Source organism: Meleagris gallopavo, chromosome 12 (assembly GCF_000146605.3).
Source record: "Meleagris gallopavo isolate NT-WF06-2002-E0010 breed Aviagen turkey brand Nicholas breeding stock chromosome 12, Turkey_5.1, whole genome shotgun sequence".
NCBI lineage: Eukaryota > Metazoa > Chordata > Aves > Galliformes > Phasianidae > Meleagris > Meleagris gallopavo.
Window position 1 is genome coordinate 4,967,242 of NC_015022.2, and position 54,798 is coordinate 5,022,039.

At 38.3% G+C, this 54,798-nt stretch overlaps 1 protein-coding gene across 1 annotated transcript; it reads left to right on the forward strand.

Moving 5' to 3' along the window:
- The first annotated feature begins 17,310 nt into the window (after positions 1-17,310).
- On the forward strand, positions 17,311-47,179 carry LOC104912816 (thrombospondin type-1 domain-containing protein 4-like). The gene is made up of 3 exons (XM_019619408.2): positions 17,311-17,441; positions 28,513-28,942; positions 46,959-47,179. Exons 1-3 carry the CDS (start codon positions 17,371-17,373, stop codon positions 47,136-47,138), a joined length of 681 nt encoding a protein of 226 aa, XP_019474953.1. The 5' UTR covers positions 17,311-17,370; the 3' UTR covers positions 47,139-47,179.
- Positions 47,180-54,798: the final 7,619 nt, after the last annotated feature.

The window sequence follows — 54,798 nt, forward strand, 5'->3', positions numbered from 1 at the left end:
AGCTCTCAGTATTTGTTTCTGCTTAGAGCGTCTGTTGGTATGTGCCATTGTTTTAGGATACTTTACTGGAAAGTTCCTTCTTTTTTTTTTTGGTTGATGATGCTGTGTCATTACAGTCACTGGTTTTAAATAATAGATTTGCATGTTTTAGTACCTATCCTGCCATTCAGTCTGAGATTCATATTAATCATTCCAGAAACAGCTTGCCAGTGGGTAATGTGGGAAATACCTTTCGAGCAGTTTTCCTGACAAGGAGAACACTCAGCTTTTATTAAGCTGATCTGTTCAGTTCCTTCCATAGTTGGGCGAGCAGATTCAGAGAAAGCAGGCAGCTGTGAGGCTACAGGAACAACAATTCCTGCTCAGAATGACAGCTGCATGCCAGTGAACCATATACTCTTTTGTTTGTACAGAGATACTGTCATTTACACCTCCGATCCAAAGTTCCTTCTTGTGAATTTCAGACACCAGTCTTTGAATTCTGGTAGCCTCCTAATATTCCAGGAAAGATTCCACATCAGAATGAGTCTGTGACATATTATTGATGCTATTTGTGTTATCTTTCCTGCTGAGACTTCTTGCATTTCTCCCCTGAAGCAGTTCCAGACATAGACTGTCCTGCAGACTTTCACCTGGGGAGGAAGTCAGAAACGTGAGACAAGGGCTGTATCACACTAGCAAACTCTAGGCACTAGGGTAAAATACTTCCACTCCTGACTGAACAGTCCACAGTTGGCCACGGTAGCCCTTGAGGTACAACTTGTATGGGACAGGAACTGTACAAGAAATCTACTTTGGTATCTTCTAGCTTCATACAGTAAGAGCTGTTTACTTCACTGAGAGAGGAAGAACAGTGAGAGGTGTTCCTAGTATAAATAGCAAAACTTTTTTGCTACTTCTAAATTAACGCTAGTATAACTTTTTTCTTCCCCTTCCAGCTAAAAAGAAATTGGTATTGCCAGTAAAAGAAAGTGAGCAAGTTTGCTCTTAGAGATAATGCTGTACAACTTGTGTAGATCCTTGATTGTGTCTTGAACTAGCTGCTTGTCTCCAAATAGCATCATAACTGTGAGAGCATGGGCTCTATAAGCAAGGTTCTTACTCAGAAACCCGAGTTAAGCAGCCATCAGTCAGCTGGGCCTGTCAGCTGTTGAGCTCTGCCTGCTCAGTACTTTGACGTGAGTACTTGTCAGTTTTGAGAACAGTTAGGAGATGGAGCATTTGGAAAATAAACGTGCACATCAACTAAAGACAGACTTGGTGTTGTCATTTTGTAGTTTGGAGGTCTGAATTCTGTTCTATTTCTACCTTTGATTTCAGGTGTCTTTAACAAATCAGCTTCTTCATTTGTATGCCCTCCTTCTGTCCACTACTGCCTTGTTCAGCCTTGCTCCAAACCACATGTCTGGGCTCTTTACTGTAGTTCCTTTACAGTGTCTTGCACTTTCAACTACCTCTTTTATATTTGGCTTTATCACAAATGATAGCTATATAAAATGAAATATTGCATTTTAATGGGCCTTTAAGTTGTTTTCCTTTTTTTTTTTCTTCTAAATTTATGTGGCAGTAAGGAATGATTTTTTTTTTCTTCTTTAGATGTTATTTTTTTTCTTTGAGAGCAGCATAGACTATGGTGATGAAGTGATGAAAGACCATGTGCAATCAATACTTACCTAACAGTTCCTTTTGCAGTTTGTTACCAAGAACACTAGCAAACAGAGAACTCAAGAAAAACATTCTCCCAGGTAGAAGAATGTATGTATTTCTGATATGAAATGCTTAGTACAAAAAGCTGGTTTTGTGTAGTAGGTCTGTCTTTGAAAATACCTGAAACAATGTGAAATATTTAAAGGATTACTGCATAGCGAGCAAAGGAAGGGGCTATGAGTAGGAAGCACAGCTGGATTTTGTCTGGTCCATTAGTCTGCAGATGGATTTTGTGTCCAAATCCATCAGTTTTATTTCTGCATTGAAATTCAGCAGCTTTTTCCTTCATGGAGGGTCCAAAGGATTCTCTTTGTAAACTGAGAACTCAAACTCCTGGTAGAGGTGAAGATAACTTAATTCTCGCTCTCTCTTACCTTTCTGTATTTCCAATGAAGGACTTGCTGGAAGGAGGGAAACCAGTCCTCAGTTCAAACTTAGCAAACAAAAGACTGAGCTAACTGAACCCAACTTGCAGTGGGCTCTGCGGAGTCGTTATGGTGGTGAGGCTTGACAGAGCAAAGTTTGTTTGGGCTTGGTTCCCATTATGACTCCTTTCAGATTGAAGATGTGGGGACTGGGGTGATGTTTGGCTGCTTATCCTGAGTCTCCAGTGAGCTGTGTCCGCTACTTTCCATCTTTTTTGCCCATTAGCTTATTCAATTTTAACAAGTGTTAGGCAGCTGGGAACGAACCTATGTTCTACAAAATCATGGAGGTTCTTTACATGTTTCCTGTGCTGGAGGTGGTGTTCATCTGCAAAACGAGGAGCTGCAGTTAGAAACAGACTCAGTCCACAGATGGCTGAACTCTTATTTAAACTCATGGAGCATATCTCAATCTTGACACCAAGTGCTGAGGTGCAAAAGTATTACCTAAAAAAAAAAATAATTTAAACATGACATTATGTGAAATACTATTAATGGATTCTTCTTGGTGAACTTTTGCTATATAGGTAGACAAACATGTGTATGTACATACTGCTGCCTTCTGTCTAGTGAAGAGAATGTTATATTTCACACAGTTTATTGAGTCTGTTTTGCTTAGTAATGATATTCAAATGTGTATCTAAGTTCTTGCAGTGTCAAGTCCTCTATTAGGCTATAGGTAATATGGATTAGTGGTAATGATGTATTCTGTTTCCCTATTTGCTTTTTCAGACTTCTCAGTTCACTAGCAGTGCTGGGGTTTCAGTTTGTCATCCCACAGCCTTCAATTGAACACAGAAAGGTAAGCATTAGTAATATTCATATTTTGTATACCTAAAGGTAAACAGAGTAAGAAGCATAAAGCAATGTAATTTGGATGAAGTTCTTAGAATATTATGGCTTTTGTGTGTGTGTTTTTATATTAATATATACTTTTTTAAAGGAGCCCATCACAGTTAATCAGGTGAGCGCTATAAACAGACAGGAATGTATAGAGTGTTGTAGGTCATATGCATAGCACTGACAGCTTATTCAAGTTTTGGAACATTTCCATTGTGTAAGATGAAGGCGAGAAGAATTCACATCACAGAGAGCAGTGCTCAGATATGGAGTGGTTAGCAGAAGCGTCTAGTTGCTCCTAGGTAGCACTTTCTCTTACCAGGATGTAGATGTCTGAAACAGATATTGGACACCAACTATGTTCAGATGTTAGACTGAAATTACTGAAGACAAGCTGGAAGCTGCTTAACTTTTTGCTTGTCCACTTGTGAAAAATTCACATGGTTGCCTCAGACGTACAGCCAACACAGAGAGGACCCTTCCATCCTTCTCAGCACTAGTGGGGCCTCGGCTGGGAAACTTAATTTAGATTTTTTGCATTGCTTTTTAGAAAAAAAAGTGAATGATTTGGAGAGAAACAGAGGGCAGCAGTGATTATCCTTGGGAAGTTTTAAAATGTTAAAACCTCTGAGGGAAGTTTGAATGAATTTGGGTTGTTTAGTCTGAAGAGAAGACTGCAGGAGGGAGGCAGACGTAATCTCCAGATACTTATGAGTGCTAAAGAGAGAACTGTTCTTTATTTCTGCAGTGAAGTAGATTAGAAGAAAGGGATTTAAATTGAAAAGGGAAATGTGATTTTGGCTATTAGAAAAAAATTTCTTATGGCAAGGATATAAAGAAGAGTAGATCACACTTATTGGGAAACTTCTAGCATTTCTGTGATGGAGGTCTTTGTGAATGTGCTGGACAAATGTTTGTAAGGAGTGAAGTGTGGGTATTGCTTGTTCTGCCAGGTACTCCAGGAGCAAACCCTTTGAGTACTCTTCTTACTCTGTGTAGTCTGATCTATATCACCTCTTAATTAATACTCAAGCCCAATAAAAAAAAGATATCAAGTAATTTATTTGTTAAAATTACTTGCTTTTTAAATAATTTTTAAATAATGCACAATATGTATATTTTTAAACTGTACTTAAAAAAGATAAAATGCAAGTTTTCCTTTATGTTTTTATGTGCATATGCCGGTATATTTAGTGCAAAAAATTGTTTTGACAATAGCTTAATAGATACCAAGTAAAAACCTGAAAGTATCTGATGATCATAGTCTAAGAACACAACTGCCAATTGTAATACAAGTCAAATGAGGTCCAGACTGCAGCTACCCAGGTGCAACTTTCTAAACCTGAATACAGTGTGGTGCTTTTCCCTATTTCTGATCTCTCTGATTTTGCTGTATAGTTGAGATGGTCATTTTTTGCTGCTGCTCTTTTGTAACACTGACAGTGGAGTGCTGGTGCAATCCAGCTTCCACATGGCCGTAGGGGGAAAAATTAATGACTAAAATAGAGCAAGTCAGAGAAACAATGGCTTCATTCTGTGAAGCTCTGGAATTACTTTTGATCAAACCAGATTCTTTGTTTTCAGTTGAGTTAGAAATGCCTCGGGTTTTAACTAGCACAGGCCTCTGTACTAGTTAAAGGAACCAAAGGCATGGCATTAAGGGGCATGGCAAACACCTTGGTCATGCTCTTTGTACTGAAAGCAAGAGAGGCAGAAGTTACCTAGTGATGATCACGCGTACAGGTTCTGAGGCTGTCTGCTTTTCTCAACAGCTACTTCAGTAGCTCTGAAGGCCAGACATGTTTCTGGTGTGAATTCTCAGCTTTATAGCTCTGCAAGTCATTCCTTTTCCTTTTGTGTAGTAACTTGGATGAATGTGTACTGGCATCCCCAGCCATCATCTCCTGCGTATTGCTGCACAGATCTCTGCTCTTTGGCACAACTCCTTCTACATGAGTGGAGATTGGCCTCACGGGCAGAAAGGGAGAGAAAGAGGAGGGAAGGATTTAGGGAACAGTAAGTCATTCTAACACTGTAGTAAGCAGCACGGTGTTATTTGATGGCTTTAGTATATACACTTAGAGGATACAGTGTATATAAACTGAGAAACCGGATCTGGCTTGTAAGAAAACAGTAGCTCATACCCCCATCCTTATTTTGTATTTATTTTTCATCTTCAAGATAAGCATGCATTTAGGATTGATGCTTGAACATGTAGTGTTGGAGAGTGGATTCTGTGTTGTGCACCCTTCATACAGTTATTTTTTGCTATGAAGACCATGGTCAAAGAAATAAGAGAACTGGATTTGGGTATTTGGCTGAATAGCTCATTAAATATTTCCAAGTAGGCCACATTTTTATTTCTTACACTAAAACTTTTGGGAAAATGAAATAAAAATCAGGACAATTCCCAAAGCAACACATTGAAATCCATTATAACTGTCTCTGGACACCCACAATTGAGCTGAGGTTTTGCTTTTTTATGATTTGAAAATACTTAAAAACACTGTTTTGTGTTTATTTCAAAATCTTGCTGTATTTTGATCTTTTGTTTCTTATTTTCTTTGGAATCCATTAGTGTTTAAAGTCATACTAGTTTGGGAGCAGCTGACATAATGTAGATATTGAGCAAAAATCTGTTTGCAGTTTATTAACTAGTGTGAGAGTTTTAATTTAACTTTAGTGTATTACAACCAGTTAAAGTACCTTTTAGCTTCTCTTGAGTTAGTCGCCTAAGTTTAGGACTTCAGAAGGACTTGAAGAACAGAGCTAATCTTATCAAACAGGATTTAAAAACAACGAATTAAAAATATATTATTATTATATATTTTTTTTTAAGGAAACTTCATACAAGTTCTGGAAGGGCTGAGCTCAGCAGGTTGCTTTCCACAGACACACGCACAAGTCCATTTCTGGCATGAAAGCCTGGGGACTGTTAGATAGAAGAGCCAAATTATTTGCGTAGTAGGGAGGTGCAGATAGTGGAATTAAGACCTGGGGGAATGACAACAGCAACTGGAAAAGTTCTTATTTTTCTCATTTGCAGTTGATTCTGTAACTCTTCAGGATACTCCCCTCTGACTAAATTCAATACTTTTCCATCTCGTAGAGTCATAGAATGGCTTGGGTTGGAAGGGATGTTGTCGGCCATCCAGTCCCAACTCTCTGCTTTGGGATGATTCCACCCACCAGATCAGCTGCTGGGGCCCTATCCAATCTGGCCTTGGATACTGCTATGGATTGAGCATCCACAGCTCCTCTGGGCAGCCTGTGCCACTGCCTCACTGCCCTGTGATAGTGAAGAATTTATTGCTTATATTTTGTCTATATCTAAATCTACAGTTTAGAACTGTTCATCCTTGTCCTATCAAATTTGGTTCCTCTTCTTTTATAACTCTTTGGAAACTTAAGCTTGGCTATTAGGTTGAAGCTAGTAAGAAGATACTTTTGGGGGATAATATTTGGGCTATGTTTCTTTTTCTTTTTTAGTTTTTATATAATTTTGGAATATAGCTGTGGAAGCTTGCTTGCCACAAAGATGGAATTGACCAATATAGAATTTCTAGTTTCAGAAATACCTAATAACCTGATTTTTGTATAGAAATAATGGTTTTTTCGTCTGTATTTACTTCAAACAATGCTGTTTTTCATTTGTGCGGCGCATAACTATCTGAAAACACAGAGCATCTCTACTTATTTCCTGCAGCTGAGCTTATTGTATGGGTCTAGTTGTTAATCTTATCTCTAAATAACACAGGTTTAGACAGTAATACAGATATTTTAAACATGATATGTTCAACAGATAGATAGAAACAGACATGATGTGCAGAAGATGTTTGTGGTTTTCTAAATACAAGGGTTATAGTTTGGTCAGTAGTTTCTGGCAGGTTAGGTTTTTTCAGTATCTAACTTCTTCATTCATAGAATGTGATCTGTAAGTACCAACTTTATGAGGACAGAGAATTCATTGGTTTGGCAAAAAAGGAGGGAATACTGCATGAAAATAATCACCATTCATATTTAAAGTTGGACTAGCTGCTTCTAACTGCTTAAATTGAAATCTTTTTAATATTTGGACAATCAGCTTCCCTAACCCATCGGTACTGGACATATGAACTGCCCTCCTGTGCAGTCTCTATTCTCCTCCGTGCTGAATTTATTCAATAAATACTATTTAACCTTTACTACAAGTGACATGCTGTGATGAACAAAAGGTTAAAGTGTGAAGCATAACAGTCCTCTTCCCAGACAAACAGTGAAGACTGTATTCAGTTTTTTCAGAAAATCATCCCTGGGTTGATTGTTAATTAATCTTATATTGCTGTATTGACAGTAAGTCGTAATAAAATTGGTAACGTACACAGTAGTAAAGTTTGTCCAAATACAATTTCTAATGTAAATGTTGCTTTGTTTTTAACATCTTGCTCTGCTAAAACATTAAGTACTAGCATTGAAGCAATGGAGTTGCTTTGAATTTTTATGCATGTCTTCTTGTCACCCACTTGTATAGTACTACAGACTTTAATGAAGGTCCATCATCCATCTATGGAAAAGGTGTCAAGGTTTTCTTTTACAAGCCTTTCACTGGGGCACTGAAATATTTTTGAAGTACTTTGAGTCTGTTTTTTTTAAAGTCTGTGATTTCTTTATCTCTTTGACAGACATAAGAAATAAACTGAGTATTATCTCTTTCTGTTAAACACACAATAGTTACTATGAAAGTCAGCAAGCGGATGTGACTCCCTCCAAAATATACTCCCTACAAAAAGTATCTTAAGATGAATATGCTTTCAGAAGAATTTCATTAAGGCTATAATTTTAGAATAATGTTTAAGAACAAGCTTAGTGAAATACAGAAATAAGAAATTACAGAAATGAGTTCCTATTCCATGCTGCAGACTTGCAGACTGCAGGGAAATTTCTTTCGTGCACTGCACAGAGGCCTCTGTGTCAGGCTGTGGTAGGTTGGGCAAGCTGTGATGCTCCACCAGTTTGCTGGAGCTGAAGGCAGAGGAATGCAGTAAGACAGTGCCTTGCCTGGTGGGTTATTCCTGCAGCTTGTCTTGTGCTGTCTCAGGATTTTGCTGGCATCCTCTGCAGATTGATTTATCTCGCCAACCTCTCTCTGTGAGAGAGTAGATGACAGTATGGGTGCTTTTTCTTTTTTTCTTTCCTTTTTTGCAGTTGCAATTAAATATTCTTGTTGAAGGGTCATCAGTGCTAATTTGGGAGAAATAAGGAATAGGTGCAGGAGAGGATGCTGGGAGAAAAGAGAAGAACAGAGGGAGGGGAAAGATGAGCAAGACCCCTTTGCTTGGTCATGGTGAGCAGTTAGATGAATTCAGTTACCTGTGGAAATGTAGCCTGAGCAGCACTGCAGTGTAATGGCTAAATCCCATCAGTACTCAAATAGAAGTTAGGTTCATAAGAGGGAGTTTCTATAGTTAGCATCTGCTTCAAAGTAGTTTTCCTTTCTGTACTTTCTCAGTTTTTGGAGTGCTTCAGTTTTTCCATTTTGTTTGGAGGCTTAGGGGTTGATATGTTTTGTTTATTCTCAGTAAGCATAGAAGTGTTACTTGCCCCAGAAGGAGTCATCTCTCAGTCAGTTTTCTTTTTTCTTAAATCCATCACATATTAGTACTATGTTAGTTGAATTGGCAGAACACAAGAATCAGGAACTTATCAGCACTTCTTAAATCACTGTTCCCTTAACTGACAGTGGATATCTGCTTTCCCTTTGCTTCAGGACAAGATAATGAAAAATAATGCATCTCTTCTGCTTGCCTTCTCCTGTGCCCCTTTCCAGAGTTCTAAAATTGCTTAACACCTACATTTGTATGGCTGCATAGACCTTTTTCTGGGCAGTCATGTACCTCTCTGAAGTTTTTCCTATGAACGTTTTTATCTGTGACAAGTAAAATGAGACACTTAAAAGAACTCCAGCGGGTTCTTGGATTGATTGGCCAACGTACTTTGAGGGGCAAAAGTGAGGAGGCTAATTTTGGTCTTACTTCCTCTGTCTGAAGAATCCAAGAAATAGATTGTTTATTTCTTCTCATCCTTCTTTCTTTCATCTTTGTTTTCCATGGCAGTCTTACTTGCTGCTTCCATTACACCGCACTGCTGCAAAGGCTTAAGGTATTAGGGTTGTTCCTTCTGCTGAGAAAATGAAGATCAAGTGTGAACGTAGACGGAAAGTATATAGGGTGGATGATAACACTGTATACTATTTCAGATAGGAAGTTGTTTATTAATTCTGATAATTATATCAATTTTAAGATTCATATAGGAAATTCTGTGTATGTGATCCTACACCTGCTTTTATGTTGTTATAATGACAGTGAATGGCAGTGTTTCTTAATGTCTTTTGTTTCTTTTCGTCTCCTACATCCTAAAAAAGTCACCATTCTGCTAACTGAAAAGGATACAGCTGCCTAATATTTCTGAACCCTATAATAAAGTAAAACATGAAGCATGAAGTTAATCTGCTGTATCTTTGAAACACTAGGGGAAATTGGAGTTAGACAAAGTGGTTAATATTTAAGCTTGGATTTTGGCCAAGACATCAGAACTAATGCCTCTTGGTTCTAAGGACTGCCAGGGGATCTCCACCACAGCTGCTCACCACCTTGCTTTTACCTGTCCTGAGAAGTGGGAGCATGCTAACAGAACGCTGTGTGTAATTTTTCCTTGAAACTCAGGTAGAGTGAGGTTCACAGAGTGAAATCTATAGCCTTGCAAGCTGCCAGCCAGCGCATGCTAAGACCCTGCTCCAGCATTGCTGTGGTTCTGTCCTGCTGGGCTGCATGCACTGCATGGGGTTTTGCTAGGGCAGCTATGCATGCTGGCGGGTATGGCTGCTGTGTGCATGCTGCTTAACAAGTGTTTGCTTGTGCCTCTCATTTCTTTGTAATTCGATTTGTTTGTAAGAGAACTGTTGGGCATTGTTACTGGTACATTTTGTTCACACCAGTTCCATAATTCTGAGATGTAGTTTGTATTTCTCTTGTATTTATTTATAGGACAACATATCCATATGCCTTCAGCACATATATATAATGCTTAACATTAGCTGTATAGATATACATGCTCTCAGGCTCATTGAACCCTGAGTAAAATAAAACCTTTCTAGTTAATGGTATTCATGCTCTAACTAGTGATTATTAGGGAACAGGAGGTGATTTAGACTGTACAAAAGTTTCCTTTAAATTTAGCCTTGTAATGCAACAGAGTGTCTTTGAACAACAGCTGAAAGAAGTTTCCTGCTATCTCCTGAGTCATTACTAATTCCCTGCCCTTTCGTTGTGAGTTAAAATGCTTAGGTAATGGCATTCTTCCTGCTGGAGAGGGAGGCAGAACAAGGATACATTATTTTGTGCAAGTATACTCTTAGAAAAATCAAGGGCAATGGTTTCATTATTTTTAACCTGCTTCATAATTGAACTCTGAAAAATAGCTTTTTTGTGAAAAGCACAGGTTCCTTAAAGCTGGAGCATTGGGGTCTTAAAGCTTGTTCTGTTTCTTTGGGAAAAATGAAAGGGACTTTTCTTCAGTTGGATTCCAGAGCAGGTAAACGTGCAAGGTGATAGATCAGTGCCTCATATTTTTAAATTTTTTCAGGGTCGATATTTAATTCTGGTGTTTGGAGAGCAATGATGAAGATAAGAAGTTTTATAGATTCTCAGATTAACTCTTCTGCTCGGGAATATTGCTTTCTATTTAATGGCAGCCTGTCCACTTCTACAGCATTGGGCAGATGACTCACTGAGAGACCTTGGGAGGTGTTACGTCATTCACTGGATACATGTCTACACCACACTGGATCCCAAAGAATTTTATAAGATGTAGAAATACAGGAGAGTGGTGATAGCTTTGTCACAGCTAAAGAAGATTGACCTGAGGTTGTAGTGCAAGCTGAATGACTTAGATCGCATGTGATAATCAGTGATGAGGAAACAGTTTATTAAAATAAAGAAGCCAAATCTCTGTTATATTGAGGTCCTGATGCTTATCATCTTTGTTACTGTAAACCAGAAGCAATCCCAGTGCAGATAAGGGGTCATTATATGCAGCTACTGGAAGGGAGGAGTGATTCATCTGTTAGCCTGCAGGTACTTACTGGTCTCACAGCAAGAAAGAACCCTCTGCCCCAGAACAGTAAGCTCATGGAATGCAGTGGGGGTGGTCTTGGTGTGAAAAAAATTATCTAAACTTGGAGGAAGCTTCAAACTCTGGCGCACAAACTGTTCTGAGTTTGTTCAGAGCTGTTTACTTTCTAGATTATTTAAATAATGTTAAAGTCTCTTCAGATGTGGTCTAAGTTGGTTGAGGGGCCAGCTAAGCTTTGCAGACATTGTAACTCTCCTCAGTGATTTGTGAATACAAAGGTCTTCTATTTCCAGGTTTTTTAGCCCTTTAATCTTCACAGGCACAGATGTTCAGACAGAGTTTTTATACAAAGAACGGAAACCCAAATCATTTAAGCTGGTACTATTTACACTTACTGCAAAATTCAAACGGTTTACTACATCTTTGATTAAAGGCTTCCAAAATGCAGTGAAGGATTAAAATAGCAGAGCACGCTAACTAGGAGGACATATACTCATTGTGTCATGTTTTGTTTGGCCTCTGCTCCTTTTTTCTGCCAGCCTGGAGAGATCTGAGAAGTTGTTAACTGCAAGTTTTGGGGTTTTTTGGTAGATAATTTTTTATCAAACCACCAGTGTTGCACACGCTTCTTGTAAAAAGCATTTAAAATATTGCTGTTCCAAATGAATGACTGTAAAGTGGACCGTAAAGACTTTCTACTGGGAAATTGTCATGGCTATATAGGAATGGTCTGTATTGGAAAGCAGCTGAACTAATGTTGAAGAAATATCCCTTTAAGATGCTTAGACTGGTGAAAGAATTAAACCAGTTCCATAGATGTGTTTACAATGCTGGCAGGGAAATACTATAATGTTACACTTGAATAGGCTCTAAATCTAAACTATAATTTCCTCAGTCCATTCAAAATTTGGCATGCTTTGCTCTGAACTGTGTTTCAGTTCTAGTTTCTATAAGTCAGCCTGCTTTTGTTTTTACACTCCTGAGATTTTTAAAAGGACAGAGACTTTATTTTCTTTTGTGAAAGACCATCAGTGATAGAATGAGCTGTAAATATTTGTGAAGATTAGTGTATTTATCTCATGTTGAATATGATATGCAGATTTTTTAGTAACAACTATTGAAAAATAATGTACTGTTATACCAGCATATAATAATGATGGCAATGGTTTGGTGTCACAGCATGGGTTAACAGGTATATGAAGAGGGTCTCTGGAAGGGACAACTCCAAAATGCTTCAACTCAGAGGAATATTTACAGAATTAAGGCTCTTTGCTCTGGGAAGCAAAGGTCAGGACAAATAAGATAGATAATTCACATGTATTTATAAAAAGGCATACTGGCTTCTATTAATTCTGCCTTGCATCCAGCACATGGGCGTGAATTTGCTGAGTGAATACCGTTGGTGTTCTGAGCAGCTGACAAAATGTTCCTCTAGATACAATTGCTTTGACTTTGGGTCAAGTAATGAACTTCAGACTGAGTTCAGACTATCCCTTCCTTCTATTGTTGTGACATCACTGTAAGATGATGAATTAAAATCAACTCTGAGAAAAATGCACAGGGTCAAATTTTACTCTGATACTGATTCATATCGGAGGATATACTATTTTTTTTTCTATAAAGATTCTGTAGTCTTGAAGGACAGTGCAGCAGTGCAGGATTATCGTTTTCATAAAGAGGAGTGTTATCAAAGCTGAGACTGTATTATTCAAAGGATGTATTTGTCGCTATTACAGTTCATGTTTCTCACCAAGGAAAACGAAAGGTGAATTCTGGTCCTCTGGATTTACAGCTTAAGAGACTGACCATTATGAGAAAGGCAGCCATTGACAATTCCTACTTTTCTTCAATCATTAGAGGTTCTCTATTGGAAACATAACAAAAAGGCTAAATAGATCTTTAAAGGCAATTTGAATGAAAATAGAATAGAGGCCTGAACATCGCAAGTAAATGAGGGATTTTATGGGTTATGCAGAAAATGAGGCTTAAAAGCAAGGAGGGCAAAGCTGACTAACTAGAGAAGAGCTGCACCCTTTCTGGATGGAGAAGATGGAAAAAAGCTGCTCTAGAGAATATTGAGTGGCAAAGAATAGCTTAATATAAAACCTGAGATCTCTTTTTGACCACGAGACTTGTGTTGCATATCAAGTTTTACAAAACCTCAGTGTCTGGAGTCATGTGGCTTACCTTTCTTTTCCATGATTGTCACAGGTGTGCAGTCCTCACTGTTCTGTAAATAACGTAATAAAATCTTTACTTGAAAAGCTTTTAGAAAGAAAGAACAATCATCTGATTTTTCAGTCTCCATGTTTTAAACACTGGAATATTAAACAGTAGAACAGGATCAACACATCTGATTTTATCTAGTGGTGTGTGGAGGTATACACCTAACTTCTTTTTTCCTTCAGTGGGCTTATTCACATTTAGATCAGACACATGTTTTAGTGGTGTGCTGAAATGGGGCATCAGTGATTGCATCAGTAGCAATCCTGCTGTATGAAATGAGCTCCAAATTTTCCGAATTAGTGGATGTTAGGGGAAAAAAAGTTAGGGATGTTGGGGGTCACCTAATCTGAAACTAAACAATGTGCTGGTTTTCTGGATAAGGTATTGACGTTCAATGTGACTACTGCATGTGTAATGCCCCTTCTTTATGTCAGAATTCTGATTTCCTGTCATGCAAGTTAATGACCAAGGCAGTTCCTAGAAATACAGAAGCAGGGCTGACGCCCTGTGCCAGAGCTCCTCATCATACCGCACTGCTGCAAGCACATGTATGTTTGTAAAGTTTGGGTTTTCAGTGTGCAATGATCTTTATGATGATAATTTCTAAATTAAAGAGATTTAATTGATAGGAGTTAGTGCAAATGTAGAAATCGCAAGTGTATGCATACCATGAAGTTGTTTAAGTACAACTGTACTTAGTGAGTTACTACTTCTACTTACAAACCTTGTCCTACCAAATGATTGAAGAATGTACAGGAAAGAAAGAAAGGACTATAATAACGGGATGAAAATAAGGGGAAAAATGGATTGAATTAATAGAGCAAAATCCCAGATGGTTGATTAACTTGTAGTTGACAGACATCTTTCTGATGGTGCTTGCAGTTGGAATGACTATTACTTAAGTCACCTGAAGAAGGAACTACAGGAACTACAGGAAAGTCAATGAAACAACGTAATTTTTCTCTCCCTATTGCAGTTTGTGTGTTTATTTTAAAGAATTTGCTTTCGTGATTTAACTCTGCAAAGAAATTTCACTTTTACCCTCACTTGTCACAGCGAGGGCTTAAACTCTTCAGAAACTGTGCTGTTCAGTGGGTTGTTTTTAAAGGGAGAGTGGATTTAAGAATCAGCAATCTCAGTCTGTGGTACTTCTGAATATTCTGGAATACTTTAGCTGTCTCCCTTAGCTATCTGTAATTTCTTGGCTATACCCTCGGGCAGTGTGAGAATTCATTACCCGCTGCAATGTAACCTGCTAATCAGAGGACCAAAGCACAGGAAGTGACCTGCGAGGCTGGGCTGGAGCGGCTGTGGCTTGGTTGTTCCTGCTGGAGGTTTGGGCTGGCCTCCAATGCAGGGTCCCAGGGTCTGCTCAGGTTCTATGCTTCGTTTGCCTTTCGGCTAAGAAGTTCTTCCTGCTATCCAATTTGGAGCACCTCTGCTGAAATTTAAACCCACTGTTCCTTGTCATAAATATTACAGAACAATGTGCTGCTAAGAGAAAATAAACAGGGTTGTTTTTTTTTGTTTTGTTTTGTTTTGTTTTTTTTGTCTGACTTAAACTGTTTGGAAGACTTATTGAGAGAAGAGAAATGTGACTTGTCTGAAACCACCGGGCTATTGGTTTTATACTGTATTTGTGTTAGAGCTATATTAACATGTAATGTACATATAAACTGTGAATAGTCAGTGACAAAAGCATAAACTGAAGAAACTAAGCTTCTCTGGTTGGTTATGTTGTGAGCCAACGATGTTCTGCTATTGGATATAAATGCAAATATGACAGCCAGAAACCAGGCTCTTGTTGCATGTTATTCATAATCTTGACATTATGTGGTTATTAGGTTGTATAGGCTATTGGATTTAAAAGACTCATGCCAAATGGGGTACCCACGGAAAAACATAAATTAAATACAGAGACATCTGCTTCTGTTTTCATATAATATTGGTGAAATAGAGAACATATCACACTAATGCAGATGCTTTATATTATTCACAAGTTATAATTAAATGCAGTTTTTTCTGTGGTTGGTGATGAAAGAGTGAGAGCAACCTCAGAGTGGGGAAATGTTTCAGATTATGTAGACCACAACTGACTCCTACACAGCAGCACCACAAGCCCTCACTGCCTTGGCTTTTCTTATGATAATGGAGCATTCAGCAAACCACATTCCACCCAACCCTGCCATGTTTATAGCTTGCTTATCAGTAGGTTGTGCAGGCTGGCACTTCAGGTAGGGCCTGCACGTGTTATCTGTGCCTGGAGGCCAAGTATGTAGATGTTAATCTTCTAGTACTGTGCAGCAGTGTTCGAGCCAAAATTATTAATGGAAGTTATGTGTTTAGGAGGTTCGTTCTTCGATGCAGGAAGAAGTGACATACAAAGAGAAATGCTTGATTTTCCAGAGGTTATTTTGAGACAGACACTTGAGTAGGGCTGTATAGTTAGCTGTGGTTAGTGCTTCTTTTTGTCTGATAATTGAAATGATGGGCATGTGTGCTTTTTGGCACAAAGATTTGGAATATAAGTAAACTGCCAAAGGATGCTCATTTAAGGGAATGCTCTACAGTTGAGAAATGTTGAGAATCACACATTTGAAGCCGGCTTTCAATACTTGTGATTCAACCAGCTGGAGAAGGGAAACAACAGAACTGTGCATTTAATGCAAAGTGACTGAGGCTGTCAGGACTTCTTGGTGCATCTGGTCCCACTCCTGCCCCAGCAGGGCCACCTAGAGCAGAGTGCCCAGGAGGCTCTTTGAGATCTCCAAGGAGAGGACTCCACAACATCTGGACAACCTGTGCCCCTGCTCTGTCACCCGCACAGCACAGAAGTGCTTTCTGGTGTTCAAACGGAACCTCCTGTGTTCCACTTTGATCCTGTTGCCCTAGCCCTGACTCTGGGCACCACCGAAAAGAGCCTGGCTCTGTTCTTATTCCTAATAGTTCATTGCTGTATCCAGGCAAAAAGCTCTTCTTTTGGGGGCTTTTCTTTGTTTCCCGCTCCCTATGCTGCTGCATGGTGAGCATGGCTAAGTAGCACTGAACACCTGAGACCAGCAATTTGTCTTGTCTGTCTTTGTATTGAATTTGATAGGAATTTCTATGAATGTAGGGATGTACATACCTTGCTAAATAAATATTTTCCTTGAAGTATTCTTGAAAAAGCATTAATATTAGAGGTGGAATGGGAGTGGTTTAGGAGTTAACTATTGCAGCATTTTAGGCTGATTGGCAATCAGTCTATTCTCTTACGTTTCAGTTTTCCTGAAAAGTTTCACTTCAGAGATGGCACTTCCTGAAATATTATTGCAGTTTGAGATTTCCAGCAGCAATTTCCATAGTTCAGACGTCAGAATGGGAGAGAGCAGTCAGTATTTGTTACCTGAGTTGTGACCAGAAGTTAATAAGTAATGGTTTTCAATTTCCAAGCTTCATGCAGTGTTTTCCAATGCTGAGGACTAAAAAGAATCTATTCCAATCCAACTAGTCCAAAACCAAACAACTTTTCATCCAAGTGGGTGATGGCTGTAGACCTGAGCTAGCAGAATAGGCAGCTAGCTAATGCATAACTCAAGTCACACAGTACGTAGTTCAGTTCCACTGTGTGATTTCAGAGTGAATGGCTTAAAAAAAGATGTTAGCATCACCTTCATATTGTAGTGTGAACTCTTGTCGATCCGTTGTATCTACAGGTTCCCCAGAGGATAGAAGAGCAAAGAGATGCATCTGAAGATAGTGGTGCGGGAATCCCAGGCATGTGGGGCAGCTGGGGCCCCTGGTCTGCCTGTTCCAGGAGCTGCAGCGGTGGTGTGATGGAGCAAACGAGGCCGTGCCTCCCAGCGTACTATCGTGAAAGGGGCTACCAGAGGCCGGGGCGGCAATACGCGGCCTCAGAGAGAACTCTTGCTCACCAGAGTTCCCGCCATCAGGACTCACTGACTGCTTACCCAGGCCATGTCATTTCTGCCATCCGTACGTCTGTGCCGCTTCACAGGAATGAAGAGCAGCTCCGGGCCGCCTGCGGGCTTCTGTTGCTTCTGAAGGCCATAATAACAGCCACATGAGCCGAGGAGCTCCCAGAGGCAGCCGGCACTCTCAGTCCCAGAGGCATCACCCCAAGACAGAAAAGAGGTACGGTGTCTATGCACATGTTTTATTCTTGCTATGAGTGATATACCTGAAGAATGGCATATCAGAGAAGAACCATTATTTTTTAATATCTTATATATTATTTTTTAATAGATGATAAAAGTCAGTCTTAATCTTTAATAATGTGTACTGTCCTCTGTGGATGGCATTATTTCTGAGGTGATGATACCCAAGAAAGGACAGTCATAATAGTTTTATAACTGCACTGGGAAGATTTTATTCACCTTTAAAATTTGCTTCATAATTTACTGTGATATTTTTACCTTTTTTTTGATGTTCCTATCTTCTCCATAATAAGAAAAATTTTAACAAGTAACAGCTTGGAATCTTGATTTCAATAGTCATTCTAATTTCAATTGATTGAAAAAAATATTTATGAAACTTTTCGTGAAGAATGATTAACCATCTTTTCATTTTTTCTGATCAAAACTGGTTTTGTTTTCCTTTTATTCCTTTTTTTTTTCCCTAGAGTTTTATTTATGCACTTTATATTTTCTCTTTTCCCTTCTTTTGTTTTCTAGCTTTTAGCAAAATTTCTTGTCTGAAACAAACAAAAAAAAAGTGGATTTTTTTAACACATAAACTATTTTAAACATTGTGTGTATCAGTTTTGTACTATTTGCTGTTCAGCTGGATGGAACTGTGCTGTTACAATTATTTTCAACAACCTCTCCTTTCTGGAAAAACACTTATTAGAAACCAGTCTGCCATTTGTTATGGCTAAAACTGTTGGCTTTTATCTTTCTGTCTATCTATCAGTAAAAAGAGAACAGATCCATTTCCAGTTTGGAAATTGAGGAGAGCAGGCATGGAAGATCCTTGGGAGGGGATGTTCCCAGAAGTTGTGTATTCTGTCTTTCTTTCCTCAGATTATGTGTTCCAGAAGGTGGGAGTTCTCTGGTTTTTCCCCTCTCAGCCCTCTTTTGGAAAACACATGGAGTGATATTTTTTTGTTAGATTTTTTTTCTTTTTTTAAGTCTCTTTTTTTTCCTATATTTTTCTTTAAAACTGTTAGGTGAAGCAGTCAACCATAATTCCTTTCCCCTTTTTAAAGATATCTGACTGGCCCAGGCCAAGAAAGGAAACATAACCCTGAGGCAATGTTCCAGCCTGTCTCAAATAGGACAGCATCACTCTCTTACTTCTGATGATACAGACATCCTCAGCCGCTGCAAGAATATTTGAAATTAGAAATTAAGCTCTTTTCCTTCTGTTTGTCTCAATAAAGAAAAATTTCAGAGTGGGACCAGATGTTCAGATGTTGTTCGTCCTACGTGTTAGCCATTTCCTTTATTCACTGCTTTTTCTTTCTTGCTTTCAAACCCGTGCAGATGGATGGCCTAGAAGTTCTGAGTATAACTGTAATATTGCTGACTGTAATACTATTGATCTTCTTATAAAAGCACAAAGGATGCCAGAGGTAGGCTTCTCTGGGCAGTATTAACAGGACTGAATTGAGACAAAAGTCATATTTTATTTTTTTCTGTTTTCCTACTGAACTATTTAGCATAATGCACTTCTGTTCTCAGCTGTGGAGTGTAGCAGATACAGGTTGTAGTACATAGCTGAGTTATTACTAATGTTGGAAGCTTGGCCTTGCACCATCGGCTCAAAGTCATTCAAAGCCAGTTTGCTCCAGCCCTTGGCGCTTCCAGTATCCGAGGAAATCCCAGCTGGCCTGGCCTCTGCAGCAGACCCGCTGCCAGGCTGCTGGCACAGCTAGGGCTCCTGTGTTGGGCTCTCCCTTGCGGCTCTGGTGGCCTCTGCAGGCCAGGAGAGACTGGAACAGTTTGAAATAACCGCAACAGTTATGGCTGGAAAATGAGGGCGAGGAGCAGAAAGCAGTTTTTTCTGCTTGCAGAAGTGAAGCTATGTTATTTCTTAGTAAATGCCTTGCAATATGAAATACTGAAATGATTGTAGTATGTGCTATGACTCTACTTTACTGTATGATGGAGGTCTTTGGTTTTGAAAATTCTTGTACTTTCCTAAGCAAGCTTCTGTACCACAGTAGACTTCCACCCCCACTGCCCTTTCACTGCTCCTTGGCAAAAGACTGTGAATTTAAGGTCAGTGTTTTAATCTTATTTGCGTAATAGGTTATTTCCATCTTGTGTTAGGAGGGTCCCTGGTGGCTTTAATTCTGCTGTATTGCATAACTTTCAGATTCTTTGGTGGTGACTGTAAAAACAGAATGAGAACAAAGATTTTGCTTGAAAATGAAATTATTAAAATGACAAACCTCATTGTTTTCCTTAATTTACAAAGTCCCAAGGATAATCCTTCCTTACAAAGGCAATTACTGGTCCTATTGGTAAAATAGAAAATGAATTTTGAAACATTAAGTTATTCTAGATATGACTTTTATTCTGTAGAACAGTGTTCAGTGTTCACTGAATGGGTAATAATGGAAAATGATGTCAGGCTATTGAAAATAAAATCTGTGTTTTCACAGTGTGTACAATGAGGGGAAACTTTTTGGGATATTCCTATTTACTGTTTTGGACTTTCATATAAAGTTGTCATTTTAGGAGATTTTCATAAAATAATAAAAGAGGGATGAGCGTTTGTGACTGAGATAAGCTCACATTTGATGGTGTGGTAAGATGAAATGGGATTGCTTCCAAGACAAACACATTTTAACAGCAATAGCAGTCCTTCAGAGCGGCCAAATGTATGTGTGCCATTCAGCAACAAGTGGAAAAGTTATCTGCCTGTTTCCAGGTAAAGAACAGTTCCATTTATTTAGTAAAATTCAAAATATTATTTATATATGATAAACTGTAAAGTACCTTGTCTATGAAGAAGGACATATACAGCTTTTGATAGCTAGTTCATTTGTGCTTGGTAGGCTAGCAACCAGGCTCCCTGAGAAGCTCACATGTGAGGTACCTACAATTAGGAGCCTGATTTCTGAAGTTCATGTGCTCTCCTAATCATCATTGTGCTGTAAATTGAGTTCTTGCATAACTGAAATGTGTTAGGAAATTCTAGTCACAGGGATGAGGGTGGTAACACAAAAAGAGGGAGCTCTTCGCGGCCTGGAAGTGTTGGGTTCCCATTTGCAAAGTCTTGTTTTTACTTCATTGAGATAAAATGTGTGGAGCGTACTGTACCGTATGAACAAATGAGAACAAGAAGATAATGTGAAGATACGACTGCATTTTGACATCTTTAAAAAGAGGCACATATGGAAAAGTAATAAGGGCATGCCAAAGGATAGCAAATGTTTTAAGAGAGAAAATGCATCTTGAAAGGAAATATCATCCAGGGGCTAGGTTTTATTACTTCTAAAGTATTGCATTTCCAAGTCTCTATTTTGGTGATGGAACTGTGGTTTTATCTTCTCTCCACGTGCATACTGACTGCTTGGCTCTAGGTGGGAACTGTTCTGTGTGCTGCTCTCCCCCAGTCATCCATCCCACACCCTCACAGGGCAGACTGAACTGTCAGCTGCTAAGCAGCATTAAAAATACTTGGATTAGACCAATAAGAGGTAACTGGACATGCTTCCTCTTATTTTGTTTTCCAGCAGTCTCAGCTGGTGTTTACAGTTGCCACCTTTACTCTCCCTGCAAGTGGACTGTCGTTATGGATAGACAGAACTTTGCATCCACATCTGTAAGCACTCAGGGTGCTTTGTGCTGGGTTTCACACCGGCACGCGTGGCTTGTACTGGCAGAAAGGAAAAACTACATTTATCACCAGAATAATGAAATAGGTAAAGCAGGCTTACATAAATAATGTATGTTTAAAGAAATACATTAATAAGGAAAGGATTTCCCTAAAGCTCTTTTTATATTTGGAAGAGGAATGAGAGGAAAAATTTGCAGTGAGGAAATACTCCCAAAATCATCAACTTCTCACATGGCCATAGCTCTGTAGTCTTTGTTCTGCTGCCAACAGCTGACGTGAATGTCTCCTGTGCTAGGCTGTGCCCTGCGTAGAATCAGTGTGCATTTCTGGGTCTGTGAGCAATGGGAAGGAAGAGTGTATCATTAAATGCCAAAAAAGAGCTTCCTTTATGAAGATATTTCTTTTGCCTCTTTTTGACCAGGCAAATGTGGCTTACTCAGTTGTCAGGTCGAAAATTAACCTCTAAAGGGACAATTCAGTTGTTGATTCCTCAACCAATCCAAGCATCATTAACTGCATGTTCTGATGTAGTTTTTGTGACCTGTTCTAGTTGGCTCCAATTTGTAGAGGTGGACAGATGTAGACAGTCAAGTACGAGGCAGGCAGTGTTTTCTCAAGTCCTCAGGCTTTCTTCTTACTGATGTGGGCATTTGTTTTGTTTGTTTGTTTGTTTTCTTTTTTCATATTTGGAATAGAAACCTCTGCTCCAGTACTTAGCTATCTCTCCTTTTGTTATTTTCCTAATGGGAAGAAAACACGGTGCACTGTAGCCCGAGCATAATACTGTTATAAAAGCTTGCAAAGGAAGACAGAGATGTATTTGATCTATTTCTGAGAAGAAATTTTAAGAAAAATCTCGTATCAGCAGTGATAATCAAAGAATTCATTTTGGTAGCACTTGAGAGGATTTAAAGCTGTATGAGAGAGATGTTTATTTTCCTTCTAAATAAAATTCCAAAACATCTAATGGTGATAAAAACCTCCCTGTGAGGAACTTCCTGGCAGAATGAATAGCTAACTGAAGTCCTTCTGGCCTCAGATTGGCTTTGTGCTGTCCCATCTCTCGTCTGAGCATTAATGCCATGGTAAGCTCTGCATCTTGCTTATTATTAATTAGTATCAATTTTTATTATGGTACTGTGAGCACACTTTGAATGGGATTACCGAAGGTAAAAACCTAACCTAACCTAACTGCAAGCCACCCTGGAAAATTTCATCTTATTACTGTGTGTTTCATCCTTTCCTGAAGTGGGATGACTGGAGGAGAGGTGGAGAAGTGGGGCCACTACTTGTATACGCTCAAAGACATGACAGTACATTTCTTCAGTGACTAACTGAGTGCTCAGAAAGAGATGGAAGTGCAGCAGAGCTCCTGTTGTTGTTATAACACATCTCAACTGGGTTATGTATTCACTTGTGTCGGATTTCAGCTGCATAACCTGCTAATTACATGGCTACATTATTCAATCAGACCTCAAACCTAAGGGGCAGAACTAGTTCTATTGCAGCATTGAAACACAGCTGAGGTTATGCAGCACTGGTGGGGAGATTAGCAAAAGGCAGCATAGGGTGACTGCACTGAGTGCATTGCTTCTGTGCTGAACTGGAGTATTAGCAAAGATCTCTGTGGATGGAAGAATTAATTTATGGTAGATGGTGTGCATCTGCCATGTATTAATCCAAGACACAATTTACCTAATAACCTTTTAAATTATCTGTATTCTACCAGGAAAAACCAACTTGGTTTGGGGAATTCTGCGGAGGGCACGGGGAATAGCAAATATCCAGAAATCACTTTGTGGTTACCAAAGTTACAAGGAATGTAAAACAAATTATTTAGTTACATTGTTTTAGTTACCTTGATAATGAAAATCAGTGTAAAAGGAATGCCTACACCATTTGAATTGTGACAAAATGTGTTGATGAAGTGTGAATAATTTGGTGTAATGTTGCAAAAAAATTTGGCGATGATGGCTCTGCTTTCCAATGTCTGATAGATTCTCAATGGGAGTGATTTAACTCTCTTGTGATCAAACATTTGGCAAAGTTACCTGCTCACCACTTTAGGGCTGTTTTCCAGGTCAGTGAGCAGATAGGCATGCGTTTTCATAACATAAAGCAAAGTCAAAGGGCTTGCTTCTTTCATTCATGTTTAAGTGATTTTCTCCAGATTGATTTAAAGCTGGTGAAAAGTGAGTATCTGGAATGCAGAACTGCACAGGGCCGTAGTGCTGTACTGAGAGGTGACACAGAGTGTGGTTTGATGTGAATCAACCTGGCTGTTGAGAGCTCTCCCTTCTGAGCAGATGGAAATACATTTCCCAGTTTGTCATTCCTTTTCATTAAAAATGATAGTTGTGAGGGAATCTGCTAAAATGCTATGAGATATAAATGTGATGGCAGTTATGACCAGGATAAGACAGTGATGTAAGGCATCCAAAAATATGTGGTGGACAGCCTTTTTAAAGTAAGCCTTACTGTGTGCCAAGAACATTTAAATCACTGAACCTGTAGCTGGTGTGCAGTTTTTCCTCAACTCTAGGGAAACTAGTGGCTCGAGGATGTTACCTTAGGGAAGTTTCAAGAACTTGATATTATTCCATGAATTATTATTGAGGGAAAAGTTGGTATCTGAAAATGTAGGAATTGCAGGCTCTTTGGGTTCATTTTAAGACATTGTTTCAACTGGAGGTCAAATCTTGTATGATGTTATCAGTAAGAGCTTTTGCTAATGTTCAAACTTGTAGTTTTTCATTTACAAGAGAAGTATTTTGATAGGCAAGTAGAAGGAAGTGCTGCAAAGTTAATGTAAAATGCATTCTTTATTCCCTCTGATATCAGAAGAGAAAGAAAACAAGTTATGCTTCAGGTAGAAGTGAGCCAGGGAACCTCTGCATAGAGAACTACGGGACAAATGTAAGAAGGAAGGAAGTGATGGAAAAGGGGAAAAATGAAAAGGTATTTGTTTGGGAAAGAGGCTTTGTGAAGAGCACTTCAGACAGCAGGTGCAAGGAAATCAGTAATCTTGCTTGTGCATTTTAAAGATGCTGTGTGTCCTTGGATCAAAGAGGGTTTCCATTCAGTACAGATAATCTGCCTGCCCACCAGCTCCATAAGTACTTCTTTCTTAGTGAACCTCAAGAACACTTGAGGTTCAAAGCGTTGTTCTTAGTTCCTAAACTCAGAAGTGAGTTAGTGTGATTATTTGCCTGCTGAGGGGCATGTATGCTCAGAGCTACAGTTGGAAAAAGCTACTACAGGAAACTTCCATTTTGGTGCTGTGAGGGCTGAGTTCTTGGTGAAGTCAGCTGACTTGTCCCTAACACAAGAGGGATTGTTAACAGACAAGAAGAATACCAGCTAACAACAACTGTTGTAAGATATGTTTGCTACAATCCCTACACTAACAGCTCAAAGACTGATTTCTTGTACTTGTCTGGGCAAATGTATTTTTTAATTCAAGTATATATTTAGGTTGGCTCAAGTTTAAAGGTGCTCATCATTTTGGTTATCAAAGTGCTAAACAGATTTGTCTGAACTATCAGGGAGGTGTGTATGTGGGAATTCTGCCTAAGAAGATTGCCAGATCTGCAGTAAACAGCTGTTATGCCTCTACTTGAGATGAACATAATAGATCAGAGATGTCTACTGGCTACATCTGACATGAAACACTTAGTGCTGCTACTTGCTTTTCAGCATATATTTTCTATTAAGCAGTAATTTGCCTTTAGATGACAACTCTGTTATTAGTGGCATAATTTCCCTCTTTGTTTTTCCACAGTAAAAGCTTTGTCAGAGTTGTTTAATGCTTAGATCTTTCTCATAGTGGGCTTTCTGATTGTTTGTCTGAAAGATGTTGACAAATTGTGATTTTGTCAACAGATGCGATTGGTAAATTTAACATTGCTCCTGTGGCAACATCCGCTGCTACATGAGAAAGATAAGCCTATTGGTTTTTAGCGTACTTGGACATGCATAGGTTTAGGGGAGTGGTGCTACTTTCTTGACCCACTTGTGACTTATGCTGTGATGCAAACAAACAACAACAACAAAACCATAAAGAGGGGCTTCCAAACCACGTTGTGGTGAGAAGTGTGTAATGTGGGTTATGAGAAGAAGGTAAGAAAAATGCAACTGTCAACTCAAACCAGCCAGTAAGCTGTCAGGGTTTGACTTAGTTCCATCTCCCACAGGTAGATCAGAGCTGAGTTGAATTAGCAAAAACCAAACAGTGTCAAGAAGGTTTGTTTAATTCTAATTATTAAGCTAATGATAGCTACTGTCTGATTTTTCCTCCTCTTTCCTACCCCCTGAATGCCCTCTCCCTATTGTTTTCTCCTCATTTATAGATCTACTAAATGTTCCCTCCCTGTTACTGCATGACATCATAAATTCTACCTGACACTCCCCAAGGAATATAAAAGCTAATTACCGCCATGCTATTTTTACAGTGTTCTTAATTACATTGCAACAAACTTCATTCCCAGTTTTTAAGGATGTTGCCAAGTGTGAATGAAAGGTGCTTTAAGGCAAAACACAGAGCTCTGACTAGTTTCCATCCAGGCAGTAGTGGTTTAAATGAATGCATGCATACTGATAAAGATTTTAATAATTAGAGGTTGAGTGTTCCACATTGTTTCCAGCAGTCTGTATGTTGAAAGAAACTTGAAGTTCCCAGCTACAAGAATTTAACATTCCATTTCATGAAAAGTGTATTCCAACAAAAATTCCAGACCGTAATTCCTGCACAAGCTGAGAAGAGTAAACTTGTGGGGACTTCAGCAAAATTTTCAAGTTGTAGTGTTAAAAAAAAACCAAAAACCAAGATGAAATAGGAATTAATAGTGCGAACATTGTTATTGCTTTCAGTTCTAAGAGACTGTTGTTGAACATCGGCCATTCAATGAGAAGTCCCTCAAAATCAATTTTTTCAAATTTTTGCAATTAATTCAATGAGATTTCAGCAGCTTTTGGTCGCTTTGTGCCCTCAGCCATGGGTTTAACCTTTCAGCTAATATGCTTATGCTATATTTAAGACTGCTGTTTGCCCATTTGTCTTTTTCCATGCTGAAGAGTCCTAGTTTGCTTGTCGTTTCTTGCATATCCTTCAGTTATTTTCAGTTCTCATTCATGACCCTGAACTGGAGGTTAACAGTCAAACATCAGTCTCATTTTTGCCCTCTTGCTTGACCTCTCCTGGTCTGTGAGCAGCAGTTCCTCCAGGCAGGTCAGGCGACGTGCCTCGCTGCTCCTCTGTGGAAGCGTTTGTAGCTGTAAAGAATTTGGCATTTACATGGCTGAGACAGAGGCGTATTCCTACCATTCCTCTGGTCTGAAAATGGCTTACTGCTCTGTTATTCTCAGCTTTCTCTTCCTGATGCCAAATGCGAGCAACCTGACAGTAGATCATACATTTTAAAACTAATTGCAATAGACTTGCTAGCCTGTGTCCACACTTTGAAGGCAATGGCACAAAACTGCAGTCAAGAAACAGTTGTTGGTCAGTCTCATTAGAGACGGGGGCAAATGTAAGTATCTATTTCTGAAGATGAGCCAGTTTGATCCAAAATCTAAGATGCTTCCTGAGAACTATAATTTCATAGTTTCTCCAGAGTGCCAAAACATGCCTAGGATGTGAAGGAAGGAGGACTTTTGTTTTAAATTTGTTCTACTCTTACCTGGAAATGAGATGCTACGTTAAAATTGAGAAATCGAATGATTTGGCTATTAAAAAAGCTCCACACAAACAAACTACATACCACACAGTGGTTGTTTAAATCCAGTTCACTTTAGCCTCAACTTCTGAACTATGAATTGCCATTCATAATTTCTGAATTATGAATTAATCTGAATTATGAATTGCCATTCATAATTTCTCTTTATTTCTTCTCCTGTCCTCTTATAGGACACTTAGTTTTTCCTTCCTTAATGCTATAAAGCACTGTATTGCTTTTCTCTGCTGAAACCACCAAAAACCTACCTCAACAATGACCATCATGGTCACAAGCAGATTAACTGCTATAAACAGCTCAAGAGTGTTGTCTGCTTATCTGCCAGGGTAAATCAGCACTCTTGTTCACACATCCTTGAGCCAGGAAGATTGATTAAAAGCCCCACGTGGCCATAAAGCTAGAATGTTAAGTGACTTCCATGGTTTCCATGTAACAAAGGTCTTGGGAGAACCTCTGAGCGAGGAAGAAAACAAACACAAGAAAAAACAAACCTAAAGAAAAGTCTTTGATCTGTTGGCTGGCTGACATCTGTAACGTTTCAGTTTCTGGAAAATAAGTATGTCAGTTTAGAGCCTTTGGTTTTCATTGCAGTTCAAGTCTGTTATTTTATACATATTAAATATATATAAATATGTTTTATGGATGGAATGAAAAGGTACTTTTTTTTTTCTTTTTCTTTTTCTTTTTTAAGAGTGTCTCCTATCCTGAGCTGCAAAGGTTACCCAGAACATCTGTATTCACACATTGTTCTCTACTGGAAGGGATATTTTTGCCAGCTTATTTCTTCAGACTGCAGCAGTAGAGCTCAAGTCCTGATGTGATAATGTGCAAGATGGCAAGGAAAATAAATGCAAATGGGCCTATTGCTTGCAGATAAAATTCCAGGATTAACTCTTTTGAATTGTATGATTCAAATGTATTATTCATTTTGGACTTTTTAGCTCGTAGTTTGGAGCTGAGTTTTTAGACTGAGTCCTTTGTTTCTGTGGGTGTGTAGAAGACAGAGCTGCCTCTCAGTGAGCACCTGCTGCTGGCCAGTGCTCCCGGCAAGCTTAGGACTCAGTACCCAGGATGGGAGATGTACATGATCAGACAGCATCCCTGTGTGATGCTGATTCCATGTCCTGAATCTGAGGTTGTCCATTAAATACTCATTATGAGTGAATCTCACTCCTTGGACCCGTGTCCTCCTGACTCAATGCCTGGTTCTTGGATTTCTAAAAGGTGCAATTCAAATCTACTGGCTAAAGAAGGAGAAAAAGTAAACTGTACTGTAGAAAGAATATTTGTTGACTTTTCCAGAGGTCTTCTAATAATATTTTGATGTTCCTCACCCTGTTTCTGTTTATATCTGTTGAGTAGCAGTTGAAGCAGAACCACAGGAGATCTTCTAAATGTATGCAAATGTTTAATGATCTCTGCCATACTGAATTCAAAATTTCCCCTGTTGTTACCCAAATTCACAGCAGGGATTCCCTGCTGTTATGTAGCCCAAGCTCAGAGCATGGTTATGAATTTTAGGAGATTCTGAGAATTTCCATCTTCAAGGAGATTACTAGGGTTGAAAAGAACAACATTTCCTTCCACTATTGCTTTGCACTGAAAATTTAGACAAATAGCAAGTCATGAGTATCTAACAGCTTCACTTATGAATTAGTAATCATTCTTTCTCTCTCTGATTTTAGAAGCAGAAACAGAAATCCTATTGGTCCAGGAAAGTATGGATATGGAAAAGTGCCATACATTTTACCTTTACAAACTGATACTGGTCAGCAGCCTCAGAAACTTCGAAGGCAGCGTCAGTCATCAAGGAACAACGTATTTCATCAGAGTCCAAGTCTCATAAATGCTTACAGCCAGTCAGCCAGCCCTTCACTCCAACATGGGAACCTTTATCAAGAAGAAAGTGGGCCTCAGGCTGGTCACCAGGTCCTGGGACCCTCAGTTTATCAGTCACCTTCATTTCCTGTATCTCAGAACTTGTTTCATAGCAGTGACTCAACTCTTCATGGGTCTGCATCACACCCGATGATCCAGGGTCAGCCCCAGCCTCAAAGGGCTGCAGCTATTGTATGTGTTGGCACCTACAAGCAATATAAACTCTGCAACACAAACGTAAGTCTGTATTATATTTAATTTTTTAGACAACTGTTGGTTTCCCCTGATATCCTAAATTTTCACGTAGTCAAGAAATTAAGATGCACATTGTTTTTAATGAATTTTATGAGTATTTTTAATTAATTTAAAAGTATATTTTTGAATACTAGAAGTAGATGTGCAATATTGTAGTTACCTCAAACCATTCTAAGCAGTCATTAAAACTACCAGTATGGGCAATTCTGATTTGATAGAGGGAGAAACTAAGTCACAGAAACATTGATTTTTTTTTTCCATACAAATAATGGAGAAATGGGATTGGGATAGGCCATATTATGCAGTATCTTACTTCTCAGGCCCATAAAATAAGGCTAAAATTCTGGGAGTGCTATTCCTACTCTAAGTAGTATTGGAGCCAGATACCAGTAGCCTTTATCACACCAGTATCTTTCTATGGTACTGCATCAGCATCCAAGCTCCACGTGCTCTGATTTTTGGCTTTCTAGCTTTCTGTAGAGAAAATCTGTTTTGTGTTAATTTTTAAATAAAACTTATTGTGTTATTACTTCGTTCAAAAACTGTTCGGCTGGGTGTAGCTCTAAGCTCTGGGGCAATCTCCCATTGTGTGTCGGAGGCAAGTGAAGTTTTAGTATTTCTCCCCACAAGCATTTTCCATCATGAAAAAATGTTCAGTTTCTGTCAATGTCTGAGCATTTCTAATGTATCTTTTCCTAATATCTGTGTCTTGCTGGGGCTACTATTCTAACGTAGCGTCACAGAATTCAACAAACTCCTGCTAGATATTAGAAGCAGGGCATTCAAGATTGGTCTCTGTTGCTAACTCAAGAGCCCACGTGAAGGAACGTGTGGTTCTTCTGCCTGTTAGAAATCCTGCCTGCAGAACAGAGATGGTGGCAACAGAACACGATCTGGATAGCAAAAGCATAACCTAAACAAGACAGATGAATGTCTTTTTGGCTATGAGTGTAGCAATTATTACATATTTTTTATTTAAGAATAAAGTCTGCTAATTGAGTCTAGAGCATTTGATTGAAGAGAACTAATGGCAAGAAAGTTTGCACGTTTTTCTGAAGGGGAAAGCATGAAAGGATTGCTTTGAGCCTCTCAGTATAGTCCTCATTACATATTGCTGTTTTGGAAAGTCTGCTTCTGTTGTTTGAAGGGGAGAAACAAAAAACCTACATAGTGGGCGTTAATTTGGTAAGTTGTCAGTGCTGAGTTTGCTCACTTGCATTTAAGTGATATACAGATTTCTCAGTGGCCAGTGCCTGAATTCTGTTTTTACTAATAAACCTTTCATTATGGTTATATCCAACACTTAGATATTGCTTTGAAATACTCTAGGGATTCTTACTACCCTGTGATAAGCTTTTGCATGGGATCAGAGATTCTTTTTGATATATTGCATTTCCCTGTATTCATTTTGCACATTACTGCATCAAGGCAAAAAGTTGGACAGCATTCTGCCTGACCTAAAAAAGTATCATAAAGGTTTCCAGGAATGATCCCTTTTCAGAGAGCAACAAGAGATAGGTAAAGAAGTTAGAAATGAGGTGGAAGAAAGAAGCAACCACAGCCTCAGTGATGAAGGAAGGTTTGTTGAGAAATCTTGTTGAGAATGACAAGCAGGATGGAGAGAAGAGGGCTGCGAGCTGGTGAATTAGAGATGAGACATGCAAGTCGGTGTGATGAATGGTCTAACCACTGCCAATTTTATATTGGTAGTAGGGGAACATAAGTAAAAATATTTTCATGTTAATTCTGGAAACAGTTGTTTGAACAGAAGTCTTCAAAGAGGAAGAGAAAAAAATAGGGAGCATACCGTTGCTTCATCATTGCCATGGTTGCATGTGTAAGTGCAATTATGAAGAAATTATTGTTATTATGTGTGAGATTTTTAGTAAGAAAGAGCAATTGTAGATGAAGTAGCTTTCCCTGGGCAATGAAACTCTAGGCACAGTGATGTTCTTTATCTAACAGAATTTCTGTTCCCTCAAAGAAGCTATAACTGCAGTTCAGGTTATTTTTCACTGTAGATGTGGTAATTAATATGACTAGGGAAAAGAAATTGCTAAGAACGGTTTGTCTTATAAAGGCCAGGATGAGGGCAAAACAAGGCTGATAGTGTTTCATTTTGTTTGCTTGTTCTTCCTGATTAAATGCTTCTGTACATGGACTTTAATTTAATTTATCAGCAGTGACATGTACCAGAGGCCCTGACAACATGCAGAGAACAGTCTCCTTTTCTCTCTTTTTCTTTTTCAGCTCTTTTCCGGAACATATCAAAACAGAAAATCTCACTAAAAAGGAGAGGAAAATATCCTGTTAACAGTTATCCTGGTGTTTAGCCACTCCTTCTACAGTTTCTCCTAAAGGCAGTTAATTAATAACGAATTAAGTCAATCTGCCTTGGTCCATTAGGTCATTTCCTCATTATTGTACATTTATTGTTTTTTCATTAATAGCTAAACTCATTTTACATGACTGACAGTTTGATTCGTAAGAGTTAAACTTAGGGATTTAGGGAGAAGAGAGGAAGTGCTTCTATTTATTCAAGTGTTTAGGCTGGCCATTAAACCTATTCTTTCGTCTTACAAGTGGCTTCCTCTCCTCAGCACCTTGCATATACACTTTGCACATGCTCACCTCGGAGTGTTTGCTGCAGCAAACAAGCAGTAAGCATCTGTCCTTTATGCACAAACAGTAATGCCTGATCTTACTGAGAATGTAAGCTATTTGTTATGCACTGAACTTCTCCAACATAGCCTCTGTACATCCAAAATGAAGTACTGATGAGTAAATCTTCATTACTTCCTCCTGCATTAGAGAGAAGAGAATTATATGGGCGTGTGAGTGAAGTAGGGTTTGAATGCCAACTTGTTTGTGGTGTTTGTCACCAGAACAAAGGAAACAACTCCAATGGAACATTTATTTACTGAACACTTCTTGTTACTGATTCTCTCAAACACTGCCAAGTCGCTGGCTCTTCACAAGTGTCTGGATGTTGTGAATGTATTTGGAAATTAACTTCAGACTGAGGGCTGCCTGAGGAGTGAGTGCTCGCAAGGAAATTTTCAGAGTTCGGAATGTTCAAGCCTATTTGGGTAGTATTAACAGAAAGTGATCCTTCAAAAAATCAATTTTATATAATTTCAAATAATTTTTGTAAGACGTACAATGAATGATAGCTTACTGATAAGCATTCACTCTTAATATGATATCCTTAGGGGAAGTGCAGGGGGGAAGGCCCCACTGACCATGACAGCTCCTTATCTCTGCTGTTCTGCACTTCCCACTGTCCAGATTGCACCAGTGCAGCTCAGTCTGCTGTCACTTGGTAACCATAACTGCTTAAATGCTCTGATGGCAAAACCTGTCAAATAAGATGGTGATTTGGCTGCAGTGCAGCAAGAAGTACAGGAAAAATAGGCAGAGAAATTAAGGTACAACTTTCACCATGAAGAGGTACACAGAAAAAGTGGTGTTGTGGTTGAAGAGCAGAGGTGAGGTAAGAGTTCCACGGCCAGTCCCTAGCTCTGCCAAGATAGGGTAAGTTCTTCCATTGAATTCCTATAGCATATTGATGATGGTGGTACTAATTTTGACTTGTGTGAGTTATTCCATTTTTCCAGCAGAAGGCTTTTTCAGATGCAGAATCCTAATTTAATAGAAATCCAATGTTCTACAGGAGTAAGTTGAGTCTGTTTAGAACTGACATGCTCTGTCACTGAACCATGCATGTGGGCACTGGCAGGCTCCCATGGAATCTGGGATCTTGGGCCATGCTGCCAGCTTCTTGGAATTCTGCACAAGAGTGTTTTTTTAAGTTTTCCATTATATAGAAATGAAATATTTCCAACATTCCAATTTTTAACAGGTGTAAGTGGAAATGTTTAATATTGTATGGAACAGAAAATGTAATTCCCAGAAGGCCTTTTCACAACTGCTGCAAGGATGTAGTTGAGATGCTCAAATTCTGAGGTAATGACAAATAAAGGACTATTTACCTTTAAGATAACTTTTTTTTTAACTGAAAAAAAAAAAATTCCCAAAGAACTACTGCATAGTTTGTTTATTCTCTTTTTGAGATTTGTATGGGGTAGGTGTTTGACATAAGTGGAAAAGCAGGGTTATGATGACTTATCTCTTCCTGAAGGAATTTTATATTGACTTTATGTGAGGAATTTTTCCTTCGAACACTGTAGGATTGTATTTACTTTTGGTACACTGATATTCTGTGGTTGTATAGGAAAATTATTAAAAGCTCAGATGGGTTTATGTTGCTTTAGGTATAATATACTTTGTATTATATTTCAGCAGAATTTCATAAATATTAATTCAGAATGCATTATTACAGATACAGTCTTAAGTTACCTGGCAGTGGCACAGAGATGTCACTCATAAAATGTCTCACATAGCTTGATCAATTGTCCCTTGTATTCAGCTGAGTCACATAGAGACATCTTTGATGAAACTCTTAGACTGCAGTTGTTTCCCTTGCATCTCTGCTATGGAACTTTATGACATCCCCCTCAACAAGTGAAAAGACTGTGTTAGCACAAAATTGTGTATTATGACATTTTTATTAGAATTTAAATAACTTACGGGAAACCGGCTGCCTTAAATCATGAGGGAAAATGTTGGCATAACTTCAGAAGCTTTCTCTGACAGTTTTATTCCACCAGTGTGCTCTCTACTTGGGGAAGTAGCAGAACAAAAAGTCAACTCCTTTACACAAAGTAATTATTGCTAGGTTAATGTTTTATTAATCCAGTAAAATGTTCATAACAAGGCAAAAATCACACAATTCAAAAATTATTTTGATGTCTAGAGTCTTCTCTTTTTTTTTTTTTAATTAAAAGTTCAGTTACAAGATAGTCTTTGATCAATAAATGCAAGTTATCGTAAACTAACCTGTCATGCAGGGGTCCAAAAGTCATGCTCTAATGCCCCGTTGTGCAAAAACCTATCAAATCATGAGTTTAAAAAGCTAGGTATCATGTAAAAATATTGTAATGTGTATATTTGTACAGGCATAGCCTTTATTCTCCAGGCCAGGGAGAAGTGATCAGTGGGTCTGTAATGCTCTCATGTAAACTGCCTGCTTCATATAGGAACAATGAGATTTTATCTTCATCCAAAGCCAGATAAAGATACTAATAAGATATAATACCATCTAAGATAGTTTAAACACCAAGCCAGTAAAAGAGAAATATCCCACTGAAAAGTCAAGAGTATGTGTCAGTCTGTGAGTGCTTTATCACAAAGGCACAGTAAGTAAATTATATGTTGAGTTTGCACATAGAGTAATTGCACTTTTTCTAAGACTAGAAAGGCCGGTGTTGCCCAAACTAGTCAATTGCACAACTTAGTAGTGCTTGAAGCATTTTGTGACATGTTGTTCTAGTTTAGTGAGCGGTACCACCCCCTTTCATCCATGTGTTCCACTCAAATGCTATGAAACAGTAAGTGGAATTCACACTGTACATTTGGAAGATCTGTTGTGAGTGCTCATACTGATGGCGGTTAAGTTTAACCTATAGAAAATAGTACTGCTTTTGAAGCAGTAGTCATGTATAACTTGATATTAAATGTCACGTAACTCAAACCATGGTGAATATGGCTCAGGACTATGTACTGTGGTCTAAGTTCTATCCATGTAGAAATCCCTCTTCTAGTAAAAATTCCCAAACACTCCTTGTGATGTTCAACCTAAGCTTTCAATTTCCGTCTTGTTTCACGCTATTGCTCCTAAGTGCCTTCAGGAATTCTCATGTCTGTTCTTGGTGTTAATAACCTGGAAGCCAATTTCCCTCTTCTAGCACAAGAGTGGGCCAATTCCATAGACATTCAGCATCATTAGTATGGAGTTTAACACAAGCACTGTGGAAGCTGAATTTTCCAGAGGCTCTGTAAGCTTCACAGTATGTATTTTCTTGAGTTTTGCTGTTCAGAAATACTGCTGAAGGCATGGTTAACAGCAGTACCTCAGGATTTTAGGATACCACGAGATGCACTGAGCTTGTTATTTTTTGTGAGGTTTAGTATGTAGTTCTGAAGTTGTTAAATGAGTTGTCTGGTGAAATTTGAGAAGTCTGTGTACTGGTTGAAGTTAGATGATGAAGAATTCATGCCCAACAATTGATGAAGATTGAGACCCTCAACTATGCCTAGTAATAATGTGATATAAAAATGTTAATAATTCTTTGTAGTGCCTTAAAACTGAAAACAAAATGCATATCTGAAAAGTAAACTGAAAAGTAAATGCAGATCATTTGGCTAAAACATTTGTTTCCTAACTTTTCAGCAACTTAGGAGTAGGTCTGACTTAGTAATTGGAACCATCTGAGATGTTACCTTTTTTTGTTCTGCGAGCAAAAAGTGCGTATGTCACAGAGGAAAGGAAGAGAAAAAGAAGATCCTCAGTGACTTAGCTGGCTGTTAATAACAGCATTAGCACTTGAAATATTATAGAGTGATTTGGAAACTTCGTTTTGATGCTTTTTGAACGGAAGCAATTATTTTCCTTCAGTGTAAAACATGACTGTGGAGCGTTGAGATGCGTTACCTTGTTCAAACCTCTGTGCCAGGTTTTCAAGAGGAGACTAATCAGTGAAAATCGGGAGTTCAGAATTTCAACCATCTAAAGTCAGCTGCTTGCATTCCTGACATAACTGCAGATTTGTTTAACACAGTACTGTAAATTTGAGTAGTCATTTATCAATATAGACAAGCGTTGTGGGAGATATTCTAAGGCATTCCAACTTGTCTTTGCTTCTTTATGTCAAGTGATATTGACAAAAGTTTTTGAGATCCTCGTGTGTAATTACTCAGTATTCCTATAATTCAAACAAGAAATTTGCTTTTTATTCATTTGTTAGTTTAATTGCTTACAGTTTTTAGAAGTAGGGGATGCTGCAGATGTCTAGAAACACTGTTAAAGGGAAATCCCTTGAATTCATTTTCAAAATATGTATTCTTTGAAATATTGCCATTATAGGCATTTGTTACTAATTCCCTTTAATTAGAGGCATAGAAAAGACTTCCTGTCAGATGTCGGTATCTGTCTTAGTACATGAAGAGACTTTTTTCCTGGTATTAGTTCAGGACTACTGATAACAGTAAACTATGTGTTTTCAAGGTAGCATGAATTCCATAATGGCAGGAATTTATAGAGAAATTAGCTGCCAGTACACTCCCAGCCTTCTCTTGTACTGACAAAGGTGTGTGGAGGAAAAAGTAAGTATAGGAGAAGCTGCCAAAATTAAGCCAAGGTTGCTTAAGGAGAAAGTGGTCTGTTAGCAGTGCTGTTGCTGGAGTTTTTAGCTTTTTTGTTTGCTTTTTTAATTTAAATTTTTAAAATTATTTTTAACCAAAGCCCTAAACCTGCAAACAAAAAATGGTCAAAACTCATGTAAAAAGAAATGTAAGATTACATGAGCAGGACTGTGTTTCCTTTCTTACAAGGAACAGTTGTGTCGGAGGATGATGGCCTTCTCTCTCAAAAGTGCTGAAAACGGAGCAACAGTTAAAAAAATCAGCTGAAGTGGTAGTGATAAATAAATATTATCAGGCTGCAATGGTCTGTGTTTGTTTTGCTTGCACTTCTCTGAGTCTGCTATGTATTAGTCCAGAAATAACACCTTTCAGGGCATCATTTTGTACATGTAGAAACATGCAAGCTCAATTAATAAAACAGTTTCCTTAGAGTGATATGTTGATGAGGCTTTTTATCTTTCAGTTCTTGACTCATAGTTGTGGAGAAGCCAATCCCCTATTTTTTGTAGCCGTCACCGCAGTGTTAGTGAGGCGCTGGGTGATCTGCAGGGGGGGTAGAAGTCAGGAAAAGATCCTATGCGTCTTCCTGAAAACTGTCTTCTGTTTTTAATTTCAGTATTCAGTAAATTCCATGCCAAGCAATGTACTGTTTTCTCTATTTCTGATTGCATTATCAGTTGCAGATAGCAAGCCTGCTCGCTATCTTGACTGCCCATTTAAGACCTCTCCGAGTCACTTTTTGGTGACAGTTTCTTATGATGGTGCATAGTTTACTTCCTGGGTAGCAGAGTGCTGCTAGAGGATGCTTAGTGTGACGCAGTCAAACTGGCCCAGGTTCAGGGCTTTGTGAGCAATCACAAAGGAACTCTTATGTGTTAAGAAAATTACTTAATTATTTACTCTTTTATTTTACCCCAGGTTCTCTGCATAGATCTGCAGCCTCAGTTATTAGTTATTATGATACACTACTTAATGTAATTATTATTCAGCTTTTGGCTCCCTGCCTTAAAAATGTTCATTGCAGAAAAAAATGGCTTCTCTAAGGGCTATTAATTGAAATTGTTACCCCAGTGTTTGATTTAACATTCACAAACCTGCTGTGCGATTGCAAGATCTAATCTTTGTTGCAAGAAAGGGAGCTAAGGTATAGAATAATGAGATACAAAAAAATAGTAAATTATTTAATGCCCTGTGTTGAGTAATTGGGATTTTTTCCATGTTAGGTATCGTACTTATTACTTGACGATACTCAAAGCAAAATTTGCATTGACCGAAACTGCAATTATGATTTGGCAACTCATCTGCAAATGAGATCCAGAGGTTTTCAGTCAGACACCAAAAATGGAAACTAAGTAGTTTCCTGAACTGAGAAAGGATTGAGCTAAACTGTACTGTAGGTGAACTTTTTCTCCTATAGTAGTAGAGTCCCTAGAAACTGCAGACCATCTTTTGTGTTCTTCAGTGGATACATCTGCCATATTCCTACTACCTTCTACTGCGGATGAGGCAGAGATCATACAGTCACTCTTCTACCTAAACATTCCTGTTTCATCCCCAGAATTAATCCCTCCTGCACACTGAATGAGTCATAGGTCATGGGGGAAAAAATAGTATGCGATTATACATATGAGGCACAAAGAGCCAGAGCAGATAGTAACTGCATGGACAATCTCATGTCTTCTAAGTGGAGACTAAGCATTTTCTTAACGTCTTGCACCATACTGCATGAACCTTTGTAGTTTCAAAACAAAAAACCTTCAGAACCAGAATCCTACCATGTGATAGGTCAGCATTTACATGCCTCATCAGCCTGTTGCAATTGAGCCATGGGCTGTTCAACCCCTACTAGTACTACAGGGCAATGGAAATACTTTGCCATGGTGTTGATGTGTTGTTTTTTTTCCACCACAGGTGTTTCAGCTATTCTTCCAAATATAGTCTCTCTCTGCTTTTTGCCTTCTAGCAGAAGCACTCCCATTGTATTTTCTTCATTAGTCATGCTTTTCCATCTCTTTTCCGTCCAGTTCTACCTCCTTCTACTTAGGCTCCTTCTCTTCTCTCCAGTTCCCTCTGGTTTTACTGTCTTCTTCACAGGATCCTCTGGCCAATTTGTGCATCCAGCATCATTTATTGAATCCATCTCTGAACTTTTATTTATGTTTTTTCAAGATATCCCACACATTCTAGATATAGATGTTTGTATTAGGCTTCATCTGCGTTGCCCATGGTGCGTGCAGCAGAATCAAGGTCAGCACCAAGAGAGGAGGGACATGTCTCTCCTTTCTGGTGCCTACCCCAGTGCAGACCTCAGGAGTGCATACCAATGATTGCTGGAAAGCTGCTTGGCCTCTTCGAGTCTCAGCTTTGGAACATGCCTTTTGTAAATGAATTGTTCCAGTAATGGAGTTGCAAAACTTCAGCAAGCTTTTAGTGAGCATGTGCAAAGTAGGATTATCAGTATTTTTTCAAAAGCTTATGTCTGGCTATATTTGGATAGATTTCCATATAAAAGACAAAAGATGCATTCTTGACAAAAAACACTTTCCTGGCTGACTTAATTTTACTCATTATAGGGAGACAGTTACATTTTAGGAAAAAAAAAAAGAAAGAGTATTTGAAGCATGGGAAAAAAATAGAGCACTTCTCTGCTCTTGTTTTTCTTCAGACTCATTTTTTGGAAGAAATACTTAAGTCAAAAAACAAGATTAAGACAGATACCAGCAGTGGAAAACTGTAGCCTGGACAGTTAAAGTTCAGTGAACTCATAAGTAAACAGACAGTGCTACCAACTGCAGCTGTACCAAAGCATTTTAAGACATGCTAAACGTATCTGCCAGTTAGTTTAAACTGGTTTAGTTTAAGTAGCAGATAGTTTAGGATGTTTGTGGTTGTGATTTTTTTGGTGGAAACGTGAACTCTAAAATGAGAGTAATGCTGCACTTTCTGTGACTGTGGCTGAGAGGTTGCAGAAGCCAAGCATATATTACATTTATGGTGCCTGCAACTTTGTGTTGTTGTAGCAGATGCTCCCCAGTGCAAGTCATATTTAACACAAACAGAACAAAATAAATTCTGTCAATAGGTTTATCAGAATTCACCCTAGATGTCACTCCTGTACATTCGTGCCTCATACTAACCTGCACAGACATTTATGTTCCCTGATTGTCATATAAAATGGAAGACTATGGGTAAGAACAGAGATTATTTGCTGTAATTAGATTCTTTAATTAAGATGCAGAGTATTATGGCAATACAAATCAAAAACTTTCTTAAACTTTTAGTCCTTCTGCTGAATCAATCCAGTTACTCCCTCCTCCCTCACAGAGGCCAATCATTTAAATGAAATGCATGAAGTTAAATTTACCTTTTAAAATGATCAGGATTTCAGACAGAAAAACTGGTAGGAGATTATATCTTCATACTGGCAATGCTGATAGAATAAAAGAATAAAGTAATGGGGGCATCTCAGAAAGATAGTCTTCTCAAGAGAAATGTTGTTTGTTTTTTTTAAATGATGTAAAATTTTGATGAAAAGTAGTTTGTGTTTTATTCATTTGGTACAATTTTCTACAAATTACTTGAAATAAAAATATATAACTGCTCTCTTTTAAGTGTTGGTTTCACTAGCGTTGGCCAAGAGTCTTTCAAAGCTGATGCTCATGGTGTCTTTCAAAAATTGTTTTGGAGATTTTTCTAGTATAAAGAATAAAAATTCATTTAGGACAGTTCTATTTGTTTATAGGTGCTAACATTATTATTTATTACAGTAAAATAGTTATCCTCAATGTGTAAACCTCACATTTTCCTGGGACCCTGGAAATAGTCAAGGAATGTTTAGACCTTGTGTTGAGGGACATGGTTCAGTGAGAACTGTTGGTGATAGGTGAATGGTTGGACTGGATGATCTTGTAGGTCTTTTCCAACCTTGGTGATTCTATGAATACAAAACATGCTGTTTCTGTGATGTTTTTGAACAACAAAGACATAAGACACTGGATCAGTGGCAAGACCGAAAGCTTTTCATGCTAAGCCCTTTTTAGACTTGGAGCCAAATTTTGTCAAATGGAAATAAGTTTTAATTGACTTCCCATTAAATGAGGCAATAGTGTGAAATTAAATTATCTTGAGCATTATGTAGCGTCTCTATAAATAGATATTTGAACTCAAGAGTACTTGTTGTCATGGTTTCTTAATGCAGCACATTTATGTAGAAAAAATGATATCACTGTTGTACAGCTGTTGTACAAAGTAGTTAAAATTTCTTTGCAGTTGCCAAGTATTTTTAATGCTTGATTAGGATTAAGTAAAGAATATCGTCTGTGCACTTCAATCTCAGTATTGAAGTACTTCATTCGGGAAACTGGGCAATAAAAAAATTTGGGACAGTAAAATGGTAACTGAACTTTGGAAAAAATGGCTTTGGAAGGAGTGAATAGTCATCTGGTTTTGTGCTGGATCAAAAAAAGGACTAGGAACTGTCAGCTGGCTAGGTCATTGGCAGGTGTGAGTTCACATAGTGCTGGCTTCCATGGCGTGCTTGTGTGTTACTTTACACCAGATGATATTCTTTCTGTTTTAGCATGATCTGTTCTCAATATTTGTTTTCCATTTTCTAATTGTTAAACTTACTGTTTAATCCAATTATTGTCATTATTATTTGAAATATTTGTGAAATTACAGCAATAATCAGAAATTGATGATTTTCTTGACACATTTTTGATGCTACTGAGGAACTCTACTGTTAATGCTCCTCCTATAGCCATTTGGTGAGTCTTCCTAAGCTTAATAGTGCCACACCTTTCCATTCAGACATGTTAGACCAGTGTGTATGCTATGTATAAGATGGATGAGTGGCCAAAATTCAATTTAAACCTAAAGCTGGACTTGAATCTTTTACAAGTTGTTGAAAATCTTAAAATAAGTTTTTTTCAATCTAATTTAATAAGTTTATCAGAATTCAGAAAAGGCCACAAACATGTAAAGTTGGAAAGAGATACTTATTTTTGTTTGGTTGATCTTTCTTCTTATTTATTAGGCACACTGTATTTGAAGCTGTAAACTACTAAAGAAGGGATGAAAGGTCAGTCACTGGTAGATACACTTGCAATATTATGCATTAATGCATTATTTAACTGATACATTGCAAATTTAATCAAGATTTTGCTCAGGTGACCCTTCAAAGACTCTTCTAGGTTAAGTCAGAGCACTTTCTGGTGTGCAAAGTGAAATCAGTTGTGGAAAAAAGGTTTCTGTGTTCCAGTGTGGCTACCGAAATGCCAGTGGTGTTTCAATTGTAACATGACCATTAGCCTGATAGTTTTTGGACATCCAACTGTCACATTCTGTTTTATTTCAGCTTAAAATGGGGCAAATAGTGTGCTGGAATTGACAGGTGAAAGAAATGGAGGAAAAATGAGGTAGCAACAAAGTGATAGTGAAGGAATTATTTTGGAAGTATAAATATAGACATAAAGCATAAACATATTAGGAGGGCAGAATGAGAGTTTTTAGAAGTATAAGCAAAGGAAACAGTTAAACTTTCTAAGGCTGTATGAACATCCAGGTGATATATGAGTTTGGAACTAGAAGAGATGACTCTGTAGTCAAATATGTAGTCAGTATATAGCAATATTTTTATAAAGGAAAACACAATCTTTCAAAATAGAATTAATTTCACTTCAGTATAAAGCAAGGTATTGCAATACATATTGGAATACTTGGGTAGAAACACACCTGGTGGATTAATAACATGAGATGATGCCAGAGAAACTGTAGATATTTTGACAGTGTTTGACTTTGGTGGATTAGCCCACTGCAGCAGAAGAGAGAACAGCTAGATTTTGAGGAGGCTTTTGCTACAGTGCTGTGTTGACATGTGAGCAGGTGGAAGATGACCCCACAGCCAGAAGTGTTGGGGACCATCAGTTTAACAGCATGACCTGCAAGAGAGAGCTGCAGCCTGCCTGGGGCTTTTGCTGTTATATTTTTCTAGAGAGTTAACTGAAATATTGTAGTCAACTTTGGTTACATTACTGCTCTAACAAAACTTTATGGAACAGTGAATGTGAAATTGAAACAAACCTTTAGGGAGTGGAATTATTGGGGCAGGGATCAGGGAGTCAGCAAAGTCAGCTACCTTCCAGAACTACAGACATGCAGTATTCCTTGTTTTTTTTAATATGGGAAGGGAATGCCATGGTGACTGGGGAAGGTTCTGTTTTTCCTGGATCTAGTATACTTTTAGCAGGAAAAAAACACTTTTCCTGGCTGTTAATTTGTCCTGAGAAGCCAAAGAAGGAATGCCAGTTGTTGAGGTCAGCTGGTAGTCTCAGATGCACTGTGCAGTAGATGCTATTTGTATATATTGGGCACACTGAAACAGTTAGCAGAAATTTCAGAAGTCAATATCGAAGATCTACATGGAAATGTTTCAAATGATACTGTCTTGTTTGATTAATAATTTGTTTGATTAATCAGTTTTGCCATTTCTTACTTAGGAGACAAAATTGGATTATTATTGTTTTGTTATCTTTTCTGCCCATGACAGGCAGGCCCCTGAAAGCACTGAGAGAAAAATATTACCGTATTAATTCCTCCCTTAGACTTTGTTTTAAAGATTCTCTCTGGTTAGCAAAAAGTTAATAGTTTATGGTGATCCTCAAAACTAAGCATAATTTCCACTGCAGCAGACATGTAGGAACAAATGGACTGCTTGATGCAGTGCCAGGATTGAAGCATTATAGGTGCTGATTCTTCCTAAACTTGTCCAGATACTGCTGCATTCACAGATGTTAATTTTCATTGCGTGTAAAACCAGACTTTTATAGTATACTGTCTGCAGTCATGGACTGCAACTAGATCTGGCCAGCACTATTTTTATTGAAATGCTGTTCTTCACATAAATTTAAAAATTTTACATTTTTAAGTTTCTGTTTTTGATTTTATAAACATTAATTCCATCTTAAGAAAAAAAAAAATCAGGTATTTTGTGCCAAAGATATCTAGACATTCATAGTATACCTTATTTATTGTTTTCATTGGCAGGCAGTTGTGTTCATGTTCTGTTATAATTTTTAAGAATTAGAACTTTTGGGAGGAAGAAAAACAGTCTCCAGTTGTTTAAATGAACCTATTGCTGCCTTTCAGTGTTTCAGAAGCAAGTGTTTTAATTGTTTTCCTTTGAAAGTGTGTTTATCCTTTGGAATGGAAAAGGATTAATAAGATTAGCTAGAACTACTGCAGGAGGACAAAACTGAGTGTAACTAGGTTACTTAGACTTAATTTAATATATAGTAATATACACATAGAAAATATTAATTACGAATTATGCTTAGGTCTGGAGAACCCAGAAGGACTGTGAGCTTTGGAAAATGAATTGGCCAGTCACTGTAGGCTGTAGAAATACAAGAGTGCCAAAAATGTTAGTCAGTGTCTTAATTGCCTTTAAAGGTGGCTTTGGTATCAGAATAACCCTTCTATTCTTTTCCAAACATGCAGTATGTTAGTGCAGCCTTGAAGCAATTTGCTAATGGCAGGCATGGTGCCACTGTGAGCACACATCAGCTGGCAGACCAGTAGTTCTCTGTTATATTGCTGATACCTTCTTAATTCAGTGAAGCATCAAAGATTTGTTGAAAACTTGTGTTTTTCAAATGTTTTCCAAAGTAAGGTAGGATAGTTTCTTTGCTTTGAGTCTTAGTTTTACTAGCAGCTAATTTAAAGACAACTAATGTTTCCTGGCAAAAAGAAATACTGTGTGTTGCTGTCCCTCTGAGTACTTTCATGCCTGTGTATCTCAGATAATAATGAGACGTGTAACTCCTTCAGTGCATTTCAAGAAGTTTGGCTTAAAATTTCCAAACAGAAAGGAGTAATTCTAAAATATTCTACCCTAAACACTCCCTGCTCCTTTGGCACAGTACTGTGCTGCTGCTGTTACAATTTCATGATCTGAAAAGTACAAGGAAAGTTGGCTGAGACATTGGAAGTTGGCTAAGACATAGCCACATCAGAATGTGGCAGTGGAAGATCTGAAAGCCTCCTGTGATGTGTGAAAACGCCTGGCATTTTGGTGGCACTTAGCTGAAGGCACATACCTGATTTACAGCATTGGTTTTTTGTTTTGTTTGTTTTTTGTTTGTTTGTTAGTTTGTTTTTTCCCCCTACCTTTTATAGTATCATAGAATCATTTGAGTTGGAAGGGACTCTTAAAGGCTATCTAATGCACTGCCATGGCATTAACAGGGACATCTAGGGCTTGATCCAGGTGCTTAGAGCCTGGTCCAGCCTGACCTTGAATGGATGTGGCATCCACCACCTCTCTGGCCAACCTGTTCCAGTGCCTCACCACTCTTATTGTAAAAAAAAAAAACTTCTTCCTTACATCGAATCTAAGTCTCTCCTCTTATAGTTTGAAACCATTTCCCCTTGTCCTATCACAACAGACCCCGCTAAATGGTCTGTCTGTCCCATTCTTTTTTATAGTCCTCCTTCACTACTGAAAGGCCACTGTCAGGTCTCCCTGGAGCCTTCTCTTAGTAGCAGGGACGTTGTAGAGTTAGACTTTTCTTCATCTGGCTTAGGCTTGATCCATGCAGTGTGTTTAGTGTACTAGTCAGTCCTTTGTCCTGCTTTAAAGCAATGGGGCCTCTGTCCTGTGGGCAACTTTTCAGTAAGTTTAAAAGCAGAAACTGCAGCTATAGAAAAATGATCTTAGAGGAGAGGAGGGGAGCACTGTTTTTTGGCAACTGCAATGAATATTTTGATCTTTTTATTCTTACATCGTCTGCAGTTGGTATGAACGGGGTGCACAGGAAATGGTTTATGAGCCAGAAATACTGGTACACAAGAGCATGAGCTCAAGGCTCAGAAAAGGAGAAACAAGAAACAACAAAACTTTGCAACAGACTATCAGAACATAAGAGCCAAAAAAAAAAAAAAGGAAATGTGTTCCAAAAAGAAACCCTTCAGGCTGGTTTCTTTGCTGGTGCAAACTGACTTTGTTCTACTCTAATTTAATGTGAGGACCTTAATTTATGCCAGCTCAGGTTCTCCTTCTCTTTTAGGACACGTGGTATGATTGGTTTCCAGAAAAAATGTAAGATTCTAAGTCTTGATGTTTGTTTATTGTGGTTGAATTAATCTTGTGGCGTTGCTGTGTCACAAATGTCTTATTCCAGATATATTGCTTTGATTTCTGTATTATGCGCTAGAAACAAACTGTTGGTTCCATCCTTCCAAAGTCTGATTTTCAGTGAAACTTTTTAAAGTTTGCTTGTGTTTTTGTAGGCTTGCTGAGGATGACAGTATTTGCATGTAGTTGGAGACCTTAGAAGGGTGGATGAACTAAGCACAGATGGCTGTTTGGCCAGAAGCAGTGTTTATTCCTGAAGACTTATTATAGTGATTCTACTAGAAGATAAAGCAGTCAGTGAAACTCCCCACAGCCATGACTTCGGTTCAGTTTATAACCCACTTGAAAAGTCTTGGCTTTGCTCTCACTGATCCAACTACAAATGTCTTCATATATGGGTGGTGGATACAAAGCCAGAACTCCTCTGGGGAGAACTTCCTCTGGGACCTCTTTGTGTTGGCTCACACTGCAAAGGTGACACATCTGTCCCCCATAACAGACCTAAGAGATCTGATCTGCATTATTACTGATTCTTTTCTTATTTTCTTATCTATTTTGCTTTTTAAAGTAGTGTATCTAGTTTCCCCTTGCATTTTGTTTCCTCTAGAAAACATGATTCTGCTGCTCTGTTCTATTTCTTCCTATGATTTCTGTTGCTTGTGAGTCATGTTTTTAATAGGCATCTTGATCATCTAATGTCTACCTGTAAAAATGCATGTGTGGCCAAAGTTTGCCTGTTTTCTCTAAGCACAGAAGCTTCTCTAAGTAAACCCCTGTTTTCTAGAAATCTTGCTGCCCTTTGTGTGCCCACACACCAAGCAGTCATTTGTTGTAACTGCTATACTTTGAGTACAAAAGCTTAACAAAATAATTAAGTATTTAACTTATATTTACTCTTGGAATTTGCTCCAGATCTGAACAAGGATTTTCTGCCAAGGCTTGCATTGCAGGTGACCTAATAAAAGTTGTTTCTTATGTCTTCAGCTTGCCCTGCCTCACTGTGTGTGTGTATGTGTGCTTACACAAAACATTCTCGTTGCTTCAAGCATTGTGGAGCTAGCATTTGAAGGCACAAGTTAAAATACAGAGGAAGGCAATGGTTGTCATAGTAGCACGTGGAAATAGTAATCATTTTTTAAGAACTAATAATATTCTTTTGAAACATAGGATGAGAATAAGAAGGTGGCCTGCCCAGCTTTTAGTGTTATGGAAGCATGTATGTTAAGTGCTCTGTGTTGAATCTGAGCCCAAAAAATAAATAATGAGAAATGTGAAGCTGTTGTGGAAAGGAAATGATTCAGATCTAGTTTATTGAATTCATCTTGAAGTATTGTTTTTACTGAGTGGAATAACAACTCAATGAAGAATTTGATTGTTTTGTAGAATTGTTACTCCTTTAGCCTCATAACATTAATAATTTTTTTTTTCTTACAAGCACTTAAAAGCACAGTGTTGCTATGTGTTTTAAAGAAAAGGAGTGTTCTGATGTTAATATGGATTAGAATTTGACAAAGCCTTCACTGACCTTCTAAAGTGAACAAATAAGAAAGCAATAATAATATTACTCTCGATTATAATGTAACTGTGTTCTCTATTTAACAGATGTGTCCTGAAAGCAGCAGAAGTATTAGAGAAGTGCAGTGTGCATCATACAATAACAAGCCATTTATGGGACGATTTTATGAATGGGAACCTTTTGCAGAAGGTAAGGGAAGCCAACGTGTTTTTGCTTTGTTATGCAGACTGTGTTTTGGAAAAGCAGACGTGCTTTTAACCCAGTAGAAGCCGTGAAGCTTTACTCCTTGAGTTTTGCTGATTCTGCTTTGTTCATCTTCTGGACAAGTAAATATCTCACATTAATCTTCGTATTTTATTGTATTTTATAAGAATGAAATCATGCAAGTTCTACTTTGGCATGTGTACCTTTGCTTCTATATGATGTTGCAAGATTATTTCAGCTATACTGCTATTACATGTCTTCTCTTTTAGGTACCTGCTTTTTGATAAAGGTTCAGTATAGATCTGTTTCAATAAATGGAGTTGAATTTTTTAATTCCAGCATAGCATGTGACTTGTGATCCTGATCCATTCATTTCAGGACTCTGACTGAGTGATTTATACTTTCTAATATTGTGTTTGACAGTTGGAAATGGTTACTGGAGGAGGAATACCTGTGCTGCAGGTTTTCCCAGTTGTTTGTTAAACCAATTGTCCTGGAACAGGTAGTGAAAACTCTGACAGTGGTTTGTCACTCCTTCAGAGTCCTAATCGTTGAAGTATAAAACCTCAGTGAGTTGGGGGTTATAACCTTACACTGGAAACATGTTTTGTGAAGTAAGTACTTTGTTTTGTGTTTGTCTTCCTGTAAGCAAGTGCTGGACCCTCCTCAGCTGAGACTTATGAAGTAAACAGTTTATCCTTCAAATATGTCTCAACTCTGGATTCAGTGGAAACTAGTTTGCCTTTGTATATTTTTAAAGTAACATTTTAGAAAGTTGTTTCTCACAGGACTGCAAGGATCAAAGAGGGCTTATACAAAGGGAAATCTGTATGCATACTGTGCATTAGCTCTCTTTATTACTGCGATGCCATTCTGTAGCTTGGCATGAATCACTGTTGTGAAAGTACAGCAAGGACATAGCTATCCACAGTGCCCCTTAATAGCAGGCTGTGTGTGCTGTGTACTGTGTGTTTTGTGCTGTGTCTTCTATCCGAATGCTGTGTTTTATATCCAAATGGGGGCACAGAAAGGCACCTTGAAATTTCAAAATACAAGGCATAGGCCCATCTACTTGTCCTTTTTATATTTGACAAGAACAAAGCAGATGGAAGAGAATTTACCTCAGTTGTTGAAGTCAGTCTTGAATATCACTTTTATAATTGCTTTATGTGCAAGTAGCTACACATAATACAATTTTACACAATTAGCTAGAGATAATACATCATGTTGTGGCTTTTAATGCCTTTCCATTAACATTTACAGGGAATTTAATTTACAAGAGACTTCATTACGAAGAAATGTTTGTGTGCTATGATTTGTCTTAATGTTAACACCCTATACTGTATTTCCTAAAACTGATACAGTGGCAAGTTTCCTCATTATGCATGTCTTTAATGTCAGTGATCTACTCAGTACTCTAAGTATGTTTGACTTGCCATCAGCCTTAAACTTGGTATGCTAATGTGCTTTCCAAGCTCCAAAATGGAGGCAAAATAGGACAAGGTGTGGAAAATGAATGGGACAATTTATTTTGTGATGGTGAGACTGCTCTTGCAGTGCTAGGTCTCTTCTTTGTGTGTTTCTAATACCTTTACGGTGATAGGTGAGGATCGAAAAAAGGGTGATCATTACTGGTGATACTTGTTTGTTAATAAACTGAGGTCACGTGTACCCCATAGAGCCTGATAGTAGGTTTCAAAATGAAGCAGTGAAAAGCACACCAATGTAGAGCTGCAGTTGGTGAGTCATGTAGAAAACGGCACATACAGCTGTCACTGAATTGCTCCTGAGTTCCAAGTTGACCCTTATTGGGCTGCACTGTGTGAAGAGCTCTCTGAGCCAGGTTTGGGTTTCTCTGTCATCTTCACTGCACATGAGCAAAATGCCTATTTTGGAGGAATAACGAAGAGCCTTCCATCAGAGATGTGCTGAAGGGGGTATTGGAAGTATATTTCAGGGGACTCGCAGAGTGTTGCATGTATGTGAAGTTCCTTTTTTGCATAACTAGAAATAGACATTTCCACGTGTAGTGAGCATGCTAGCATTTTCTTTCTAGTTCACTTAAAAGAGCAACTATGGTTCACAATTGATGCTACCTATCCTTACTGCAAAACTTGAGTCAGTGCAGATTCAAATAATTTAGTATCTGAATCTTAGTTGATCAAATAATGTTTTCTGTAGTGTAGTTGTGCCTCAGTCCTGTCTTTCGCTGTTATGGGTGTATGGAAGAGTTGCAGTGCTACATCTTTACCTCAAATTATGATCATTCATTATATGGTCTGCTTTTAATTGAAGTCATGTAAGGCATTACAAAGTTGCCCTCAAAAGCAATTTTGGAGCTGTAAAACTTTGGCACTTTGTACCACGCATTTAAGCAGAAGAAAGGGCTCGGTATTCCAGCAAGTACAGGGCTGATGATGCTGTCTGCAGATGAAATGACTTCTGTTGCGGCATGGCATCAAAGATTTAGCTTTGATGAATCCCTTTTCAAATTACTCTTAATGAGACATAGTCAATGCAGAGCCAGCTCAGCCCACCTCCATCTCCTTGCTTCCTCCACAGCGGTGTTGACTCACTCTGCCCTGTGCCAGGAAAGATGACTCAGGAGATCTAAAACATACCACAATCAGTTTTTTTTCCCTCCCCTGCGCATCTCAGCTTGCTCCTAGTATTTGTGTTGGATCAATAAGAGCAGCTAAACCATGATTTACAGTCCTATCTTGATGGTGAGTTCAGTATAATTATTATTATTTTTGAAAAATAACATTTTTATTTCTCCCTTGTTCAGATTGGTGCAGCTGCATTTCTAACCCGTTTTATCTGCTACTGCTCCAACACAAACTTCTGTCTTTATTAAAAAGAGGCATATTAAAGAGATGCAAACCTCATGAGTTTAGTGTATTTAATGAAAGAAGAAAGTTTTGTATTGGAGAACCAAAACCACAGAATAAATTTAAGAGCAGGGTTTGAGAGGAAGATCTACTTGTGTCAAAAGAAAAACATCGTAGTGACATGATTCTAAAATGTATGCTGAAGTTTAAGTCTACAGAAGCAGTGAATGTTTGACTCACAGAAACACAGAATTGATAGAATTGTTAAGAGTTGAAAGGGGCCACAGAAGGTCATCTAGCCCAACTCCCCTGCAGTGAACAGGGACACCTACAGCTCCATCAGGTGCTCAGAGCCCAGTCCAGCCTGACCTTGAATGTCTCCAAGGCCTGGGCATCCCCCATCTCACTGGGCAACCTGTGCCAGTGCCTCACCACCTTATTGTAAAAAACTTATTCCTCACATCCAATGTACATCTTCCACTTTTAATTTGAAACCATTTCCCCTTGTCCTGTCACAACAGACCCTCCTAAAGAGTCTGTTCCCTTCTTTTTATAGCCTCCCTTTATATACTTAACTCTTCAAATTTGAACTCTTCAGTAATTTTTTTTTCTCCACCATAAAAATAAATTCTTAATCTGAAGAGAAATGTTTGATATTTTGATAGATTATATATCTAATTCAAGGAGAAAAGCTATTGTTTCATTGAAAAGTAAAATTCAGTGAAAATCAGTTCACAGGACAGCTGTTCTTCTTAGTGAAGAGATGACAAGATTTTTTTGGTCAGAAATCCTGTATAAGTTTAAAGAAGAAATAAAGTCGTCTCCAAGACGTCTGTCTGATACTTCATCTTCAAGAGGATACCTGGGTAGTGTCATGCTTCCAAAGTACGTTCTGATAATACAGTATTTCGAATCAATGGCCACAGAAAATTCTGGTCAACCAATGGGATCCCTTGCTTCAAATTCTATTTGTTGATGACAGCCAGGCTATCCGAGGTTTCTGTTGTGGTTAGGACAGCTGTGGAAGGTGCAGGCACAACATCCACACAGTGCTGCATTGCTCTGGTCTCCTGAGCCTGAGTCCTGTGGGGAGCTGCAGCATTCTGGCCTTTGCTGCTCACTGGCTGTGGCAGCAAGGGAAGCTGCTGGAGGGCAGCCTAGTGGCTGCAAGAGGACTTCCAAGTCCTGGAGGAGCTGCGATTTTGTCTCCATTACGCCCAGGGATCTGTTAGAGTCACTGTCCCTGGAAGTATTCAAGAACCATGGAGATGTGGCACAGAGGGATGTGGTTAGTGGGCAATACTGGTGGTAGGTGTATGGGTTGGACTAAATGATCTTAGAGCTCTTTTCCACCCTTAATGATTCTATGCACCTGGAAAGTACTTAAAATGTGTTCTTTGGGGAATTGTGTTAGAACCTAATGGACTCAAGCTAGCAAAGGTAGAAATAGGATTGAAGATGTGGCTAGAGGATCTTCATAGCAATGATTGTACAGATCTACATCATTCCCTGGGTAGCATTGGGATTTCTTTGCCTGGCATCCAGCTAGACAAGCTGCTAGGAGCAGAGCCATGCTCAGCTCTCCCAGGCTGCTTCAGCAGCACTGCTGGCAGGTAGGCCTGGGGCTGGCTGGGCTGTGCATACTGCTTGCAGAGGCCCCATGGAGAGCAGGCCAGGGCCATGCAGCCAGCCAGAGCAGGTGGCCTTTGGCAATAAGAGGGATCTGGAAGAACTGCTAGTGTTCATCAGCATCTTTCTGGTTGCTAGGCTAGGCTTTCTCTTATTAATTTTCTTTTCCTATTTGACTGCTGAGAGAGAAAAGCGAGCCTATATACCACATTGCACTTGTGCAAGGTTTGAGGGAGGCTGAATATCAACTGGAGTAAAAATATCTGCAACTGAAAGCAGCACAGAGTAGTCTTGCTGATATTTCCAACTTTGGAATGTTTGGGCAGACTTTCTCAGGCTTTGTGCAAACAAGGGTATACAGACTTGTGGAGAAACCATTTATGTAGTACTGGAGTCTCATTAAAAAGATGCTTTGTTGAGCATCATCCATTTATCTGGCTGGCAGAAATTATCTCCCAGAGCTAGCAAACCTCAGGACAACAATTCCTGGGAGTAAGTCTGCTGAATGAATGGCAGATTCCTGTTAAGTAGCACTTCTGTTGTCAGATTTCCAGATGTTGCTTTTTAAGTTTTTCTCTCATTACTTGTAACTCTTTGTGTGAATCTACTGAATGTGCACAACTAATACTGGAGAAAGTTTTAAGGCTAGATATAAATGTAGTCTATTGGGTGTTGTGTAATGTCACAGATCAGTGAATATTCTGGGCCAACCTGAATGCATTGTACCTGTTTTCAGTGATTTAGTGTGTTTGTTTTTTCTTCTGCTTGTATGAATATAAATATATTATTATAGACATACAATGCATGCAAGCACATATTCATTTTATTGTTGGATATCATAAATAATGTCTTAATATGAAACCATTTAAGAAACATGGTGAAGATTAATATATACAGGATATTGTCGTTATTGTAGGTTAATAGGAAGTGGAACTTGTTAGTAATTAGAGAATTCATCATTGAGGTAGTAAGGTAGGTCCTGATGTATGCATGTGTCCCTGCAACTTCTTGGCTAGAGGAGTTTTCTTCAGAAACAGAGGCAGTGCAGTCACAATCGATAGATTCTTGGCCTTTCCTGATATGTTGCTGCCAGTTCATTGTGACTGTGGTTCTGCTGTGCTGAACCAGTGTTTCTGTAGTTCTTGTTGCAATACTTTGAGAACCTAATTTTTTTCCACCCATAACTAAAGAAGTCTTACTGTTTTATTTATAATTTGTCTGGTAAATTACTTCTGGTTAGTGGACATACAGATGCTTGTGTATATACAGAATTTCTCCAGAAATAATCCAGCTGTTCTGCAATTCATCCAACTGCAGGGTATTATATTCAATGAGGCAGCTGCTTGAAGTCTTCATTTCTCATGGCAATGCACCACAGTTCTGTTTTTTGCCTCTACCTGTTTGTTGAAATGTGCTTAATTGCTTTTATTCTGTTTTGTGGTCAGTTGTTCTTGAAGCTTGTATATTAATCACATGCACTTTTCTTATTTTTAATTCTTATAATTTATTCTTATTTTTTATTCTATATTCTTATATTTCTTCTTAAATTGCTTAATAACTAGGCTGATATATTTGCCTGCTACGTGCTGTTCACATGTATGTTGCACATGTACACTCCAGTGTTACGGTCTAGCGTATTAATTTGAGAAGTAGGAAATACAGTTGGGAAAAGCTTGGGAAAACTTTTGTGCTTTATGAGAACTCATGGCTTCAGGTCTTCACCTACTATGTGAGCTGATGTATGAAACATGCTGCAATTTGCTTTGCTTGCCCTTTTCTGTGATCTCTTGGCTTACTTTATATTGGACTATTCTTAATCTCTGGCTGATCAAGAACAGTTACATAGCAAAAGAGTAACATTAAACTGAGCCATAAACCTATAGCAGATTAGTACAAGAGCAAACATCTGAAAGCACAGATCTGAAATTATTGACAGGAACTTAAAAACTGTAGGTATAAACTTTGCTATTGAATTTTGATAGAATGGGAGCTCTGATTTCCTTTAGGCTCACTGAAAAACCCTAAGAGAGTAAAGGGTCACATTTGCACACATTACTAAAAATTCTATTTTGTTTTTATCTGAAATCTCTTGGAAATGTTGCTGACTTATGTGACTAGAATTTGTTCAAATACAATAGAACATGATTGTGCTGAAGTATCTGAAGCATTTATTCGACTTCATCAATAAATCTGCTTCCTGAACATCTGTGGTGTTGAGTTTGACCTGGAAATTGTAAATATCCTGTGTATTACTGAAATATGTAACTACTTCTGTAGAAAGCTTTCATAAAAAACATGCTTAGATACTTATGTATGTGGAAACTTAATTCTTCGGCATGGCAACTCACTTTATATTTATACTTCCTGTTTAATTCTACTGATAAACATATTTTGATTTGCATTTGTAGGAAGATTAGCCATATTAGAGCCTGCTTTTATGTGGGATTGTGTGATTTGTTGCAATTCAAACAATAATATATATATATATACATATATATATCTTATTGACTGTACTGCTTTGAGCAAAGATCTAAGATATGAAGTCTGCCATTTTCTCCAGTAGGTCACATGCACTGCACATTTTGTGATGTTTCCAATTAATTGTGTGTACCTCAATTTCCCTACTTTTTTACTTGTTATTTGGAGGAAACAATGAGGAATGAGAGCAAGTAGGAACTGGTGTTTATAGATTTATCCCTGCAAAAGCCTCAAGAATTTGAAAGAGTTGTGGTTGCATTTACGACAATGGGAAATGACATCCAATGAGTGTTATCATACAGGGTAAACTCAGTATGACCCAAAGTGTACTTGAACATAAACCATGAAAATAATGTATTTCTGAAAAGCTGGGAAAGGGAGAGTTTGGAGTCTAATTGAGAAGTTATGTTGGTGGTAACGTTAGAGGGTTTAGTTATCTTTAGTCTGGCTTTGCTGTAGAGGAGACATTGCCTTTTTAATCCTGGTGGCCAGTATTTATTTCTCTCTATTTCAAGCTTCTAGAGAAATGCTAGTAGTAGTATTTTTTTTGTTGTTTACTTCCAATGAAATTGTAACTGTCTGTAGTTACAAGACCAACATTTTAAAACATTTGATCTCTGAGTATGACATTTTATCTGATTTCATTTCTTTAAAGATTTGTAAAAAATTTACTTTGAATCCTAGCTTCAAGCAAGTGCTTGACAAAACTCAATGCTGGGAATCAAATGTACCACCCATCTAATGATGCTTTTCTCTCCAATCATTTGCCAAGTCATTAAAAAAA

Bases quoted from the DNA above. Each gene is read 5' to 3' on its own strand.
- LOC104912816 (XM_019619408.2), top strand. From the start codon at position 17,371: ATGAGCCGAGGAGCTCCCAGAGGCAGCCGGCACTCTCAGTCCCAGAGG. The intron at 17,442-28,512 runs GTACGGTGTCTA...CTCTGATTTTAG, and splicing joins CACCCCAAGACAGAAAAGAG to AAGCAGAAACAGAAATCCTA. The intron at 28,943-46,958 runs GTAAGTCTGTAT...TCTATTTAACAG, and splicing joins ATAAACTCTGCAACACAAAC to ATGTGTCCTGAAAGCAGCAG.